This window comes from Hordeum vulgare, chromosome 7H (genome assembly GCF_904849725.1).
Source record: "Hordeum vulgare subsp. vulgare chromosome 7H, MorexV3_pseudomolecules_assembly, whole genome shotgun sequence".
Lineage (NCBI taxonomy): Eukaryota > Viridiplantae > Streptophyta > Magnoliopsida > Poales > Poaceae > Hordeum > Hordeum vulgare.
In genome coordinates, this window is record NC_058524.1 from 5727881 (window position 1) to 5799969 (window position 72089).

At 47.6% G+C, this 72089-nt stretch overlaps 1 protein-coding gene across 1 annotated transcript; it reads right to left on the bottom strand.

Annotated features, from left to right (window-relative positions):
* Positions 1 to 21061: 21061 nt before the first annotated feature.
* LOC123407952 lies at positions 21062 to 21895 on the bottom strand. The gene is made up of 2 exons (XM_045101198.1): positions 21174 to 21895; positions 21062 to 21077 (listed from the first exon to the last, which is right to left on the bottom strand). Exons 1-2 carry the CDS (start codon positions 21893 to 21895, stop codon positions 21062 to 21064), a joined length of 738 nt encoding a protein of 245 aa, XP_044957133.1.
* Positions 21896 to 72089: the final 50194 nt, after the last annotated feature.

A 72089-nucleotide genomic window follows, 5' to 3' on the forward strand; every position in this document is an offset into this window, starting at 1 on the left:
TTTGCGATGCTGAAAGTCGCAGAGTCTGAACTCCGTAAAGAGCATCAAGTGTTGATGGTGAATAAAACCACTAGTTTCAAGAGAAACGGCAAAGGCAAGAAGGGTGATTCAAAGAAGAGCGGCAAGCCTGTTGCTAATCCGACGAAGAAGCCCAAAGCTGGACCTAAGCCTGAAACAGAGTGCTTCTATTGCAAGGGTATGGGTCAATGGAAGCGCAACTGCCCCAAGTATCTGGCTGATAAGAAGGCGGCCAAAGAAAAATCAGGTATATTTGATATACATGTTATTGATGTGTACTTAACCGGTTCTCGTAGTAGTGCCTGGGTATTCGATACCGGTTCTATTGCTCATATCTGCAATTCGAAAGAGGAACTATGGAATAGACGAAGGCTGGCGAAAGATGAAGTGACGATGCGCGTTGGAAATGGTTCCAAGGTTGATCCAATCGCCGTCGGCACAGTTTCACTTCAGTTACTATCAGGATTAGTGATGAACTTAAATCATTGTTATTTAGTGCCTGCGTTGAGCATGAACATTATATCTGGATCTTGTTTATTGCGAGACGGTTACTCTTTTAAGTCAGAGAATAATGGTTGTTCTATTTCTATGAGTAATATCTTTTATGGTCATGCACCCAATGTGAGAGGATTGTTCATATTGAATCTTGATAGCGATACGCACATACATAACATTGAGACCAAAAGAATTAGAGTTAACAATGATAGCGTCATATTTTTGTGGCACTGCCGCTTAGGTCATATTGGTGTAAAGCGCATGAAGAAACTCCATGCTGATGGACTTTTGGAGTCACTTGACTTTGATTCACTTGACACGTGCGAACCATGCCTCATGGGCAAGATGACTAAGACTCCGTTCTCCGGAACAATGGAGCGTGCAAGTGACTTATTGGAAATCATACATACCGATGTGTGTGGTCCGATGAGCGTGGAGGCACGCGGCGGATATCGTTATTTTCTCACCTTCACTGACGATTTGAGTAGATATGGTTATGTCTACTTGATGAAGCACAAGTCTGAAACATTTGAAAAGTTCAAGCAATTTCAGAGTGAAGTGGAAAATCATCGTAACAAGAAGATCAAGTTCCTACGGTCTGATCGTGGGGGTGAATATCTGAGTTTCGAGTTTGGTGCTCACTTAAGACAATGTGGAATTGTTTCACAGTTAACACCGCTTGGAACACCACAGCGTAATGGTGTGTCCGAACGTCGTAATCGTACTTTATTAGAGATGGTGCGATCTATGATGTCTCTTACCGATTTGCCGTTATCTTTTTGGGGTTATGCATTAGAAACAGCTGCATTTACTTTAAATAGGACACCATCAAAATCCGTTGAGACGACACCATACGAACTGTGGTATGGCAAAAGACCAAAGTTGTCGTTTCTTAAAGTTTGGGGATGTGATGCTTATGTCAAAAAGCTTCAGCCTGAAAAGCTGGAACCCAAAGCGGAAAAGTGCGTCTTCATAGGTTACCCAAAAGAGACAGTTGGGTACTCCTTCTATCTCAAATCCGAGGGCAAAGTGTTTGTTGCTAAAAACGGAGCTTTTCTCGAGAAGGAGTTTCTCTCGAGAGAATTGAGTGGGAGGAAGATAGGACTTGACGAGGTTGTCGAACCTCTCATCCCTCTGGATGGTGGCGCAGGGCAAGGGGAAACCTCTGTCGTTGCGACGCCGGTTGAGGAGGAAGTTAATGATGATGATCATGAAACTCCAGTTCAAGTTTCTGTCGAACCACGCAGATCGACGAGACAACGTGCTGCTCCAGAGTGGTACAGAAATCCCGTCTTATCAATCATGTTGTTAGACAACAATGAACCTGCAAATTATGAGGAAGCGATGGTGGGCCCAGATTCCAACAAATGGCTAGAAGCCATGAAGTCCGAGATAGGATCCATGTATGAGAACAAAGTGTGGACTTTGGAGGTACTACCTGAGGGCCGCAAGGCTATTCAGAACAAATGGATCTTTAAGAGGAAGACGGACGCTGACGGCAATGTGACCGTTTATAAAGCTCGACTTGTGGCAAAGGGTTTTTCACAAGTTCAAGGAGTTGACTACGATGAGACATTCTCACCCGTAGCGATGCTTAAGTCCGTCAGAATCATGTTAGCAATAGCTGCATTTTTCGGTTATGAAATCTGGCAGATGGATGTCAAAACGGCGTTCCTTAACGGTTTCCTTAAGGAAGAGTTATATATGGTACAGCCCGAAGGTTTTGTCGATCCTAAGAATGCTAACAAAGTGTGCAAGCTCCAGCGATCCATTTATGGACTGGTGCAAGCATCTCGGAGTTGGAACAAACGGTTTGATGAGGTGATCAAAGCATTTGGGTTTATACAAGTGGTTGGAGAATCTTGTATTTACAAGAAAGTGGGTAGGAGCTCTGTGGCGTTTCTAATATTATATGTGGATGACATATTGCTGATTGGAAACAATGTGGAGTTTTTGGAGAGCATAAAGGATTACTTGAATAAAATTTCTCTATGAAGGACCTAGGAGAAGCTGCTTACATTCTAGGCATTAAGATCTATAGGGATAGATCAAAACGCCTGATAGGACTTTCACAAAGCACATACCTTGATAAAGTTTTGAAAAGGTTCAAAATGGAACAGTCCAAGAAAGGGTTCTTGCCAGTTTTACAAGGTAAAAGATTGAGTAAGACTCAGTGCCCAGCAACTGATGAAGATAGAGAGCATATGCGCTCCGTCCCCTATGCTTCAGCCATAGGTTCTATCATGTATGCTATGCTGTGCACTAGACCGGATGTTAGCTTGGCCATAAGTATGGCAGGTAGGTTCCAGAGTAATCCAGGAGTGGATCACTGGACGGCGGTCAAGAATATCCTGAAGTACCTGAAAAGGACTAAGGAGATGTTTCTCGTGTATGGAGGTGACGAAGAGCTCGCCGTAAAAGGTTACGTCGATGCAAGCTTTGACACAGATCCGGACGACTCTAAGTCGCAAACCGGATACGTATTTATTCTTAATGGGGGTGCGGTAAGCTGGTGCAGTTCCAAGCAAAGCGTCGTAGCAGATTCTACATGTGAAGCGGAGTACATGGCTGCCTCGGAGGCGGCTAAGGAGGGTGTCTGGATGAAGCAGTTCATGACGGATCTTGGAGTGGTGCCAAGCGCACTGAATCCAATAACGTTGTTCTGTGACAACACGGGTGCCATTGCCCTAGCAAAGGAACCACGGTTTCACAAGAAGTCCAGACACATCAAACGACGCTTCAACCTCATCCGCGACTACGTCGAGGGAGAGGACGTAAATATATGCAAGGTGCACACGGATCTGAATGTAGCAGACCCGCTGACTAAACCTCTTCCACGGCCAAAGCATGATCAACACCAGAACTGTATGGGTGTTAGATTTATTACAATGTAATTCACATGATGATGTGAGGGCTAGATTATTGACTCTCGTGCAAGTGGGAGACTGTTGGAATTATGCCCTAGAGGCAATGATAAATGTAGTTATTATTATAATTCCTGTATCAAGATAATCGTTTATTATCCATGCTATAATTGTATTGAATGAAGACTCATTTACATGTGTGGATACATAGACAAAACACCGTCCCTAGCAAGCCTCTAGTTGGCTAGCCAGTTGATCAAAGATAGCCAGTGTCTTCTGATTATGAACAAGGTGTTGTTGCTTGATAACTGGATCACGTCATTAGGAGAATCGCGTGATGGACTAGACCCAAACTAATAGACGTAGCATGTTGATCGTGTCATTTCATTGCTACTGTTTTCTGCGTGTCAAGTATTTATTCCTATGACCATGAGATCATATAACTCACTGACACCGGAGGAATACTTTGTGTGTATCAAGCGTCGCAACGTAACTGGGTGACTATAAAGATGCTCTACAGGTATCTCCGAAGGTGTTGGTTGAGTTAGTATGTATCAAGACTGGGATTTATCACTCCGTGTGACGGAGAGGTATCTCGGGGCCCACTCGGTAATACAACATCACACACAAGCCTTGCAAGCAAAGTGACTTAGTGTAAGTTGCGGGATCTTGTATTACGGAACGAGTAAAGAGACTTGCCGGTAAACGAGATTGAAATAGGTATGCGGATACCGACGATCAAATCTCGGGCAAGTAACATACCGAAGGACAAAGGGAATGACATACGGGATTATATGAATCCTTGGCACTGAGGTTCAAACGATAAGATCTTCGTAGAATATGTAGGATCCAATATGGGCATCCAGGTCCCGTTGTTGGATATTGACCGAGGATTCTCTCGGGTCATGTCTACATAGTTCTCGAACCCGCAGGGTCTGCACACTTAAGGTTCGGCGTTGTTTTATGCGTATTTGAGTTATATGGTTGGTTACCGAATGTTGTTCAGAGTCCCGGATGAGATCACGGACGTCACGAGGGTTTCCGGAATGGTCCGGAAACAAAGATTGATATATAGGATGACCTCATTTGATTACCGGAAGGTTTTCGGAATTACCGGGAATGTACCGGGAATGACGAATGGGTTCCGGGAGTTCACCGGGGGGCAACCCACCCCGGGGGGGGGGGGGGCATGGACCTTAGGGGTGGCGCACCAGCGCTTAGTGGGCTGGTGGGACAGCCCAAGAGGGCCTATGCGCCAAGAGAAGAAAAATAAAAGAGGAAAGAAAGAAAAAAAAAGGAAGGAGGTGGGAAGGGAAGGAAGGATTCCCACCAAACCAAGTCCAACTCGGTTTTGGGGGGGAGTCCTTCCCCCCTTTGCTCGGCCGACCCCCTTGGGGCTCCTTGAGCCCCAAGGCAAGGCCCCCTCCCTCCCACCTATATATACGGAGGTTTTAGGGCTGATTTTACATGACTTTCTCACGGCAGCCCGACCACATACCTCCACGGTTTTTCCTCTAGATCGCATTTCTGCGGAGCTCGGGCGGAGCCCTGCTGAGACAAGATCATCACCAACCTCCAGAGCGCCGTCACGCTGCCGGAGAACTCTTCTACCTCTCCGTCTCTCTTGCTGGATCAAGAAGGCCGAGATCATCGTCGAGCTGTACGTGTGCTGAACGCGGAGGTGCCGTCCGTTCGGTACTAGATCGTGGGACTGATCGAGGGATTGTTCGCGGGGCGGATCGAGGGACGTGAGGACGTTCCACTACATCAACCGCGTTCACTAACGCTTCTGCTGTACGGTCTACGAGGGTACGTAGATGACTCATCCCCTCTCGTAGATGGACATCACCATGATAGGTCTTCGTGCGCGTAGGAAAATTTTTGTTTCCCATGCGACGTTCCCCATCAGTGGTATCAGAGCTAGGTTCATGCGTAGATGTCTTCTCGAGTAGATCACAAAAGTTTTTGTGGGCGGAGATGTGCGTTTTGCTGCCCTCCTTAGTCTTTTCTTGATTCCGCGGTATTGTTGGATGAAGCGGCTTGGACCGACATTACTCGTACGCTTACGAGAGACTGGTTTCATCGCTACGAACAACCCTGTTGCTCAAAGATGACTGGCAAGTGTCGGTTTCTCCAACTCTAGTTGAATCGGATTTGACCGAGGAGGTCCTTGGATGAGGTTAAATAGCAACTCATAGATCTCCGTTGTGGTGTTTGCGTAAGTAAGATGCGATCCTACTAGATACCCATGGTCAGCACGTAAAACATGCAACAACAAAATTAGAGGACGTCTAACTTGTTTTTGCAGGGTATGCTTGTGATGTGATATGACAAATGATGTGATGTGATATATTGGATGTATGAGATGATCATGTTGTAATAGAAAATATCGACTTGCACGAAGATGGTACGGCAACCGGCAGGAGCCATAGGATTGTCTTTATACTAATGTTTGTGCTTGCAGATGCGTTTACTATTTTGCTAGGATGTAGTTTTAGTAGTAATAGCATGAGTAGCACGACAACCCCGATGGCGACACGTTGATGAAGATCATGGTGTGGCGCCGGTGATAAGAAGATCGTGTCGGTGCTTTGGTGATGGAGATCAAGAAGCACGTGATGATGGCCATATCATGTCACTTATGAATTGCATGTGATGTTAATCCTTTTATGCACCTTATTTTGCTTAGAACGACGGTAGCATTATGAGGTGATCTCTCACTAAAATTTCAAGACCAAATTGTGTTCTCCCCGACTGTGCACCGTTGCTACAGTTCGTCGTTTCGAGACACCACGTGATGATCGGGTGTGATAGACTCAACGTTCACATACAACGGGTGCAAAACAGTTGCGCACGCGGAACACTCGGGTTAAGCTTGACGAGCCTAGCATGTGCAGACATGGCCTCGGAACACATGAGACCGAAAGGTCGATCATGAATCATATAGATGATATGATAAGCATAGGGATGCTTACCACTGAAACTATACTCAACTCACGTGATGATCGGACTTGAGCTAGTGTAAGTGGATCATGAACCACTCAAATGACTAGAGAGATGTACTTTTTGAGTGGGAGTTTAGCAAATAATTTGATTGAGTTAAACTCTAATTATCTTGAACATAGACGAGCTAGGCAAAAATCTTTGCCATTGTCATGTCATATTTTTCTTTAAAAAAGAAGGCATCGTCCCGGCCTCTGCATCGAGTGATGCAGGCAGCCTTTTATTTGAATATGGTAAAACGAGATGATGTTTTTGATGAAGATCTTCGCCTGCGGTGATGACGATCTTCGACAACCTCCGTTCTCGATATCCACCTTGCATCCATTCTCGTCAAGCTTACCAATAGAGATGATGTTGTTGCGAAGCCGTGGGATGTAGTATACTCCGGTGAGTATGCGATGTTCGCCTGCGAGACCCTCGAAGAGGACAGATCCTTGCCCAGAAATCTCCACATTTGAACCATCACCAAACTTGACCGAGCCTTCAACATCGTATTCCAACTCGAGGAATTTCTCCTTGCAACCCGTCATGTGGTTACTGGCACCCGTGTCGAGATACCATGACACATTGTGATCCCCGGATAGCTTTGGTGTCACATTCTTCTCATGAAGTAGCACCTTCCGATTTGGTTTCACAACCACCGTTTCAGCGAGATCACAAACTTCGTCCATTAGAAGACCTGGACCATCGTCTTGTTTGGCAAATTTTCCTTGATCTCTCGCTTGTCAGGCTCCGGACAATCCTTTGCAAAGTGACCCATCTCGTTACAGTTATAGCACTTGACCTCGGACATATCGAAGTTCCGTTGCTTCCGCCCTTTAGATCGGCCAGCCTTACCACGACCTTGTGGTCACCTTGGTTGGGTGTCTTGCCAACCACCTGGACATCCTCCCCTGCATCATCATAAGTTGGAAATTCAACCGTGAATATGTTACCGTTTGGAGCATCGTCGGCTGCGGCGCTCCAATTCCACGCTTGGTTTTCTTCAAACACGACGTCGCGTAAAATCCGTAGACGCTTGGTTTGTGCATCGTAGAAGCGGTATGCCTTGGTGCCGGAACTCCTCTCGTATCCGATGAACACCATCTTGGTGCTACGATCGGCAAGCTTTGAGAGGTGCGGCTCCGCCGTCTTCACATGTGCCACGCACCCGAACGTCCGTAGATGAGACACATTCGGCTTATGTCCGTAAATTGCTTCATTCGGAGTGTTGCCGATCACCGCCTTCGTTGGAGCCCGATTAAGAAGATAGACCTCCGTCGAGACGGCTTCTCCCCAAAAAGTCCCCGACAGATTCTTGCTCTTGAGTAAACTCCTTGCCATGTCAACGACGGTTCGATTGCGCCTTTCAACGACCCCGTTCTGCTGCGACGTGTAAGGTGCCGCGAGGAACCTTTTTATGCCAATCTTCTCGCAATAGTCGTTGAATTCGTCCGACGTAAACTCTCCGCCGCGATCTGTCCGTAGAGCGCGAACCTTCAGCTTGTGTTCCATCTCCGTTGCGGCCTTCAGCTTCTTGAACGCTTCAAACGCCTCATCTTTAGATCGTAGGAGAACGACCCACATATATCTCGAGTAGTCATCTACCACAAGGAAGAAATACTTCTTTCCCGCATGAGTTGCCGGGGTGATAGGGCCACATAGATCACCATGGAGCACCTCGAGTGCATCACTTGCACGATAGGTAGACTGAGCAGGGAACGACATGCGTTGATGTTTTCCAACCAAGCACCCGTCACATACTCGATCAACATGGTCGATAACTGGCATCCCGGATACCATCTCCATCTTTGACATCTTCTTCAAGGCGTAGAAGTTAACGTGTCCAAATCTAGCATGCCATAACCACGAATCATCATCACTCTTGGCAAGGCAACACTCCGGTTGAGATTGATCAAGGTTGAGGATATAGAGCCTATTCCGTGTGCGAGTAACACGAGCTAGCACGTTTCGGAGGTTGTCGAAGATCGTCATCACTCCGTTCTCGATATCCACCTTGCATCCATTCTCGTCAAGCTTACCAATAGAGATGATGTTGTTGCGAAGCCGTGGGATGTAGTACACTCCGGTGAGTATGCGATGTTTGCCTGCGAGACCCTCGAAGAGGATAGATCCTTGCCCACAAATCTCCACATTTGAACCATCACCAAACTTGACCGAGCCTTCAACATCGTATTCCAACTCGAGGAATTTCTCCTTGCAACCCGTCATGTGGTTACTGGCACCCGTGCCGAGATACCATGACACGTTGTGATCCCCGAATAGCTTTGGTGTCACTTTCTTCTCATGAAGTAGCACCTTCCGATTTGGTTTCGCAACCACCGTTTCAGCGAGATCACAAACTTCGGCCATTAGAAGACCTGGACCTTCGTCTTCATCCTTTGCCAAATTTGCCTTGATCTCTCGCTTGTCAGGATCCGGACAATCCTTTGCAAAGTGACCCATCTCGTTACAGTTATAGCACTTGACCTTGGACATATCCAAGTTCCGTTGCTTCCGCCCTTTAGATCAGTCAGCCTTACCACGACCTTGTGGCTTGCCTTTTCCTTTGCCTTCTCCGGTTTTTCCGCCGCGCGTTGCGTTGCTTGAGCCTTCGTTGACATTACGCCTTCCTTTGCTACTTGGGGACTCCCAATCTACACGCGAGTACATGAGTTGGTCACTACCTCCTCCGTTGCCTTTCCGACAGCCATGAGCATTCTCTTCCCACGCCCGCAGGCATCTAATCGCCTCCGTTATGGTCATGTCGTTGATGTCGTAAAACTGCTCGAGCGTGTGGATGATGTACGTGAATTTTTCAGTCACCGAACTGAAAATTTTCTCCACAATTTCGGTCTCTTCGAGCTTTGCACCAAGCGCGCGGATCTCTCCCACCAAAGTAGTAAGACGCATAGCATAGTCGTTCACCGATTCAGTTTCCTCCATCCGCAACTTGTGAAATTGGCGCTTCAGCACTTGTGCCCGAGCCTTGGTGACGCGATCTTCTCCGATCCTCATCTCCTTGAGTGCGTTCCACGCCTCTCTTGTCGTCTCGAACTCCGCCAATGTCATCAGCATGGAATCCGGCACGATCTGGGCTATGACGGCCATGGCACCTTCGTCGGACTCGTCATCGATGTCATCGTCCGTGATTGCCTGCCACACTCGAAGGGTTCGGAGAATAATCTTCATCTTCACCGCCCACACGCCATAGTTGGCGTCGGTGAGCGTCGGGTACTGGATGAGGATGTTGCGATGCGCCTGGACGTTGGCGCCGCCCGTTCCCCCATCACTGGTCGCTGACTTGCCACCCTTCTTCACCTTGTCGCCGTTCTTGTTCGTCTTGGAACCGCCTTTGCCGGACTAGACCGACTCAGCTTCGATGTCCATCATCGTAGATCGTAGATCGTCGAGGCTCTAGATACCAATTGTTGGCTTTTAAACCGGAGATCAAATAATCACCGAAGATCTCAAGATGAGGTGTTTGAAGCGTTCAAGAAGCTGAAGGCTGCAACGGAGATGGAACACAAGCTGAAGGTTCGCGCTCTACGGACAGATCGCGGCGGAGAGTTTACGTCGAACGAATTCAACGACTATTGCAAGAAGATTGGCATAAAAAGGTTCCTCACGGCACCTTACACGCCGCAGCAGAACGGGGTCGTTGAAAGGCGCAATCGAACCGTCGTTGACATGGCAAGGAGTTTACTCAAGAGCAAGAATCTGTCGGGGACTTTTTGGGGAGAAGCTGTCTCGACGGCGGTCTATCTTCTCAATCGGGCTCCAACGAAGGCAGTGATCGGCAAGACTCCGTATGAAGCAATTTACAGACATAAGCCGAATGTGTCTCATCTACGGACGTTCGGGTGCGTGGCACATGTGAAGACGGCGGAGCCGCACCTCTCAAAGCTTGCCAATCGTAGCACCAAGATGGTGTTCATCGGATACGAGAGGAGTTCCGGCACCAAACCATACCGCTTCTACGATCCACAAACCAAGTGTCTACGAATTTCACGACGTCGAAAACCAAGCATGGAATTGGAGCGCCGCAACCGACGATGCTCCAAATGGTAACATATTCACGGTTGAATTTCCAACTGATGATGATGCAGGGGAGGATCTCCAGGTGGTTGGCAAGACATCCAACCAAGGTGACCACAATGGTAGTGATCATCATGGTGCCGACACCGACGACGGCGTGCATAGGTCGCAAGGAGATAGCGACAACGAAGTGCACGATACGGGTAGAGATCTCGACGACAACATCAACAACGAGGCGCATAGTGACGACGACAATCAAGATGATGGTCATGATCACGACGACTACGCCGACGACGCGGATGTCGATGACACGCCCGGGACTCAACCGTCTTCCTCAAGTGCATCAACATCAACACAATTTGTGTCACCTCCTTCGCAAGCTACAATGGACTTCTCAGGGCCTCGTCGCTACAAGACCCTCAAGAAAGTCTACAAGTACACAAAGCCAGTTACGCTCGAGTACTCCAGACTATGTCTGTTCGGAGTTGAGGAGCCGGCAAACTTCGTAGAGGCGAGCAAAAATCCTAGCTGGACGCAGGCCATGGATGAGGAGATGAAGGCGATTGAGAGCAATGGCACGTGGACTTTGGTAACCCGACCTCCAAACCAAAAGGCGATGGGTTTGAAGTGGGTTTACAAGTAAAAGAAGGATACAGAGGGTGCCATTGTGAAGTACAATGCAAGACTCGTTGCAAAGAGCTACGTACAACGTCAAGGAGTTGACTATGATGAGATGTTTGCATCGGTTGCTCGACTCGAGACGATGAGAGTGCTCCTAGCTTTGGCAGCACAAGAGGATCGAAAGGTTCATCATATGGATGTTAAATCCGCTTTCCTCAACAGCAATCTCACAGAAGGAGTGTATGTAGAACAACCCCTCAGCTACGACAAGAAAGACGAACAAGTGGAAGTCGACAAGCTCAAGAAGGCACTTTACGGGCTGATGCAAGCGCCAAGAGCTTGGAATTCAAAGTTTGACCAAAATATGGTCACGCTGAGGTTCAAAAGATGTGTCATCAATAATTCGAAGGACAGTCTACAAAGCACCGAAGAAGAGGTGAAGATTGAAGACACGACCAAAAAGGAGTGTTGTCATCGATCTACGGACGAGCCGACGATAGTAAAGAAGGTCCATGAAATGCTGCAAGGGACGGCAAAGGCCATGCCGATGATAACAGTTATGCGAAGCAGCAATCGTGTTTGGGACCCAGGTCAAAAGTAAGGACATCGTGATTAGGGGATCAATGTGAGTTAATCAGCCCTGTTCCTGTAGGATTAGGAAAGAAAGCCAAACCGAGTCCTAGTAGTATTAGGATATCTAGTTCTAGTCTATTTCCATAGTCCCTTGTGGACATGTATAAAAGGCACCCTAGGGGTGTTGCTTGTAACACCAGATCAGATAGCAAAGCAATACAAAGTTTGACAAGCTCGACACGAGCCTGCGGCCATACATCGATTCATGCCTTCGTGTTTGTTCTGTCGAAATCGTCTCGTGTCGATCGTAGCCGGTTGAAGAAACGATCCGGCTGCACGTGGCTGGATATCCATCCAGGTACCTGCTTGCTAGCTTTGCACGTACGTATGTGTGCTGCTGTTCTCGTCTTTTGATCTACGGATTAAAAACCAACAATATTGTCCCGAAGATAACCTACCAACACCTATTATTGCCTTGTCATATATATTGTACTGTTTAACTGTTCATAAAACTAGATCAACCTTCACATGTTGCATCGGGAAAATACAAGAATTGGTTGCAACGTATTATTTTGATAGGATTTGGTTGTTCTTAATTTGAATATCAGAATAATTAAAGATACATATAATTTTTTATATTTGATAATTTAATAGTTGTAAAATAGTTACATAATACAAGTAGTGCATGTCTAGACAAATGAAGGTACTAGGATGTGTGCATGTTCAGATAACTTGTATCTGTAGCATTTTGCATGCATGCATATCTAGAGAAATAAAGGTAGTCGAATTGATGAGGTGGTATATTTGATGGGGTTGCATATGTGCATATTAAGGAGATCTAAAGTGAGCATCAACATATTTATGGAGAGAGGTCATTAATACAAGGATATCCCAAATGATGGTATATGTATTCATGCAGAGCTAAGCACTAATTATTTGAATATCTATGGCCAAGTTGCATACGGCATTTCTGAACTGCATAGAATGGAAAAAAAATCATTTCGATATCCATGTCAAGATGTGTTGCATTTATGGCTATGTAGTAGACGAATTAATAACAAGATATCCGAGGTGTGTGTCAATAGGTCTGTGCAGAACCAAACTGGATACTCCTACATTCATGAATCCCCACTATATGAACTTTATAAATACATGCTTAGGCATCCATCAAAGCGCACATCCATTTCAGCCTTAGGCATTGCTTACACACTTATCCTCACCACTCATACATTCAATAAAATCCAAGGTTTCTAACCGGCCTTGCAACAATGGCAATAGCACAGACGACCACCATCTTCTTCTCCGCCATCATCATCGTGCTCTTTTCCTCATCAATTGTTGCTCATACTAGCGGTGACGTAGGTGGCATGCCAAAAGCAACCGATTTCATGACAGCAGCGTGCAAGAACGCTTCAGCCAACTGCGACGAAGAAATCCACATTACCGAAAAATTCTGTGTCTCGACCCTTCGGGCGGACAACCGGAGCCACAAGGCTAAGGACCTTCGTGACCTGGCACTCATCGGCATAGACATTCTCAAAGCACGTGTCGTCACAGCCAATGGTAAGGTCCAAGAAATGTTGCACGATGCCAAAAAAGGCACATCGATGGCGCGCCACCTCACTGTCTGCAAGCTAGTGTATGAAGCAACAATTACCATCACGAACGTCTGCACTACGTTGCTGAAGGACTACCGTGGCCCTAACGGCGGTGACAACGATGGACCGGCATCTGATGACCTCCCTGAATGTGTAGAGCATGTGAACACCCTCATCGATTACTGTGGGTATGATATTCTTCATGTGTCGGGGCTTCATGCGTTGTTCAACGAAAATCGTGAGATGAGTAGGCTGGCTTACCTCAACATTGCCTTGCTAGGACCATATAGACACAACAATTCATAATATGTATTTTAGCCTGAGTGGTGTATGTTGTGTCATTTGAATAATAGTAATGAGAGATTGCTACATCTTACCCCTATTGAGAAATAACTATTTCTCCACCAGTTTCTGAACCACTGAATCCATGTTTTTCAGCGATTTGTGCTGACTTTTTTGGGTTTTGTTTTTAGTTTTTTCCTCTGTGCAAGTTTCATGCCCCTTTATATCATTTTTACTTTATCTATTTTTTTATGCACGTAATTTCAGTTGCCCACGCGCAACTTCAGTTGCATAAATGCCTATCTACGCGCAGCCCCTCTATCGCCAGCGCACAATTACACATATATCAATTTTTCCCTTTTTATTGTTCTTTTAGATGCATGTTTTATATTTTTTTGTGCTATTATTTTCATTTCGTTCTAACACGTTAACTATAGTTTCACGTGTACATCTCACGTGCAACTAGTTGTGATGATGTTTGTCTGTGAACAACTACGCTTCTGTCACATGTGCAGTCACGTCCAGTGGCCTGCCACAATTGTACATCTATCTTCCGCTCGTAATTGGAGTTGCAAAAAATGCTATACCTATGAAGTTATTATGTACTTCCCCGTTCTTAAATATAAGTCTTTCTAGAAATTCTATTAGAAAATTACATACACGGATGTATATAGACATACTTTAGAGTGTAGATTCGTTCATTTTGTTTTGTATGTAGTCCATTTGTGAAATCTTTTAAAAGACTTATATTTAGGAATGGAGGGAGTAAATCTTTTACGAAAAGTTGTAACCTTCCCTAATCCCGATTAACCCCCTCCCTGATTTTTAGGGTGGGGCCTTGTGCTATGCAATTAAACAGCGCCACATCTGGATGTACATAACATTTTTAAAAAGATTTACGTAAGTGTAGCAAAGCTCTTGGAATTGTATGATCGTCTTTCTAGATGCAACTGGACGTATGTTTGTCGAGCGCCCGCTAGGACGGCCGAATAGAAGTCCGCGCACAACTATAGTGCCCACCACCTGCTTGCCGCTATAGTTAAGGCATGTACACTGCTTAATAAAATGGTTTTATCTTAAGTTTTATATGTAATTTAAAGATGACAAAGAAAAGTCTTATAGTATCTATATCTATACTTTTATATCTATATCTATCTATCTAGCTACATCTACATCTACATCTACATCTACATCAATATCTATACCTATTAATAACACAAGGTAATATTCATATTTTCGCCTCGCTTAGAATGATTTTATCATAATAATCTGGTTGAGGTGGCACTACACACGCACGATCATATGAGCATCCCGCATGGGCCGCTTTTGTCTTACGGGTCATGAGAGAACACGATTATTTATTTGTTATGCCTCGCCCAGTTTTTCAATGGATTGGGGGCAGCGAAAATTATTTGTATGGGCTAAGCTGGGCCTTCAGCGCACTTTTTTTCGTTGAGAAACATTGTTGCTTGTGTGTGGGGGTCCTAACGCACGCCCTCACCACGTGATGAGCCAGCTAATGCATATTATAGATTCTCAAAAGAAAATACTAACACATAGTTGCCTGAAAAACAGCAAGGTATTTAAAGAAGAGAGTGAATTGTGGGTCATTTATCTTAGAAAATGGAGGATTTAATTCTGCGAAATGTGTTGTGATTGCACGTGCCCCCATTGAAAAATACGATAAAAGATTCGTAATCATTAGAAATTGCAGATCGTCAATTGTGTGGGTCTTTGAGCATTGGACATGCAGCAATGAAAAAGATAAAGATCCGATAAAAGGGACCCGATTGGCTAGGCTTGAGCGGAGGCGGTGCAATCATTGGCATGCAGCAATGAAATACTCCCTCTGTATTTAAATACTTATAGTTAAGGAGAATTAGTCTATTTTTTTTCAACTATAATTATTTACATACAGAGGGCGTAGATAAAGAGATCAGATAAAGAAAGACCTGATTGGCTAGGCTTGGTAAGAGAGGGGAGGCTCTGCAGCAGTGATTAGTTACCAATCAGCTATTTTGATCTTTATCCACTGGGAAGCGAGTCCCAAACAGCCGAAGCTCTACTCCTGCAAATGTATGAGCTGTATGAGCACCAAACTTTGCCTGCAAATGTGCAGGCCCATTAGCTGACCTGCGAACCCAGGCAATTTTAAAGTCCCCTCTAGTCTTGAACTTGACCCACTGAAGATAATTTCCTTGGCTGATCATACAGCATTCCGGCGACCCCCTGTCAGTCTGATTCAAGGTGCAGCTTCTGTATGTCCCTTTGAATTGTGAACTGCACCGTTGCCCTGCATGCAAGGAGCTACACATTCTCCCCCTTTGAAACGTCCGGGAAGAAAATTGATGTTGCACCCTGAACGCCTTAGCTGCATCTTTTACAAATGACCACGCCCCCGCCACCTCCCCGTTCAGTTTTTGACATAGCACCATCTTCATTGGCCTTCACACACTCATGTTCTGGTGGTTTCCATTTCTCCTTTAGGTTGCATTCCACCGTTTGTGCCCAAACGTGATTCCTTCCATTCCTAAATAGGGGCCGCGACCGCACTCGCAATGACCCATGGTTCCTCGACTTTCTTTACATCTCTCGCATCATTTCTAGCCAGCCACATAGCATATGAACCTTGGATCATCATCGACTCCGCATCCTCTGCCGATTCCGTCAGCCATTTCAGCATCCACGCCGATAGTGAGCTCTGGGTGCAGAACAAGATGGGCGGGGTTGTCACCCTTGCCCAATAATTTGGATTTCGTTCAGCAAATTTTACCGGCCTTAAACGAAATGGACGAAATGCGGTTTTTTGAGGTTTTTAAGAAATTCTTAGTCTAAAAGGAAACTCCAAAATTTGAAATTTTGGACGAAAACTGGGCAAAATTTGGACGGAAATTGAACGAAAATGTACCAAAACCTGTATCAACAAAGGAAATGAACAAGAATCAGAGATCACTAGCAACGATACATTGATTAACATTTACAATCCATCCTCGCATCACAATGTGTTAGTAAATAAATCAGGCTGCCCAGCAACGAGCGTGCCCGCTCCCCTAAGAACCATAAATTGTAGGCTGCCGTCGTGGATGAGAGCGACACTCCTTGCTGCCGCCTTGAAATTGGAAAAGGTTTCAAAACAGCCAGATGAATTTTGACTTTGTCATCGGTGTACGGCGACATTCAGTTTCATGCGATCGTACATAGCGCCTCTCATCCAAAACTAGGCCAGTCCATCATAACCGCGTATATGTGGTAGTATCTAGCCTCAACTTGTGGAGTTGAGTGTTTTTTCTGTCCGTTTACTTCTATCGGTTCACCCTAGTGCTTTGCCATGTACAGCTACACAATGTATAGCAAAACAACCCAACAATGCATGGTTGCCAGTTAACATCTTCGCGTCGCCACGATCGTCGAAGCATGCCATCACAGCATCACTGGCGTCGCCGGACCGTTGTTGTGCTGTTGTAGAATCGTCGAAGCAGCTATGCCATCATTGCAACACTATCATGGCCGGGAAGCATACCATTATTGTATCGTCTAATAGTCGGGCCTCCGTCACATCATCACCATGGTCATCAAAGCACGACGTCGCAACATCGACTTGGTCGTTCGAAGCACACCGCTGTCGCCGTTTACAAAGCATCCACCACGACGATCAAAGGACGTCGTCACAACATCATCGAAGAAGCCAAGTTGTTGTCCCTGTCCCAACATCGGGGTCGTTCGAAGCACACTGCTCCACGGCTGCCGAAGCACCCACCAAGACCATTGAAGCACGCTGTCCCAACATCACCGAAGCAGCCAAACGATCGTCGAAGCACGTCGTCGCAACATCGACGTGGCCGTTCGAAGCACAACACCGCCCGGTTTGCCGAAGCACCCACCCCGTCCGTCGAAGCACGCCGTCCCGACATCATCGAAGTAGCCATATTGGCGTCATAGCATCACCATGTCTGTCGTCACATGTCGTCGAAGCACACGATGACTGTTTGAAGAATGCCATTACTACATCGCTACGCCCATTGAAACATCTCGTCGCAACATCGTTGAAGTAACCGTGTCGCTGACATATCTTTGCGTTTGTCGAAGCAGTCGAGCCACAGTCGCAACATGCCTCATAGCATAACCTTGGTCGCTGAAGCAGTCAGACCGCAGTCGTAAGACGTAGCATTGCCACGGTCGTCAATGTAGTAGGGCCACCAATGTATCACGCCTCGTAGCATCACATCCGCCGTCGAATTAGTCGGGCCAACGTTGCAGCATGCCTCGTGCCACCACGATGGTCATCTAAGCAGTAGGGACGTCGTCACAGAGACTAGTACACCGTTGTGGTGCTGCCCTTGGCCCCAAGCTGACGCCCGCAGCAGCCGGACCACTCTCAGAACATGGTTGTCTAAGCTTGCAGCTTGTCTGTCCGGCACACATCAGCCACTGTTGCTGTTTTCTGCAGCAGCTCGTTTCGCTGCGGCGGCGACTCTCGTTTGACTTTGAAAGTGTCAAATATGGACGCAAGAACTCGGCCAAACGGCTACTAAATCGACGGCTACTAGCTGAATGGGAGGCTTTTCTACGTCGCCTACGTAGCAGTTTTAGTAGTAGCTGATCGACTAGGTCCATGGAGACGAGTAGCGACGTGTATCTACGCTTCAGCACCCCGCGTGGACATCTGAGCGGTATGATTAATTTCCTAGATCGTAGGGCTAACAAGGCGGATGAATTTTCTTGGTTATCAACCGGATGACGCCTAGCAGGGGCCTTTGAAATTGTAGTCGTCAGCGATGAACTACAGGAAGAGACAGCCGCCGCTGAAAGCAAAGTGGTGGAGAAATTTCTGTTTCTGGGGTTTCTTGCTGGGTTCAGGTCTTTTAGAGCACCTGGAGGGGTATCCAGGCCGGGCTGAAAGCTGGATTGGACCGAAAATTCAAATAGGATAATGCAAACAATCATTTTATTAATTAGTCATAAAAAACCTGCAAAGTAATAGATCAGTAAGTCTCAAGTCATCATCTAGACAACACATATTGCTACTCTAATCCACTTGATGAAGGTGTGTTCAAAGTCCGAACCGAATATCAAACAGATATCGCACCATAGCCTAACGTCTAAATACGGATGCCGCAACCCAGCCACGTACAGTGACTGGGTCACACACCGGATCGTTGCACTCTCATAGGCTGCCGACGCCATGTTCCATCAGTCCATCTTCAGAGTGGAAACTGACGCATCAACCTTGTTTGGCCTGCCGTCGATGCTAGACAATGCCACCATCCTACACGTATCCCTCCACATGCGCCCGTCGCCGAAGCTCCTCACCGCCATGTTGGCGAGATCCGCCGTCTGCCTTGCGGTAGATGTAACATCGCTCCTGCTCTTGTCCCTTCGAGCCAATATTTGCTCCAAAACGATGGCCCCACGAGGGACAACGACATTAAGGCGTTATCATCGTCTGATCCGGTAGAACCAGGTCTATGGTTTTTGCCGGAGCATCACGAGTGGGGTGCTACGACCTGCAACAATGATGCCTCAAGAATGGAACGACGTCACATACGCCGCCATCATCCGTCATGACCGTAGCCGGCGCGGTTTTCACTGGAAGTCACGTCCCCCCGATCTCCCAGCTGGGTGGAGCCGAACGGAGGCCGGCAAGGAACCGGCTGCCCCTCACCGGTCCTCCTAGCGCGGCCCTCCTAGCGCCACCGGCCAGCCAAGGCCAAATCGTGATGGATCTGGGCAGGACGCCACATCTGCAGCCATCGATGCCACCCATCTGCATTCAGCCGCCATCGTCGCTAAATGTAGTACCGCCATCGTCATCACTGGCCATGGGGGCTTCCATCATCACATCGCAGCAGGGGCGCCGCCTTGACAGTTGCCCCCGGCATCCCCGCATGTAACGCCTCCCCCGCCTCACAGAGGATACCACGACAACCACCTGCCCTGGAGAAAATACAGTCGGGCCCAACATCGCCACCGCGGCCCTTGCCAGCGGCAGCGGAGGGCTGGGGATGGAACAAAGGGAGTATGCCGGCTAGGTTCGGGGGTCCCGTGGCGCCTCCCGAGGGGAGGCGACGCGAGCGGTCGAGCGGTCCAATGTGGTCCAATCCCACATGCCGGGCAAAAGACTCCTTCTATGTTCCCATCGCGAAGCCATTTTTCAGCAATCTCCATATATTAATGAGAGCCTTTCCCGGTGCGCTACCTCCCCCACAGCGCAAGCCAGCCCAATCTTTTAGATATGTGCTACATTGCAGTACTAGATATGTTCAGAGATTCAGTGGTTTGAACCTAGTCAGTACCTAAAAGTTCATAGCGTCAATCATACACTTCAAATGTTGTAACTGGGGAAAAAATGTTCGCGAGGATAGCACTCACGCACGCACACACCATAGATTCCAATATGGCGTCAAGCAAATGCATAAAAAATGCAAACATATTGAATAGTTTGTAAATAGCCAGTACCTAAAAGTTCAAAACTTGGAAATATAGCCATATTGAATAGTTTGTAAATAGCCAGTACCTAAAAATTCAAAACTTGGAAATATAGCAAGCGAATACATCTAATCCAGGCATTACTTTCTTTTCCTAGACCACAAGGCGCCTGGAGGAACAAAATCTTCTTAGACACGCCATCAGCATCTGCGGATAGATGAAACTCATGAAACAGCATGCACTTCCCATATGAACAATACACGAATTGGAATGTAGAGCTACCTAGTACATGTAACAAGTATCAAATATATCACATCTCATGCATGAACTTGACACTGGATCTTGCATCACATTGCCCAGTGGCATTTTATTACATGAAAAGAAGAACCTACCAAACAGGGAACAATACTCCAAATACGCTAATCCTACACCTACGTAATCTGGTTACGTAATCTTACTTAAACTTCATAAACTAAATCTCCACCGCCCCCTGATTTCCGTTGGGTGGGGCCTGGGCTGTTTTCTCATCCAATCTAATCATGACAAATCAGCTGTCACGTAACTTTACCTAGAATCTGTACATAAGTGTAGCAAGGCCCCTCCAAATATGTGCGTTGCAAACCGCCTGAATTTCCGACGTGCGCATCTGATTAAGCAACCTAGAGTTTCTATGGCAAGAATGCACTATATGCCGACGTCTCCATTCACGAAACCGATTTATTCAAGGACTGGTGCTCCATCCATGTAAATAAAGTTACTTACCCGGGTCAGCTGTAAGTAATAATAACAATAATATACTTATGAATAAGATTAGTTGCACGGTTGCACCATAAGTGACATCCTCCTTTATACTTAGCAGTTCAACGGCAGAAACGGACAGACAGCCCAAAATCAACCGCTCCACTAAACTGACTTAAGGCAATCGGCAGGCGTTCTATACTACAGATTTATGGAGTAAGGTGCTGTGGACTGTAATCACATAAAACAATCTGCCAAAACTACCTCATTTGCTTTAAAGACTGCTGTTTGGAGCAGAAACACGTGGCTGTTCTAATTTGATGATTTCTACTGATAAAGAAATTGAAAATATATTGAATAAGACTATAAATGGGAAACGATGCGAACAACTCGGCCAACTCATATAATAAATAACTGAATCTTATTTCATTGTTGCATAATACTGAAATAAAGTTAAAGAAAAGTAAGCAAAGAGTGATTAACACGCTCACCGCTTCATATAGTTGGCGCACACAGTGATGGTGGGAAACCAGCGTACAGTCGTCCAGTTTGGTTTGGGTAAGGAGCGTTCATTCGTCCAGGTATTTGTTTGCAAAGTGTAGTGAACAACTGGATCTGGAAAGACTTCAGGTCCACCGAAAAGTATCGATACTCCAGCTTCTGTTCTGCAAATTTGCAGTACACCGCGTACAGCAGATATCCCCCGGCTACACCAACCAGATGCAGATCCTTTACCAGTAACGGGATGACCTTCTCCAAGTGCCATTGGTTATTTGTCAGAATGCAATACGCGAGCCAATATCGGTGATCTTTCATGTCCTTATCATAGGCATTACCTATAGTGATCATCCCGAGCATTCCTTTTTCTGCCTCGACAAGGACAAAAGTTTTACTCCCTGGTGACTCAGATTCAAGGTTGACAGTAGAGAACTCCATCTCGCGCAAGTCAAGCACAAGTAACTGGTTCTGCAGTTCCAAATGCCAATAGAAGCATCCGTGGACGATTTGACGACTGGACAGCCCAGGCCCAGACCTCACAAATAAAGGAAGTGTAGCCGAAACACCCCATTGGTCATAAGTACGAACATGCCATTGTCCATTCAAAGAGGAGAATACCAGAAGCAACAAATTCATTCTGCATTGTGCCAAGCATATCACCCTAAATGACAAGGGATCCTCCTTGTCCTCACCGGGAGCAAGGAAATTCTCCTGATCGAGGAGTTCCAGCGCGTTCACATCAACGGGGATGGCGGGCAGCATGATATACCGACGGTGCACCGGGTCGCACACGACGAAATTCCTGACCAAACTTTTGCAGTGGGGTTCATAAATGCAATGTGCAGCTTGGTCATGGATATGCCTATGATCATTGTCTAATCTGTGCACAAATATGGGAGTTCTCATTTTTGATCTCCTTCATTGCTGATATCTATAATGCGCATCTAACTTCAACATGTTCATTAATGCAACACATCATGATCACCGATATCCAATTGATTAGTGCCCAATGAATGCACACAGATATGTTGATACTCAGTTTGGATCCGCATGCATATTAATATGTCTAATCAGCACTAATGTGTTCTAAACAATTGTTTTATTTGTTTTAGTAAAGGAGGCTAACGTCCAGCCTCTGCACCAAGCCCCTCATCAATTGATGCATACAATCATTTATTAAAACTTAAAGCAAATAGCTCTGAGTCAATTACAAGCTCACGAGGAGCTGCAGTATAAAGCATCAAATAAAGCTAAATAAAAGAGCCACAACCGGTAAAAATAGGCCTAGATGACTAAACACCCATTTTATTATTGGACAGCCATCCAAACGGTTGTAGATAACCCGAACCACCATCTCTCATCGGGCAAATCCAGTAACCAAAGGCTCCCTGGCTCCGGCAGGAGTTAGTAGCGACCACATACGTATGTTGTGTTCTAAACATACGTTGGTATAGCCGATTTCCAATTTTTTTGTTGCTTCATGAATGATCAAGTTTCCCCTCATCAAGTCCATGGTTGCACGAAACATTGCTACAACTTTTAGGTGTACAATATCTGCACAAAACTTATAAAGATTTCTTCAATGAAAATTTACTTATGTAACTTTGAGATAAATTATCCACACATACTAGGTTAGAAATACTTATTGCTAATTGATTTTTGTACAATAGATGCACACTATTACATCAATCCTATGCGTCCTTCTTAAGATCATAGTCGACTTTAGGCATTACATGATGCCGAGAAGACTGAGGGCATGTCCAACGCTATTCATCAAAGGAACACCATGTCAACAACTATCCTAGGTTACGTGTAACTAGGCGGAACGCCCCCGTGTCGTCCCCGCTAATGTGACTCGGGCGACGCCCAAACCCTAGCTGCCGGGGGGCTTGCACTCCATCTCCCTTCCCTCTGTCGTTGTTGCAGGACGCCCTCGGCTATGCCCGGGGGCCAACGGCGGTGGCGGACTACCTCTCTCCGCTATCAGGGGTGGTGCTAGGACCCTATAGGCGCGGAGGCGTGACAGATCTAGCGGGGCGGTGGCAGTGGCTATGGCGACGACGGAGGTGGCCAGCCCTACCTCAGATGACAATGGTTCCAGGTGCGTCGAGCAGCCCGGTTACGGGCGGCGGCATGTTGTGGCTGGCCCGGTTTGGCTGACAGCGGCTGGCTATGCCACCGTGGTGTGCAGTATGGCTTCGGATAGGCGGCTGCGTTTTAGGCCGGGTGGACTGCTCGGCGGCACTTCCGGTCAGATATGTTCTAGTCGGTGCAGCCAGCTATGGTGGTGATCTCCTTCATCGAAGGTGGTTGTCCCGAGGCTGGATGGTCGGATCTCGAGATCCATCATCTAGTCCAGTTTGCGAGTCAGGGACATATAGTTGCCAGTAAAAACCGAGCCGATGTCAGGCGATAGCAGTGTTCTGCGCCTCTACCTTGATGAAGGCATCGTCGTGTAACTATTGTCGACCCACTCGTTCTTGCCCTGGGAAAACCCGAGGATCTGGTTTCTAGATCACGCGATGGCGGAATTACGGTGTCGGTTCTCTCTTGGGAGCATCGTTTGTGGATCAACGTTCGAACACAGAGGCAGGAGGCAGATCGGTTTCGTCTTGAATGGAGCTTTGGTGGAGATGTCAAGTCATGCCTGGTCGATAGGTTCTACGCTGTGTCATGCATGTTCGAGAAGATGGTACACACGGAAGGTCTTTCAGAGTATCCACGTCAGGATGGACGAGGGCAGGGCGGAGGCACCGTTGGACGCCATCATGGCGTCGACGGGTGATCGGACTGACAAGGATGATGCGGATATCTCTCCTGAAGATGGGTGAGTGGCTCGATGATGATGACAATTTCTAAAACATGTGCATGTGGTGTAGCTTTAGGTTTGTTGCACCGTTTGTTGGTTTCGATACGTTATATGAATGGATTGGTGACGCCATCGCTTTAGATATGAATAGTCAGGGCACTCCACATAATCAATTTTGTAGGCGTGAGTGATGGCTTCGGGTGGCTTGATGTATATTCTTGTTAGATTTTTTTGAATAGTTAATAAATGTGACCGTATGCATCAATTGATGACGAAGCCAGCGGTCTTAACTTTCATCTAGAAAAAATCAAAGGAACACCATCAAACGTCCTTTATACAAGGAAGTTTCCTGTCCTTGGGGATGGTGAGAGTCGCCGGTGGTGCGGGCTCTTCACGTCGAGGTGGTGCTCCATCTGTGCACCCTTAATTTGGGTAGCACGATGGCCTTTCATAGTAGGAAGTTTCCCCTCGTGAGCTTCTCTTGAGGCGGTGGTCTGAGAACTGTGGTGGTGGCTATGGAGGAGCAGGCAAAGTTGGATGATGAGGTGGTGGAGAGCGCGCCCATGGTGCTGGGAGTTGTGACGGGGCACGACATCTTCTCGACCGCAGAGGGTAGCTAGATGCGATCTCTTTTAATCAATTGAGGAAGAGGCTCTGTTACCATGTGAAATTATGTGGAAGCATTGAACCCGTTGTTCGGGCCGCGTTGGTATTTATACAAGGATTGCCTTGGCTTACAAGTTGATGAGAAGATCGTTTAACCATCGGTTACAGACATAGAGAGAGATAGACACGACAGGGTAGAGATAGAAGTTTAAACTACTCTCCTATACAATATATTCTAACACCCCTGTCTCGCTCCTCATTGAGGCAACACAGTCACCGGTGAAAGGTGCGACAACAAGAATGACAACCTATCTATCTCTCCCTAATAATAAAGCAAATACGGTGTCTGATCGTCCTTCATTTAAATTACCCTCATAGTTGGCTAAAATTATCACCAATGCCACTCGTAAGTAAAAAAAAAAACGGTTCGTTTTTTGAATTTCAGAAGTCCGCGCCGTTCTTTGTTGTTATACTGTCCGATATATTAGGAGAACAACAACTGACGAGTAGTGTGATCTCACCCGTTTTCTCTCCCTCTCTGAAGCACGGGCTGACCCATGTGCAGGTCGGGCGCCCCTGTTTTGTATTTTTTTCTTTTTTTTCATATTTGTTTTTTTCTTCTCTAAATTAATTCCAGATTTCAAAAGAACAAAGTATCAAAAATTTATAAGTATAAAAAATGTAGGAAAAAGCAAAAACTGTTTGTGTGCTCGAAAAATATATTGAAAAAGTCATAAAATATTCATGAGTTCGAAAATTACTCACAAATTATAAACAAGTCACAATTTCAAATAAATTGTAATGAAATACTAAATGATCATAATTTTGTATAAAATTATCCAGTAGTCAAAACATATTCATAAATAATGAACAAAACGAACTATCGCTTACATAAAGGTCTTATTAGGAGATCTGTAAAGGTCATTTCATGATTTTATTTAGACCCTTGCATATCAAAAAGTTGCGAGTTTGAAAAAAATAGGAAAATGATAAACCATTTGTGAATTCAGAAAAATATTCAGAAAATCATAAAAGTTCATGAGTTCAGAAATTGCTCACACATTATAAAAAAAAATGCAATTTCAAATATTTTTTCATGAAGTAAGAAATATTCAAAAATTTTAAAAATGATCCGGTATTCAAAACATATTCAGGAATTTGAAAATCATCTCCATCTATTTTTAGAAAATGTTCACAAAAATTAAAACACATCCGTAAATAATGAACAAAACTAAATGTTGCGTACATAAACATTTTATTACGAGATCTCTGTAGGTCGTTTTAATGATTTTTTTAATTCCTCGCGTTAGGAAAAAAAGGTTTTCGTATTTTGTACAACGCTGAGCCAACCAAATTGACACAACTTTTTATGGGTTAGTTTTGTACATAATTATGTTTATTTTCGTACCAGAATGCTAGTTATGGTAAGCACCGCTACGCTAAGTTAAGTCGAGGCACATCATTCATCAGTACAGCTCAGGCAGGTCCGTAAATGTAGTTTGCTGAGCCGCAAAATATTATGTTGTGACGCCTTAAGGAATCAAGTCGCGATGAGCATCATATTTTTTGTTTATGAAATCATACTTTTTTATAAGTGAGCGGGCAAATGGACTCATTCTTCAAAGGTTGAAGCCTCGACTCCTGCGGGAAGTTGGACATGCCGCCCGACGCATGGGTCACCGAGCTGCCTTCGGTGCTGTGGGGCCTCCAAAGAACTCCGAATAGATCGACAGGACGATCCCCGTTTTTTCTCGTTTATGGAGCAGAGGCAATCCTTCCGAGTGACCTTTTACAACTCGTGTTGATCCTTCTTCGAAGCCTGCGCAGATTTCAAGCCAGGCAAGACAGGAGCCGACCTTTTAAAAGCGACCTGGATGGCATGATCCTTCAACAATTTACCAGCAAGATCTGCGGCTTTCATGCGCGGCAAGGACCGTTCCAAGCTAGCGTACTGGTGCTCCAGTGGATCAACAGAGCGTATCAAGTTGGCTCCCTCGACAGGGAAAGACGTTCATCATTTCTAAGTACTGAACAACAGAGCGTATCGACTTACAACCTCGACAGGGAGAAGGACCCACGAGCATGGATTGGAATCTACTGAAGCGCTCATACACATAAGTAAATGTAAAAACGTGTCATTTCTTGACAAAGCGGAAATTTCTTGACGATTCAAAATTCTTCCCCGTCCTCGTCTAAAAAACTAACTAACGAGAGTGTGCACCAAAAGTCACACTCAGAGACTTAGCTGCGACCCAGAGTCCGCCTAAGTAAACAACTTGCTCCGAGTGTGCACTAAAAGTCACACTCGGGGACTTAGCTGCGACCCAGAGTTGCCTAAGTAAACAACTTGCTTCGAGTGTGCACCAAAAGTCACACTCGGGGACTTAGCTGCGATCCAGAGTCGTCTAAGTAAACAACTCGCTCCGAGTGTGCACCAAAAGTCGCACTCGGAGACTTAGTTGCGACCAAGAGTCGCCTAAGTAAACAACTCCCTCCGAGTGTGCACCAAAAGTCACACTCGGGGACTTAGCTGCGACGCAGAGTCGCCTAAGTAAACAACTCGCTCCGAGTGTGCACCAAAAGTCACACTCGGGGACTTAGCTGCGACCCAGAGTCGCCTAACTAAACAACTCGCACCGAGTGTGCACCGAAAGTCACACTCGGGGACTTAGCTGCGTCCCAGAGTTGCCTAAGTAAACAACTTGCTCCGAGTGTGCACCAAAAGTCACACTCGGGGACTTGGCTGCGACCCAGAGTCGCCTAAGTAAACAACTTGCTCCGGGTGTGCACCAAAAGTCACACTCGGAGACTTAGATGCGACCCAGAGTCGCCTAAGTAAACAACTTGCTCCAAGCATGCACCAAAAGTCATACTCGGGGACTTAGCTGCGACCCATAGTCGCCTAAGTAAACAGCTCGCTCTGAGTGTGTACCAAAAGTCACACTCGGGGACTTAGCTGGGACCCAGAGTCACCTAAGTAAACAACTAGCTACGAGTGTGCACCAAAAGTCACACTCGGGGACTTAGCTGTGACCCAGAGTCGCGAAAGTAAACAACTCGCTCCGAGTGTGCACCAAAAGTCACACTCTGGGGACTTAGCTGCGACCCAGAGTCGCCTAAGTAAACAGCTCGCTCCGAGTGTGCACCAAAAGTCACACTCGGGGACTTAGCTGCGACCCAGAGTCACCTAAGTAAACAACTTGCTCCGAGTGTGCACCAAAAGTCACACTCGGGGACTTAGCTGCGACCCAGAGTCGCCTAAGTAAACAACTTGCTCCAAGTGTGCACCAAAAGTCACACTCGGGGACTTAGCTGCGACCCGTAGTCGCCTAAGTAAACAACTTGCTCCGAGTGTGCACCAAAAGTCACACTCGAGGACTTAGCTGCGACCCAACGTCACCTAAGAAAACAAGTTGCTCCGAGTGTGCATTTCTAGTCACACTCGAGGACTTAGCTGCGAACCAGATTCGCCTAAGTATAGAGGTTCCTCCGACTAGGCACGCAAGTCACACTCGGAGGCTTAGCTACGACCCAGAGTCGCCTAAGTAAACAATTTGCTCCGATTGTGCACCGAAAGTCACACTCGGGGACTTAGCTGCGACCCAGAGTCGCCTAAGTAAACAACTTGCTCCGAGGGTGCACCAAAAGTCACACTCGGGGAACTTAGCTGCGACCCATAGTCGCCTAAGTAAACAACTCGCTCCGAGTGTGCACCAAAAGTCACACTCGGGGGCTTAGCTGCGACCCATAGTCGCCTAAGTAAACAACTCGCTCCGAGTGTGCACAAAAAGTCACACTCGGGGACTTAGCTGCGACCCAGAGTCGCCTAAGTAAACAACTCGCTGCGAGTGTGCACCAAAAGTCACACTCGGGGACTTAGCTGCGACCCAGAGTCGCCTAAGTAAACAACTCGCTCCGAGTGTGCACCAAAAGTCACACTCGAGGACTTAGCTGCGACCCAGAGTCACCTAAGTAAACAACTCGCTCCGAGTGTGCACCAAAAGTCACACTCGGGGACTTACCTGTGACCCAGAGTCGCGTAAGTAAACAACTCGCTCCGAGTGTGCACCAAAAGTCACACTCTGGGACTTAGCTGCGACCCAGAGTTGCCTAAGTAAACAACTCGCTACAAGTGTGCACCAAAAGTCACACTCGGGGACTTAGCTGCGACCCAGAGTTGCCTAAGTAAACAACTTGCTCCGAGTGTGCACCAAAAGTCACACTCGGGGACTTAGCTGCGACCCAGAGTCGCCTAAGTAAACAACTTGCTCCGAGTGTGCACCAAAAGTCATACTATGGGACTTAGCTGCGACCCATAGTCGCCTAAGTAAACAACTTGCTCCGAGTGTGCACCAAAAGTCACACTCGGGGACTTGGCTGCGACCCAGAGTCGCCTAAGTAAACAACTTGCTCCGAGTGTGCACCAAAAGTCACACTCAGGGACTTAGCTGTGACCCATAGTCGCCTAAGTAAACAACTTGCTCCGAGTGTGCACCAAAAGTCACACTGGGGGACTTAGCTGCGACCCAGCATCGCCTAAGCAAACAAATTGCTCCGAGTGTGCATTTCAATTCACACTCGAGGACTTAGCTGCGAACCAGATTCGCCTAAGTAAAGAGGTTCCTCCGACTGGGCACACAAGTCACACTCGGAGGCTTAGCTGCGACCCAGAGTCGCCTAAGTAAAGAACTTGCTCCGAATGTGCACCAAAAGTTTCACTCGGGGACTTAGCTGCGACCCAGAGTCGCCTAAGTAAACAACTTGTTCCGAGTGTGCACCAAAAGTCACACTCTGGGACTTAGCTGCGACCCAGAGTCTCCTAAGTAAAAAACTTGCTGCGAGTGTGCACCAAAAGTAAACTCGGGGACTTAGCTGCGACTCAGAGTCGGCTAAGTAAACAACTTGCTCTGAGTGTGCACCAAAAGTCACACTCGGGGACTTAGCTGCGACCGAGAGTCGCCTAAGTAAACAGCGTGCGCCGAGTGTGCATTTAAAGTCACACTCGGGGACTTAGCTGCGACCCAGCGTCGCCTAAGCAAACAACTTGCTCCGAGTGTGCATTTCAAGTCACACTCGAGGACTTAGCTACGAACCAGAGTTGCCTAAGTAAAGAGCTTCCTCCGACTGTGCACACAAGTTACACTCGGAGGCTTAGCTGAGTCGCCTAAACAAAAACCACGAGCCAAAATCGTGTCAAAAAAACTCAGCGAAAGAAGAGCAAACGATCTGGTTCGAATTCAAATTGAGTTCAACGATCAGTCGGCTCGGTGTCAATCAAGTTTATCCACACTGAGCCACGAATGTACCGGCCAACAACAGTGGCCAAAGTTTAATACAAACTCCACTCGGCATACCGAGGTAAATGCGCGTTCAACATAAAGTCAATCAAGCATCGCCGGGGCTGGCAGGCTCCACGAAGGTGTCGAGGTCGATTCCATCTGCAATCCGAGTGGTCGTGTCGAGGAAGGTCTCCATGAAGTCCTCAAATCAAAGCTTCTTAGTGTTGGCGACCTGCAACGTCTTCAGCTTGTCTTCACGGGCTTCCTTACAATGCAGTCGGACCAGAGACAGCGCCACATCCGCGCCACACCGAGCGGCAGACTTCTTCCATGCATGCACTCTGCTTCGAACATCCTCCAATCGAGTCATCAACCCCTCTATCTCATTCCGGGAGTCATCTTCAGGCCACAGCTCTTTGTCAATTTGGCCGACAACTTCTCTTAGGCGACCAACGAAAGGACCCACCTTGTTAAGGCGGGAATTCAGTTGGAACATGTCCCGGTTAGCTTCATCACCGAGTGGAACATTCGGTTGCCCAAGCGCCAGTTCAATTTCGGCGGTCTCGGCTTCAACGTCCCGACAGAAATCTGCAAAGAAAAGACAGGGAGAAAATAAGCGCGGAGTGAACTCCAAAGTCAAAGAGCACTCGACAAGCAATTTACCACCAAGCAGTGCAACCATCTTCTTCACCCAGTCGCCGACGTATTTCTCCTGCGCTTTGCACCGAGCGTTCATTGACTTCAGCTGGCCCACCCATTCAGGTCTCTTCTTCTTCATATTTTCTAACTCGGCTAACAGTGCCTTGTTAGTCTCCCGAGATTCCTCCAAAGATATTTCTCGTTCAGCGAGAGCCTTCTTCATGCCAGCCATATCATTCGCAGCTACCTCCAAGTCGGGAGCAAGTTGAGTCTTCTCAACCATCAGAGCAGTATAGGCCGATCCCACTTCACAAGTCTTCTTTCAAAGAGACACAAAGGGAGGATCAGCCAGATTCAACAAGGAAAAAGTCTCCACAGATATGACAAAACAATCAACACTCAAGATTCTTCACACCCCTGCCGATGCAAGCAATCGACAGCGGTCTCGGGGACTACACCCAGTGGGTTCACTGAGAGTGACCCCACTGGTATGAAGCTCGAACAGGTTGGTCCCATTGAGCTCCGTAGCAAACCAACAACACTATGAGACTATTATTACTCGACCCGAGTAACACTACTCTCGGGGACTACACCCAGTGGGTGCACTCGGCGTGCCCCCACAGGTACCATTCGGGCAGATCAGCTCCGATCTGTAGAGATTATGAAAAATACATATAAAGACAACTGCCGGTGCAAACACTCGGCAGAAGTCTCGGGGACTACACCCACTGGGTTCACTCGGAGTGAACCCACTGGAAAATTAACCTACTGTATCCGAGTATCTTGCTAAAACCCCTAGTGGGCACCAAGAGGAATGTAAACACTTACTAGCGCACTTACTCGGATATCATCCCGAAGCTCCAAGCTCTTCTTGTACAGGGACGCAACAGTCATATGCTCCCTTGGCTTTGCCCACCATCAGCTCCACTTGTACCATGGCGTCCTTGGCGGCTCCTACTTGATCTTCAGGGAGGCGTCGGGCATCATAGTGAACAGTCGACGGACCCGGCGTGGCAGAAGGCGCCCTAGGCATCCCGAGCTCTGCTCCAGTCGGTTCCGCCGTGAAGGCCACCGTCTCAGTCAGCGGCACGCTCATGGCGGGGCTGGCAACAGGTTGGATAACCCCAGGGACAGGCGCCAAAGCTGGTTCGGACCCCCTTTGATCGTCGTCGTCCAGATAGATCACCTCCGAAGGAAGCCCGACTGAAGAAAATAAAAATACAGAAAAATATCAAGATCAAAGACAGCACTCGCGAAACGGTAATACATCTCTCGGAGTCGTGACAACGTACCTTGTTGGGACGTGGCGGCGTCATCAGTGTCCATGGGATCGTCACCCTGACGCAGCAGAGAGGTGGCGGAGGTAGCAGCTCTGTTGAGTGAAATCCATTCGACGAGTAAACATGAATTCCCAAAAATAAGAGTCCAATCGGATACTGAAGGAAGATGGAAGAGCAAAGATACTTACGCTGAGGCGACCGGAATAGCGATCCTCATCCGGGGCAAAGCTTTCTGAGGTTTAGACCCGCTGGGTTTAGCCACCTTGGACGGCTGATCCACGGGCTCGGCGGAAGAACCCGTGGTTCTCTTCACACTCAGAGCACTCTGGCCACGGGAGGAGCCGGCGGAACAGCGGGGTCATGACGGTGCTTGGTTCGGCGTTCTTGTGGTGAGGGTGACGAGCTCTACTCTTCACTCTCCTCCTCCTCCTCTTCTGTTTCCTCCTCCATCTCCCTACTGTCAGAGACGTACACGGCACTACCTGCACTACCCTCCATGCTGCCTTCTTCTTACTTGACCGGATCCCCATTTGAGACTGCAGAATGCCAGTTTGTCCACTACTGCACAAAACACAGTCGGCAACGTCAGTCGGCGAGACAAGAAAAGCAATAAAACTGAGAAGGTTAAAAGCGCTCGACAGCATGTACTCACCTCATTCGGAGGAGGATTTTGGGCGCGGAAGGCCTTCACCCGCCGAGCTCCCACGAGGTTATCACATGTACCCGTGATGCTGCGGACCCACGCACCCACGGTCTCCTTGCTCACGTCTTCAGGATGGGACCGAGTGGTATCCGAGGGCCCTATGTAATGCCACATTGCGTGGTCTCGGGCCTGGAGCGGCTGGATGCGTCGACCCAGAAAAGTCTCCAACAGGTCCATGCCGGTGATTCCGTTCCAGACGACGGTTATCAGAGTGTCGATCAAAGGCTAGATCTGGGCTTTTTCTCCCTTAAAGAGCGCTAGCTTCCTGGGAGGACCCGGACGGTCTAAACTAAAGTGTGGTAACCCACTCGGAGCATTCGGGTAGGCAATGTCCTAGCAATAGAACCAGGACGATTGCCAGTTCCTAACCGACTCGGATAGCTGAAGGGAGGGATAGCTACTTTTCATTTTCTTCTGAAATCCTAAACCCCCGCAGAGCTGGAGGATGTGTGTCTTATCATCAGACTGGCTAAGTTTCTTAACCGTTTGAGATCTAGCAGAGAAAACATATTTGAAGAGCCCCAGTGGGGAGGACATCCTATGAAACACTCGCAGAGGGTGATGAATGCGGAAAGATGAGCTATCGCATTCGGTGGAAAGTGATGGAGCTGCGCCCAGAAGTAGTTCATAATACCTCAGAAGAAAGGATGGGGAGGCAGGGAGAAACCTCTGGCCACGTGGCTGAGCAGCAGGACGCGCTCCCCCTCCCTCGACGCTGGCTCCATCTCGCCTTCCGGCAGCCTCCAAGACTTATAGACGACCATGCCGTGCTCCACCAGCTCCAGCACGCCAGTCTTCCTCACCGTGGAGGGGAGGAAGTCCCCCTGGATCCAGGCCGCCGGCAACGCCCGCTTCCGTTGCTGAGTGGAGGCCGCCCCCTTCTTCTTCTTCTTCGCCTTAAGCTTGCTGGTCTGCCCCTTCTTCATGGCGAGGGCGACGGATCCACAGAGGAGGAGGGGAAGGAGGTGGCTAGAGGTGTGCAGGGAGTTGCGGGGAGGCCAGATCAATGGGAGGAAGAGAGCAGCACAACAGGAAGGTCCGCCATGAAGGCTTTAAAAGGCCTCCGACTGAGTCACCTACAGGTGGGCCCAAGATCTTATCCCCCCAACCGGCTGCTGTAAGATTAGTGAAGAAGATCTCGGCGCAGTAATCGAGGAGGCGAAATCTACTCGATGACGATGACGTCATCCCCGCTGAGCGTGCGGCAACCGAAATTTGAGAATCCCGGAAAATCCGACGCTGTCAGTATGACCAGTCTCGTCGAAAGATTCCGCGGAAGCAATCGGTCCCTCACGGTTCGTTTCGCTAGCATATTCACTCGGATCACTAGCCGCAAAGATAAAATGGATCGAGGCAGACAACGCTAAGATCACCTCAATACCAGTTGGCTCCAAACTCCGGTCATCACTTCATCGTTCCAGCCCCGATCCATTCGGGGACTAATGATGTGGTTATAGTCCCAGGGTAGGGTCATAGGTCTGCCCTATAGGTCCTACCCAAGGACTACCCTTCATAGGGGACAAGGCCCCTAGACGGTTCTGACTGAACTAAGGACGCCCCCATCATCCACTCGGCGACGGTCCACTCGGAGCATATCTAACGTGCCGACTGGAATCCACTCTGTACATCGTAACCTCCCAGGAGGGCAACGGTCATATGTTTTCATACACCATAACTAGCATTTAAGGCTTACGTTACCAGTAACGCCAGCATTTACTCGCCACTACTCCACCCCTGTCCACCGGACCATTATGAAGGACAGCACACTCTATATAAGCCGCCCTTCACCACTGGTACAGGGGTTGGCACTTGCTGTAATCCCTTAATACACTCGACACAAAGCTCCCAAGAGCACTGAGACGTAGGGCTTTTACCTCCACTGTAGAGGGGCCTGAACTCATACATCCTCGTCGTAGCTAAGGCTATGCCCATATACTTTCGTACCCCGTACTTCTACTGTCAGACTTATACCCACGACACTATGTATGCACAAAAATATGTTGTTTCTCCCCATGAGGTTTTTCAAATGTGTGCATGTCTGGTTAACGATGTTTTCTTTCCTCTCAATTTGGTTTCAATTTAATGAATGTTTATTGCAATTCGTATCATCGCCTGAAAGAGAGAAAAAAAGGACCATGCACTACAGATTAAGTTTGCACCAAAAATAATATTTAAGAAGTATTCAACTGCTAAAAATAACATCCTATTCAAATTCCACATATTTTTTAATCAGATTGTATATATAACATGTTAAAATCGGAGTTACGGTTTAAAAGACATGGATAATTTTGTTTTAGGTAAAATGTGATTGATTAAGTGAAAAGTCAGTTTTTTTTTGTTAAAATGAAAAAAATGTATCGGCTGACTTAAATACGGATGGCGGGTTGATTACCTGAAACATTAGGGGGTTTTCTGAAAAATGCAAAAATCGGTTCGTCCATGACTTAAAGATGGACTGCGAGTTAATTATGAAAAAAAACGAGGACTTTTCTGCAAAATAGCCACGACGGACGACAAAAGCACTACGTGTTTTATTATTATTAGAAAGAGATGTATAATATAGTATGAAGCAAACAGTATGTGGTCAAATTTTTATTTAAAATCAAATACATAAACATGTTTTCATAGTCCAGTTGTAGGTATTAAAACCCGTGCCCGACTTAGGCGCTGTTTGGAACCACAATAGATTATGATAATCTGAATTATGAAGATAAATTATATAATTTGGTTTATAAAAATAATCTAGGTGAACATGTTTGGAAGCCAGATTATATAAACTGTAATCCAGGTTTTATATTGCATAATGACCTGTCTGTCCTCTATTTTAAAAAAAAAGAGGAGGGTGGCGATGGTAGGAATGTAATTATCTCTAACTTTACAAGGGTAACGGGTCATTAGCAATCCATAATCTGATATTAGCTGGTGTAGAGTAGATTATGAGTTTTTAATAATCTGTTCATCTAGTTTTTATAATCTACACCATAATATGTCCTGTTTGAAGACATAATAGATTATAAAAACTGGATTATATAATCTGGATGGTTCCATACCGGGCCTTACAAACCTAACAGGAGAGATTGTAATCTTAGAAAAACGCTCACAACCGGCTGACCAGTCTTGAGTCGTCACTTGGCGCGTTGTCACCATGTCTTGTGTCGTTTTTGTGTCATGTTGATATTTTCCCAAAATATTTATTGCCTGGATGTTGAATAATGTGATTAATGCAAAATATAAGATATATTAGGATTTTGTTCTTACTTATCTTGTACTCTAAATTAATTATTGTGCGACTTTATATATGTCGATGTGGCTTAAACAATACAATGACTTTCCACCAATCTCTCTTCCTTCTAACATGGTAGCAGCCGAACCTATCTAAACCCTAGCCGCGGCCCGTCGCTTCCACCCCATGCAATGCCCTGGGAGCGGTCGGTCTCCATGACAACCTTTGGGGGCCGTGCCGCCTGTACACAGGGTTCGTCTGTCGGTCATGTTGACCCGCTGTCCTAGAGAGTCTTTTTCCCGATCTCTTGATCCAGTTTTCTCTCTCTTTCATCGGTCCCTTTGATCGACGTTTTCTTTTTGGATTCCTGTTTTAAGATCGGTTTGCCCGCACCCCTGCACCAACCATCGCCGCCCTTCTCTGACCAGATCTGCTCCATCACCATCCGCCTCCGCCGCATGTGTATGGCCACCCAGCCTTCTACTCGCCGCTCCCGTCGCTGGCTATCAGGCACGCCGGCTTCGGCTGCCTCCAGCTCGCCGAATCCGGTCGCATCGGGCTCATCGGCTGTCGGACGTCGGTCCCGCCGGGATCGGCCACCTACCTCGTTGGCCGCGTCAGGACGACTGCTGGCTCCGACCACGACCGTCTTCGTCGCCTTCATCTCGGACGTCGCCATACCGCCTCCACCGAGCGACGTCCCCGACCTCGCGTGAGATCGGATTGAAAACCCACTCGTCCGCTATATTCCTCAGCTACGTCGTGCGACAAATCTGGCCCATCGGTTGCACGCGCGTGTGCAGGCCCCGTGACGACTGTCCCAAGTAACACGCGTTGGTCCATCGATAGAGCACCGGGCTGCCGTTGCGTCGTCCTATCGGGCCGCAACACGGCCGGCCCGTGTCTCTCCCACCGGCTGCACCAAATCTGGCATTGCCGCTGCGTCACCCCTTTGGGTCGTCGTGATGCAACATGTGGTCCCCAAGACACGCGAGTCGCCACTACACCGCCCGGGTTGTAGTGCCGCGACACATGGTCCCAGCCGCAGCCCGAGGCCGTCCCCATGGCTGCACCGACCAATGCACCGCCGCTGCTTCGCCCCGTCGTGTCGTCACATCGCAGCACGTGGTCTACACCGTCGCCCCGAGGTCTTCCTGTCGTCACCCTGCCTTTCGGGTTGCCGCTTCGTCACCCCTTCGGGCCGTAGCACTGTGACGCACGGTTCACTTCCCCGTCCGTGCGGGTCGACTTCTCCGTGTCATACGCCGCGCCGACTCCTTCGCCGCGGGAACACCATTGTCCGTAGTAGTCTTCTGTTGGAAATATGCCCCCGAGGCAATAATAAACAGTTCTTATTGTGTTTCCTTGTTCAAGATAATCGTTTACTATCCATTCTATAATTGTATTGAATAGAAATTCAGATACATGTGTGGATTCATAGACAACATACTGTCCCTAATAAGCCTCTAGTTGACTAGATCGTTGATCAAAGATGGTCAAGGTTTCCTGGCCATAGGCAAGTGTTGCCACTTGATAACGGGATCACATCATTAGAAAAATGATGTGATGGACAAGACCCAAACTATGAATGTAGCATTTTGATCGTGGTAGTTTATTGTTATTGTTTTCTGCATGTCAATGTATCTGTCCCTATGACCATGATATCTCGTGTGTATCAAACGTCGCAACCTAACTGTATGACTTTAAAGGTGCTCTACAGGTACCTTATGGAATTTCTGCTCTCTCTCTCTCTCTCTCTTAAGATTGACCTTGCAATAGTGTTCGATTGTATTGAATGGAACTTCATGATTTCTGCTCTCTCTTTTATGGGATTGCATGGCCATTTCATCAACTTAATATATCTTGCATCTCCTCACATGTTTTCATTATCATCATTAGTGGTCAAATCTCTCCGAATTTTAAAAGTCAACGAGGTATTAGGCGAGGCGACCCTCTTTCTCCATATCTTTTTGTGTTCTCTACAAACAAACTTTCTCTTACTCTAAATGATGATATGGATGCTAATGACGAAATCAATAATCTGACCTTCCGAGCGATCTTTGTAACAAACTAAGCTTGACATGGAATTATTTCACGACCTGACGCTTTTGGCAACGTCATAGCCCATGACGTTACTGCCCAACATAAAAATGTCGAGGTAGATATAGTCTATGTCCTTGTCCAATGCGAGGCCGAGCACGTATACGTGCCAGACCAGAAACGCCAAGCTAGATGCCATTTCGAGAAACACCATTGACCCTAGTGTTTCTATGTAGGGCAGCAGCATCAAAGGCCTTAGCCTTTCTATGTTGTTTGGAAACGCCAAGGCCATTGGCCATTGGCGTACGTGGAAAGGCATGTCTGCATAAAGCCCAAGCCATGCGTCGTGTTCTCAACCATTTTTGTGCTGCCTCAGGTCAGATCCCAAATTGGATTAAATCCGCTATGCTATCCAGTTCTCATGTTAGCCAGGCCATTATCTCCCAGCATTAAAACCGTATTTCCTGTTCCTAACATGGATGGAAATTTCACGAACCTTGGGCACCCTCTTATACTTGCTTCTAAGAACAGAATTGTTGTGCACAACTTTGTGTTGCATAAATTGATGGCTAAACTTTCGGGAGCAGTGTGGAGGAGGAGGAAGATTTCCTCGAGCAGCACATCTGGGATATTGATGATGGCCGGCAGTTTGGTTTGGTGGGACCTTGGCGCCAGTAACAGTGGCATCATGGTGTTCGGGTGGAAGATTCCCTCCAGTAGGCCAGCTTGGGTCCAACAGCTGCTCCGGCGGTGGTGCTGGCGGTGTTACTTGACATTTCCTTGCACAACATTGTTAGATTGTATTATACGTAGCTTTTGTATAGTCTTGTATATTGTATTGTACACATATTGTGTATTTCTTATATATGAGATAGCCCACCTCTTATTATGAGGTAAGGTGCACTTTCCCAAACCCTAACTCTTACATGGTATCAAACCCAGGTAGGTTCCAATGACTTCCGCTGCCCTACCTAGGCCGATCGTCGCCGCGCCGATCGACCCGAACGCCGTTGGCTCGTTTGTCCCGGCAACATCGACCCCTGCCTCGCTGTTCGTCTCCAGCCGGCCTTTGGTCTCGGTCTATACCATCCAGCCCCTACGATCGGTGTCTCCTCCGATCGCCCGCACCAGCCGGCCCCGCCTGCGCCTTCCTCGTACGGGACGGGTGCCCCGATCCATCCAGTCGGCCCTTGGATGGCCCCGTCGTCTCTTCAGCCGCCGCATTCGGCACCCCATGCAGCTTCGCCCGGGGCCATCCACCCTGCCCCGCAGTCGGTTCCTTACACGGCTGCACCTGCGTCCGCGACTGCGAATGGTGCTGCACACGCGGCACCCTATGGAGCTAATGTGCCGGCCGGCTACTACAAGCCTCAGCTGGTCCTGCCGCCCTATGGTGCCCCGCTGCCGGCTGGGGCTATCTCCTCCGATCTCGCCCCTACCGCATCCGGCGGTGCCCCGCCCCTGGGGTACTACCCGTCGATCCATGCTGCGGTGCCATCTCCACCCGACTACGCTTCACCGTTCTACTTCGCACACCTTATTACGGTGAAACTCACGACGGATAATTATCTGTCGTGGCGTGCGCAGGTGCTGCCGCTACTTCGCAGCCATTACCTGGAGGGTTACGTTGACGGTGCTCTCTCGTGCCCTCCACCGCATCACCCAACATACCATGCGTTGGTGGCCCAAGATCAGGCGATAATCTCTGCGATCCAGTCGTCACTCATGGAGGGTGTATCTTCTCTGGTTCTGTTCGCCGCCACCTCTCGGGAGGCATGGTCGGCCCTTCACACGAGCTTTTTATCTCAACGGCAAGCGTGTGCTCACCCTATTCGCACGGAGCTGGGGGAGACCAAGCTTCTGGATCTCAGCATCACCGACTACTTCAACAATATGATGCGTCTTGCCGACACTCTGGCCTCTCTTGGCCAACGCTTCATCCTGAGGACTTCGGCACCTTTGTCATGAACGGTTTGGATACGGACTATGATAACCTCCCTGAGAACATCAATGGCCGTGACACTCCGCTTCAACCTCGTGAGCTCTACTCACGCCTCCTTGCCACGGAACAACGTGTCAAGTCCCGCTGCTCCAACCCGAGTTTTGTTGCCACCAATGTTGCCACGCGCGGCAAAGGGAATCCCTACAAGCCGACGACTGGTAGCATGACGGGATCTCCAACTCCACAAACAGCTCGGTCTCCCGCTGCTACATCTTTGCGGGGCAGCCGCCCCTGTGCCTGTTGCCCCTCATGCGGTATTCAGCTCCCCTGTCAGTTGTGTGGTCTTTCTGGCCACATTCCCATTGTCATCGTCGCTTCAAGCAGGTCTTCCTCGGCATCGACAACAATGGCAAGGGCAATGACAATCAGGCTACCTTGGCTACCCATGAGCATGGACACACTCCATCGTATCCTATTGATCCGACATGGTACATGGATACACGCGCTGCTCATCACCTAACGGGCGAGATGGGTAAGCTTTCCACACAGGAGCCTTATCATGGTCATGATCAGGTTCACACCGCCAACGGAGCAGGTATGCATATATGACATGTTGGGCAGGCATCTCTCCTAACTCACAAACACAAATCTCTACATCTTCGCAATGTTCTTAGAGTCCCCTCTGCCACTCGTAATTTATTGTATGTACCTCAACTTACTCGTGAAAATAACGTCTTCACTGAGTTTCATCCTTTTTATTTTTTTTATCAATGATCGGGACACGAGGGACGTTCTTCTTAGAGGTCGCCTGCGCCACGGACTATACGCACTCGATGCGCCATCTCCTTGAGCGTTCAGTGGTGTCCGTGTTTCTCCTACTCATTGGCATGCACGGCTTGGTCATCCTGCTACTTCCATAGTGCGTATTATCCTTAGTCATCATGATCTTCCAGTTGTGTTCAATAAATATGCTGCCACATTTTGTGATGCCTGTCAGCAAGGCAAGAGTCATCAGCTTTCATTTTCAAAACTCCGCTTGAGCTTGTGTTTTCTGATGTCTGGGGCCATGTCCAAACCTCTGTTAGTGGTCATAACTATTATGTCGGTTTTATTGATTCCTATACTCGGTTTACTTGGCTTTACCTTATCAAGGGCAAATCAGATGTGTTCAATGTTTTTCTCCAGTTTGAAGCTTATGTTGAGCATCTTCTTAAGCATAAAATTATTCATGTTCAATCTGATTGGGGGTGAATATCACAACCTCAATAGGTTCTTTAATAAGCTTGGGATTTCTCACCGTGTGTCTTCTCCTCATACACATTAGCAGAACGGCACGGCCGAACGTAAGCATCGCCATATTGTTGAATTTGGCATTACCTGACTTGCTCATGCATCGGTACCTTTCCGCTTTTGGAGTTATGCGTTTTCGACGGCTTGTTTTTTGATAAATAAGCTTCCTACACGACTCCTTGGGATGAAACTCCACTTGAACTTTTGCTTAACGAGTCTCCAGATTATACCTTCCTCAAAGTTTTTGGATGTGCGTGTTGGCCTTATCTTCGCCCCTATAACAAGCGTAAGCTTGATATTAGGTCCAAACTTTGTGTTTTTCTTGGTTATAATTCTCTTCACAAAGGGTACAAGTGTCTACATATTCCGTCTAACCGCGTTTACATCTCGCGTGATGTTGTGTTTGATGAGAATGTGTTTCCGTTTTCATCTCTTTCTCTACCTTCCGCTCCTCCGACGTCACCTTCCACCTCTCCACTGCCTGCTCAATTTGTTGATGTTGCATACTCTCCTATGTTGTTGTCTAATCGTGCTGCAAGTCCAGGTCGTGGAGCTCGTCTTGAGCTGCTGGAGGAAACAGGCGCTGGTGCCATCTACTGCTGCTGACATGGGCAGCACCCCCGAGCATGCGCCATGCATGCTACCGCCGCCCTCGCCTGGGTCGGCTGCCACTCGCACAGCCTCGTGCATGCGCCATGCAACGGCCGCACCTGCACCTGAGTTGGCTCGGCCTACGACACCGTCGCCTCCGTCGTTCCCTGGGCTGGCATCTCCTGATGCATCCCCTGGGCCGGCTTCTTCTGCTGTGTCCCTGGCTTGGCCGGCACAGCCGACCTGTCACCAGTGGTGTCACCGGTTCCGCCTTCATCACCACCGGCTGCTCCACCTACTGCTTATCGCCCTCATACACGTAGTAGGTCTGGCATTGCTCATCCCAAGGAGTGCTCGCATGGGACAGTTCCTTGGCTTGCCGCCTGTGTGGCACAATTACGAGAAGATCCTTCTGCTGATCCATGACCTTTTTAGGCTGCTCTTGGGATTCCTCACTGGCGCCAAGCCATGGAATAGGAGTATCAGGCATTGTTGACTAATCCCTCCGGTCTCTGGTGTTAATGTCGTTGATTCTAAGTGGGTCTTCAAAGTTAAAAGGCATGCTAATGATTCTATTGAGCGCTACAAGACACGGTTAGTGGCAAAAGGGTTCAAGCAACGGTATGGTCACGACTATATGAGGATACCTTTATTCCAATTGTTAAGCCTACTACTATCTGACTTCTGCCTCTCTGGCAATTACTCGAGGTTGGTTTCTTCGCCAACTGGATGTTCAGAATGCCTTCCTACATGGTGTTCTGGATGAGGAGGTGTATATGCGCCAGCCCCTGGGATTCGTTGATCCTGCTCGTACTCATCACGTGTGCCGCCTGGTCAAGGCGTTCTATGGGCTGAAGCAGGCTCCTCGTGCATGGCATGCTAGGCTTGGCTCTGTTTCACTCTTTCTTCTGCGACGACCTGAGGTGGCTATGTATCTACCGGTCTATGTTTATGATATTATCCTCATTAGCTCCTCTGATGCTGCTGCTTATCGTCTGGTCTCTGCGTTGAGTGGTGATTTTGCGGAGAAGGATTTAGGCCCTTTGCATCACTTTCTTGGGTTGGAAGTTTCTCGCTCCTCTGCTGGCTTGACGCTCTCACAGCACAAGTATTCTTTGGACTTGTTGCGATGAGCAGGTATGCTGAAGTGCAAACATGCTACAACTCCGATGTCTGATACTGATCGTTTGTCTGCGTTTGATGGACATCCTCTTCCTTCTGATGATGCTACTGAGTATCGCAGTATTGTTGGTGGTCTGCAGTATCTCACTATCACTCGAGCTGACATCTCTTATGCTGTCAATCGGGCGTGTTAGTTTCTTCATGCTCCTCGAACTTCTCATTGGACGGTGGTCAAGCGCATTCTTCGCTATGTGTGTCTTACTGCCTCATATGGTTTGCTTCTTCAGTCCACACCGTTTGCTGTGCTCTTGGCCTTCTCGAATGCTGACTGGACTGGAAATCCAGATGATAGGCGATCAATGGGGGGCCATGTCGTCTCCTTTGGTCTGAATTTTGATCGCCTGGACTACTCGTAAACAAGCTACATTGTCTAGAAGTAGCACTGAAGCTGAATACAAAGTAGTTGCAAATGCTACAGCTGAGATCATATGGATACCCTCCTTATTGAGGGAGTTGGGAGTCCCTCAAGCTCAGCCGCCTGTTCTCTAGTGTGATAACATTGATGCTACTTATCTGTCATCTAATCCGATGTTTCATGCTCGAACAAAACACATTGAAGTTCACTATCACTTTATGCGGGAACGTGTTGCACAAAAGCTACTTCACATCAAGTTCATCTCCTCTAAAGATCAACTTGCTGACATCTTCACGAAGCCTCTACCACAGCCTCAGTTTGTAGGATGTAGGCTCAATCTTAACATACTTTGTACCTTAGGGCATAATTAAGATTGATGGACGGTGTTAGATTGTATTATACGTAGCTTTTGTATAGCCTTGTATATTGTATTGTACATATATTGTGTACCCCTTATATATATGAGATAGCCCACCTCTTATGAGGTAAGGTGCAGTTTCCAAACCCTAACTCTTACAAACATCACCTCAACTCCAAATATCCATATCCAAATATTCTTCAATTGACCCCATTAACAAATCCCTTGATGTGGTGCCTCCTCTACGACGCTCCCTCCCGAGATCGAATGCTCCGTTTACAACCTCTATGTGCTTCACTAGGAAATCTGGAAGGCTCGCAATAACGCCACCTTCAACGCGCTTTGTTGCCATGCCGACGACAACCTCTATAGAGCGGCGGACGACCTCTAGTGGTGGTTCCACCGCTACGATGCTCCCTCCCGAGATTGCATGCTCTCGGCCTGCCTTTTCATTCTTTGGTTCTGTAGCTCCCACCCCTGCTGATTTCGCTTCTTAGCTTTTTGTTTGTTTATCTTTTCGATGAGAAACATTGTATGACTGCCATAAGAACTTCGAATAATACTATAACAACTGCTGGGGTGCCAAGCCACCGTCATTCTTGAAAAAAATACCCCTTCATTCTGTCCACATCATAAAGAAACTCCAAATGTTCCCTGCCATGTTTTTTCTTCCGGTCGGAATTTTCCATAACAGACCGGTTAACACCTGGAGTTAACGTCACCCTACAAAACTGTGGCTACATTTCTAATAAATAACTAAATTCAAATTCAACTGCTCTGAAATTTCACGTAAGGTACAGATGATCGTGGCCTGGTTGCTAAACGTGTGATAGTCTGTGCGAGAGGTTGAGCTATTTAATTCTTTCTCCCCACCAATTTGTTTGCCATGTTACTTTGTATGCACGTCGGCTCTTCATGCTTGAAAATACTGCACGCATAGTGTTAACCGGAGAGATAAGTAATTTCAATACATCAGAATAAAACACTGACAATGGGATTTCAAGAGCCAATTTAAAAGACAGATCCCACACTTATTTTGTAAGACAGACAATAAAAGACAGTAATTTCAATGGGATTTCAACAATTTAAAAGACAGTGACAGACGGCTTTATTGTAAGCCTTCGAAGCAAAAACGCGGACGGGCCCAAAACAAATATATAGTTATCATAGCAAAATGAATGATTTGTGCAAAACCATGCATGCTAAAATATGAAAAGACAGAATCATACTCCCTGCATCTCAAAATAAGTGTTGCTGATTTAATACAACTACACTTATTTTGGGATGGAAGGAGTAGTACAATTGCTGCCGCAACAAGTTTATTATTATATTTATAATTATTACTATTAAGAGCACATTTTATTTCTCATCAAAATATTTTTTCCCAAATGAAAACAAACATTATATTACTCCAGAAACCTACGTGGTGCTACTAAGGCAGTGTTCAGTTTAACCAGCATGCCCAATTCATTGTTTTCGTTGACAAGAGCCCCCGCCACGGGCATACCGACAAGCTCGGAGCCGCACTCGTCAACACAATCATATGCCATATCCACACAACTGGCTAGCTCATTGGACCGTAGCCCGCCCTCGCCGCCTTGATAGTCCCTGATCATGGCATCACATATCTTAAGGATGCTCAACATGGATTCATAATCAACATCACAAAAACTGAGGACCCGCATTGGCATTGTGCCTTTCCTGGTGTTCTCCAACATTTTGTTGACCATGCCGCCGGTAGCAGCAACCCGTGCCCTAAGGATGTCGACGACGACTAGCAGCAGTTCACGGAGGTCCTTAGCCTCCATGCTTCGATTGTCTGACTGGAGGGTTCTTAAGCAGAATTCCTCTGTGACAGGGTCCACATGGGGGTTGTTGATCGATGCGTTCTTGCACGCTTCTTCCATGAGGTCGTTCGCCTTGGGCATTCCACCACCGGAGCCATCGGCTTGAGCCGTCATGGTCACGGAGAGTAGCATTAACGCAATGGTGGAAAAGACGATGGTGGCCATTTGTGTTGGTGTGATATATTGTTGCAAGGCTTGCTAGAAGCCTTGAATTGTACTACAGCCTAGAGAGGTGTGGATAAATGGATATAGAATGATGTGTAGGGAAAATTAGCCGGATATGATGTATGTGAGGTTCAGACTTATTTATAATGCATATAGTGGGGTTCATAAATGCAATGTGCAGCTTGGTCATGGATATGCCTATGATCATTGTCTAATCTGTGCACAAATATGGGAGTTCTCATTTTTGATCTCCTTCATTGCTGATATCTATAATGCGCATCTAACTTCAACATGTTCATTAATGCAACACATCATGATCACCGATATCCAATTGATTAGTGCCCAATGAATGCACACAGATATGTTGATACTCAGTTTGGATCCGCATGCATATTAATATGTCTAATCAGCACTAATGTGTTCTAAACAATTGTTTTATTTGTTTTAGTAAAGGAGGCTAACGTCCAGCCTCTGCACCAAGCCCCTCATCAATTGATGCATACAATCATTTATTAAAACTTAAAGCAAATAGCTCTGAAGTCAATTACAAGCTCACGAGGAGCTGCAGTATAAAGCATCAAATAAAGCTAAATAAAAGAGCCACAACCGGTAAAAATAGGCCTAGATGACTAAACACCCATTTTATTATTGGACAGCCATCCAAACCGGTTGTAGATAACCCGAACCACCATCTCTCATCGGGCAAATCCAGTAACCAAAGGCTCCCTGGCTCCGGCAGGAGTTAGTAGCGACCACATACGTATGTTGTGTTCTAAACATACGTTGGTATAGCCGATTTCCAATTTTTTTGTTGCTTCATGAATGATCAAGTTTCCCCTCATCAAGTCCATGGTTGCACGAAACATTGCTACAACTTTTAGGTGTACAATATCTGCACAAAACTTATAAAGATTTCTTCAATGAAAATTTACTTATGTAACTTTGAGATAAATTATCCACACATACTAGGTTAGAAATACTTATTGCTAAATTGATTTTTGTACAATAGATGCACACTATTACATCAATCCTATGCGTCCTTCTTAAGATCATAGTCGACTTTAGGCATTACATGATGCCGAGAAGACTGAGGGCATGTCCAACGCTATTCATCAAAGGAACACCATGTCAACAACTATCCTAGGTTACGTGTAACTAGGCGGAACGCCCCCGTGTCGTCCCCGCTAATGTGACTCGGGCGACGCCCAAACCCTAGCTGCCGGGGGGCTTGCACTCCATCTCCCTTCCCTCTGTCGTTGTTGCAGGACGCCCTCGGCTATGCCCGGGGGCCAACGGCGGTGGCGGACTACCTCTCTCCGCTATCAGGGGTGGTGCTAGGACCCTATAGGCGCGGAGGCGTGACAGATCTAGCGGGGCGGTGGCAGTGGCTATGGCGACGACGGAGGTGGCCAGCCCTACCTCAGATGACAATGGTTCCAGGTGCGTCGAGCAGCCCGGTTACGGGCGGCGGCATGTTGTGGCTGGCCCGGTTTGGCTGACAGCGGCTGGCTATGCCACCGTGGTGTGCAGTATGGCTTCGGATAGGCGGCTGCGTTTTAGGCCGGGTGGACTGCTCGGCGGCACTTCCGGTCAGATATGTTCTAGTCGGTGCAGCCAGCTATGGTGGTGATCTCCTTCATCGAAGGTGGTTGTCCCGAGGCTGGATGGTCGGATCTCGAGATCCATCATCTAGTCCAGTTTGCGAGTCAGGGACATATAGTTGCCAGTAAAAACCGAGCCGATGTCAGGCGATAGCAGTGTTCTGCGCCTCTACCTTGATGAAGGCATCGTCGTGTAACTATTGTCGACCCACTCGTTCTTGCCCTGGGAAAACCCGAGGATCTGGTTTCTAGATCACGCGATGGCGGAATTACGGTGTCGGTTCTCTCTTGGGAGCATCGTTTGTGGATCAACGTTCGAACACAGAGGCAGGAGGCAGATCGGTTTCGTCTTGAATGGAGCTTTGGTGGAGATGTCAAGTCATGCCTGGTCGATAGGTTCTACGCTGTGTCATGCATGTTCGAGAAGATGGTACACACGGAAGGTCTTTCAGAGTATCCACGTCAGGATGGACGAGGGCAGGGCGGAGGCACCGTTGGACGCCATCATGGCGTCGACGGGTGATCGGACTGACAAGGATGATGCGGATATCTCTCCTGAAGATGGGTGAGTGGCTCGATGATGATGACAATTTCTAAAACATGTGCATGTGGTGTAGCTTTAGGTTTGTTGCACCGTTTGTTGGTTTCGATACGTTATATGAATGGATTGGTGACGCCATCGGCTTTAGATATGAATAGTCAGGGCACTCCACATAATCAATTTTGTAGGCGTGAGTGATGGCTTCGGGTGGCTTGATGTATATTCTTGTTAGATTTTTTTGAATAGTTAATAAATGTGACCGTATGCATCAATTGATGACGAAGCCAGCGGTCTTAACTTTCATCTAGAAAAAATCAAAGGAACACCATCAAACGTCCTTTATACAAGGAAGTTTCCTGTCCTTGGGGATGGTGAGAGTCGCCGGTGGTGCCGGGCTCTTCACGTCGAGGTGGTGCTCCATCTGTGCACCCTTAATTTGGGGTAGCACGATGGCCTTTCATAGTAGGAAGTTTCCCCTCGTGAGCTTCTCTTGAGGCGGTGGTCTGAGAACTGTGGTGGTGGCTATGGAGGAGCAGGCAAAGTTGGATGATGAGGTGGTGGAGAGCGCGCCCATGGTGCTGGGAGTTGTGACGGGGCACGACATCTTCTCGACCGCAGAGGGTAGCTAGATGCGATCTCTTTTAATCAATTGAGGAAGAGGCTCTGTTACCATGTGAAATTATGTGGAAGCATTGAACCCGTTGTTCGGGCCGCGTTGGTATTTATACAAGGATTGCCTTGGCTTACAAGTTGATGAGAAGATCGTTTAACCATCGGTTACAGACATAGAGAGAGATAGACACGACAGGGTAGAGATAGAAGTTTAAACTACTCTCCTATACAATATATTCTAACACCCCTGTCTCGCTCCTCATTGAGGCAACACAGTCACCGGTGAAAGGTGCGACAACAAGAATGACAACCTATCTATCTCTCCCTAATAATAAAGCAAATACGGTGTCTGATCGTCCTTCATTTAAATTACCCTCATAGTTGGCTAAAATTATCACCAATGCCACTCGTAAGTAAAAAAAAAACGGTTCGTTTTTTGAATTTCAGAAGTCCGCGCCGTTCTTTGTTGTTATACTGTCCGATATATTAGGAGAACAACAACTGACGAGTAGTGTGATCTCACCCGTTTTCTCTCCCTCTCTGAAGCACGGGCTGACCCATGTGCAGGTCGGGCGCCCCTGTTTTGTATTTTTTTCTTTTTTTTCATATTTGTTTTTTTCTTCTCTAAATTAATTCCAGATTTCAAAAGAACAAAGTATCAAAAATTTATAAGTATAAAAAATGTAGGAAAAAGCAAAAACTGTTTGTGTGCTCGAAAAATATATTGAAAAAGTCATAAAATATTCATGAGTTCGAAAATTACTCACAAATTATAAAACAAGTCACAATTTCAAATAAATTGTAATGAAATACTAAATGATCATAATTTTGTATAAAATTATCCAGTAGTCAAAACATATTCATAAATAATGAACAAAACGAACTATCGCTTACATAAAGGTCTTATTAGGAGATCTGTAAAGGTCATTTCATGATTTTATTTAGACCCTTGCATATCAAAAAGTTGCGAGTTTGAAAAAAATAGGAAAATGATAAACCATTTGTGAATTCAGAAAAATATTCAGAAAATCATAAAAAGTTCATGAGTTCAGAAATTGCTCACACATTATAAAAAAAATGCAATTTCAAATATTTTTTCATGAAGTAAGAAATATTCAAAAATTTTAAAAATGATCCGGTATTCAAAACATATTCAGGAATTTGAAAATCATCTCCATCTATTTTTAGAAAATGTTCACAAAAATTAAAACACATCCGTAAATAATGAACAAAACTAAATGTTGCGTACATAAACATTTTATTACGAGATCTCTGTAGGTCGTTTTATGATTTTTTTAATTCCTCGCGTTAGGAAAAAAAGGTTTTCGTATTTTGTACAACGCTGAGCCAACCAAATTGACACAACTTTTTATGGGTTAGTTTTGTACATAATTATGTTTATTTTCGTACCAGAATGCTAGTTATGGTAAGCACCGCTACGCTAAGTTAAGTCGAGGCACATCATTCATCAGTACAGCTCAGGCAGGTCCGTAAATGTAGTTTGCTGAGCCGCAAAATATTATGTTGTGACGCCTTAAGGAATCAAGTCGCGATGAGCATCATATTTTTTGTTTATGAAATCATACTTTTTTATATCTACCACACTTGCATAATCTAATAATTTTGTCCCGTTGCAACGCCCCGACATATTTGCTAGTCTATCTATCTATACCTATACTAATTAGGGACTCTCTAGAAATTACCACTTTAATTATAATTTACTAGACGTTCATTTGATATGACCGATTTATAACCGTGTAGATCCTTCCTTATAATTCTTGCAATCCAAGAAAAAAAAACATAGCGTACATATTAAAAGCAATCTGGATACATGTAAAAAACCCAATCTAGGCTAGCTGTAAAAAAAAATCCAACCTATCGTACTTTCCATAAAAAAGCAATCTGGATGTCCCCTAATAATAAAGCGTGCAGCGCTTCTGTCGTACGTCGCCGGCTTGTTTGCAGAAAAGACCCTGCGTTTTATAGAAATCAACCCGCGGTCCTTCAGTAAGTGGGAAAAAAACGTTTCGTTCTTTTGTAAAAGAAAAACCTGGATAGAGTCGCTCCCCTCCCGTCACCAAGCTCTGCCGACACGCTGCGCACCGCGCTCGCCATGGGCGCCGACCGCGCCGTCCACGTCCTCCACGACCCCGACTAAAAGTCACACTCGGGGACTTAGCTGCGACCCAGAGTTGCCTAAGTAAACAACTTGCTTCGAGTGTGCACCAAAAGTCACACTCGGGGACTTAGCTGCGATCCAGAGTCGTCTAAGTAAACAACTCGCTCCGAGTGTGCACCAAAAGTCGCACTCGGAGACTTAGTTGCGACCAAGAGTCGCCTAAGTAAACAACTCCCTCCGAGTGTGCACCAAAAGTCACACTCGGGGACTTAGCTGCGACGCAGAGTCGCCTAAGTAAACAACTCGCTCCGAGTGTGCACCAAAAGTCACACTCGGGGACTTAGCTGCGACCCAGAGTCGCCTAACTAAACAACTCGCACCGAGTGTGCACCGAAAGTCACACTCGGGGACTTAGCTGCGTCCCAGAGTTGCCTAAGTAAACAACTTGCTCCGAGTGTGCACCAAAAGTCACACTCGGGGACTTGGCTGCGACCCAGAGTCGCCTAAGTAAACAACTTGCTCCGGGTGTGCACCAAAAGTCACACTCGGAGACTTAGATGCGACCCAGAGTCGCCTAAGTAAACAACTTGCTCCAAGCATGCACCAAAAGTCATACTCGGGGACTTAGCTGCGACCCATAGTCGCCTAAGTAAACAGCTCGCTCTGAGTGTGTACCAAAAGTCACACTCGGGGACTTAGCTGGGACCCAGAGTCACCTAAGTAAACAACTAGCTACGAGTGTGCACCAAAAGTCACACTCGGGGACTTAGCTGTGACCCAGAGTCGCGAAAGTAAACAACTCGCTCCGAGTGTGCACCAAAAGTCACACTCTGGGACTTAGCTGCGACCCAGAGTCGCCTAAGTAAACAGCTCGCTCCGAGTGTGCACCAAAAGTCACACTCGGGGACTTAGCTGCGACCCAGAGTCACCTAAGTAAACAACTTGCTCCGAGTGTGCACCAAAAGTCACACTCGGGGACTTAGCTGCGACCCAGAGTCGCCTAAGTAAACAACTTGCTCCGAGTGTGCACCAAAAGTCACACTCGGGGACTTAGCTGCGACCCGTAGTCGCCTAAGTAAACAACTTGCTCCGAGTGTGCACCAAAAGTCACACTCGAGGACTTAGCTGCGACCCAACGTCACCTAAGAAAACAAGTTGCTCCGAGTGTGCATTTCTAGTCACACTCGAGGACTTAGCTGCGAACCAGATTCGCCTAAGTATAGAGGTTCCTCCGACTAGGCACGCAAGTCACACTCGGAGGCTTAGCTACGACCCAGAGTCGCCTAAGTAAACAATTTGCTCCGATTGTGCACCGAAAGTCACACTCGGGGACTTAGCTGCGACCCAGAGTCGCCTAAGTAAACAACTTGCTCCGAGGGTGCACCAAAAGTCACACTCGGGAACTTAGCTGCGACCCATAGTCGCCTAAGTAAACAACTCGCTCCGAGTGTGCACCAAAAGTCACACTCGGGGGCTTAGCTGCGACCCATAGTCGCCTAAGTAAACAACTCGCTCCGAGTGTGCACAAAAAGTCACACTCGGGGACTTAGCTGCGACCCAGAGTCGCCTAAGTAAACAACTCGCTGCGAGTGTGCACCAAAAGTCACACTCGGGGACTTAGCTGCGACCCAGAGTCGCCTAAGTAAACAACTCGCTCCGAGTGTGCACCAAAAGTCACACTCGAGGACTTAGCTGCGACCCAGAGTCACCTAAGTAAACAACTCGCTCCGAGTGTGCACCAAAAGTCACACTCGGGGACTTACCTGTGACCCAGAGTCGCGTAAGTAAACAACTCGCTCCGAGTGTGCACCAAAAGTCACACTCTGGGACTTAGCTGCGACCCAGAGTTGCCTAAGTAAACAACTCGCTACAAGTGTGCACCAAAAGTCACACTCGGGGACTTAGCTGCGACCCAGAGTTGCCTAAGTAAACAACTTGCTCCGAGTGTGCACCAAAAGTCACACTCGGGGACTTAGCTGCGACCCAGAGTCGCCTAAGTAAACAACTTGCTCCGAGTGTGCACCAAAAGTCATACTATGGGACTTAGCTGCGACCCATAGTCGCCTAAGTAAACAACTTGCTCCGAGTGTGCACCAAAAGTCACACTCGGGGACTTGGCTGCGACCCAGAGTCGCCTAAGTAAACAACTTGCTCCGAGTGTGCACCAAAAGTCACACTCAGGGACTTAGCTGTGACCCATAGTCGCCTAAGTAAACAACTTGCTCCGAGTGTGCACCAAAAGTCACACTGGGGGACTTAGCTGCGACCCAGCATCGCCTAAGCAAACAAATTGCTCCGAGTGTGCATTTCAATTCACACTCGAGGACTTAGCTGCGAACCAGATTCGCCTAAGTAAAGAGGTTCCTCCGACTGGGCACACAAGTCACACTCGGAGGCTTAGCTGCGACCCAGAGTCGCCTAAGTAAAGAACTTGCTCCGAATGTGCACCAAAAGTTTCACTCGGGGACTTAGCTGCGACCCAGAGTCGCCTAAGTAAACAACTTGTTCCGAGTGTGCACCAAAAGTCACACTCTGGGACTTAGCTGCGACCCAGAGTCTCCTAAGTAAAAAACTTGCTGCGAGTGTGCACCAAAAGTAAACTCGGGGACTTAGCTGCGACTCAGAGTCGGCTAAGTAAACAACTTGCTCTGAGTGTGCACCAAAAGTCACACTCGGGGACTTAGCTGCGACCGAGAGTCGCCTAAGTAAACAGCGTGCGCCGAGTGTGCATTTAAAGTCACACTCGGGGACTTAGCTGCGACCCAGCGTCGCCTAAGCAAACAACTTGCTCCGAGTGTGCATTTCAAGTCACACTCGAGGACTTAGCTACGAACCAGAGTTGCCTAAGTAAAGAGCTTCCTCCGACTGTGCACACAAGTTACACTCGGAGGCTTAGCTGAGTCGCCTAAACAAAAACCACGAGCCAAAATCGTGTCAAAAAAACTCAGCGAAAGAAGAGCAAACGATCTGGTTCGAATTCAAATTGAGTTCAACGATCAGTCGGCTCGGTGTCAATCAAGTTTATCCACACTGAGCCACGAATGTACCGGCCAACAACAGTGGCCAAAGTTTAATACAAACTCCACTCGGCATACCGAGGTAAATGCGCGTTCAACATAAAGTCAATCAAGCATCGCCGGGGCTGGCAGGCTCCACGAAGGTGTCGAGGTCGATTCCATCTGCAATCCGAGTGGTCGTGTCGAGGAAGGTCTCCATGAAGTCCTCAAATCAAAGCTTCTTAGTGTTGGCGACCTGCAACGTCTTCAGCTTGTCTTCACGGGCTTCCTTACAATGCAGTCGGACCAGAGACAGCGCCACATCCGCGCCACACCGAGCGGCAGACTTCTTCCATGCATGCACTCTGCTTCGAACATCCTCCAATCGAGTCATCAACCCCTCTATCTCATTCCGGGAGTCATCTTCAGGCCACAGCTCTTTGTCAATTTGGCCGACAACTTCTCTTAGGCGACCAACGAAAGGACCCACCTTGTTAAGGCGGGAATTCAGTTGGAACATGTCCCGGTTAGCTTCATCACCGAGTGGAACATTCGGTTGCCCAAGCGCCAGTTCAATTTCGGCGGTCTCGGCTTCAACGTCCCGACAGAAATCTGCAAAGAAAAGACAGGGAGAAAATAAGCGCGGAGTGAACTCCAAAGTCAAAGAGCACTCGACAAGCAATTTACCACCAAGCAGTGCAACCATCTTCTTCACCCAGTCGCCGACGTATTTCTCCTGCGCTTTGCACCGAGCGTTCATTGACTTCAGCTGGCCCACCCATTCAGGTCTCTTCTTCTTCATATTTTCTAACTCGGCTAACAGTGCCTTGTTAGTCTCCCGAGATTCCTCCAAAGATATTTCTCGTTCAGCGAGAGCCTTCTTCATGCCAGCCATATCATTCGCAGCTACCTCCAAGTCGGGAGCAAGTTGAGTCTTCTCAACCATCAGAGCAGTATAGGCCGATCCCACTTCACAAGTCTTCTTTCAAAGAGACACAAAGGGAGGATCAGCCAGATTCAACAAGGAAAAAGTCTCCACAGATATGACAAAACAATCAACACTCAAGATTCTTCACACCCCTGCCGATGCAAGCAATCGACAGCGGTCTCGGGGACTACACCCAGTGGGTTCACTGAGAGTGACCCCACTGGTATGAAGCTCGAACAGGTTGGTCCCATTGAGCTCCGTAGCAAACCAACAACACTATGAGACTATTATTACTCGACCCGAGTAACACTACTCTCGGGGACTACACCCAGTGGGTGCACTCGGCGTGCCCCCACAGGTACCATTCGGGCAGATCAGCTCCGATCTGTAGAGATTATGAAAAATACATATAAAGACAACTGCCGGTGCAAACACTCGGCAGAAGTCTCGGGGACTACACCCACTGGGTTCACTCGGAGTGAACCCACTGGAAAATTAACCTACTGTATCCGAGTATCTTGCTAAAACCCCTAGTGGGCACCAAGAGGAATGTAAACACTTACTAGCGCACTTACTCGGATATCATCCCGAAGCTCCAAGCTCTTCTTGTACAGGGACGCAACAGTCATATGCTCCCTTGGCTTTGCCCACCATCAGCTCCACTTGTACCATGGCGTCCTTGGCGGCTCCTACTTGATCTTCAGGGAGGCGTCGGGCATCATAGTGAACAGTCGACGGACCCGGCGTGGCAGAAGGCGCCCTAGGCATCCCGAGCTCTGCTCCAGTCGGTTCCGCCGTGAAGGCCACCGTCTCAGTCAGCGGCACGCTCATGGCGGGGCTGGCAACAGGTTGGATAACCCCAGGGACAGGCGCCAAAGCTGGTTCGGACCCCCTTTGATCGTCGTCGTCCAGATAGATCACCTCCGAAGGAAGCCCGACTGAAGAAAATAAAAATACAGAAAAATATCAAGATCAAAGACAGCACTCGCGAAACGGTAATACATCTCTCGGAGTCGTGACAACGTACCTTGTTGGGACGTGGCGGCGTCATCAGTGTCCATGGGATCGTCACCCTGACGCAGCAGAGAGGTGGCGGAGGTAGCAGCTCTGTTGAGTGAAATCCATTCGACGAGTAAACATGAATTCCCAAAAATAAGAGTCCAATCGGATACTGAAGGAAGATGGAAGAGCAAAGATACTTACGCTGAGGCGACCGGAATAGCGATCCTCATCCGGGGCAAAGCTTTCTGAGGTTTAGACCCGCTGGGTTTAGCCACCTTGGACGGCTGATCCACGGGCTCGGCGGAAGAACCCGTGGTTCTCTTCACACTCAGAGCACTCTGGCCACGGGAGGAGCCGGCGGAACAGCGGGGTCATGACGGTGCTTGGTTCGGCGTTCTTGTGGTGAGGGTGACGAGCTCTACTCTTCACTCTCCTCCTCCTCCTCTTCTGTTTCCTCCTCCATCTCCCTACTGTCAGAGACGTACACGGCACTACCTGCACTACCCTCCATGCTGCCTTCTTCTTACTTGACCGGATCCCCATTTGAGACTGCAGAATGCCAGTTTGTCCACTACTGCACAAAACACAGTCGGCAACGTCAGTCGGCGAGACAAGAAAAGCAATAAAACTGAGAAGGTTAAAAGCGCTCGACAGCATGTACTCACCTCATTCGGAGGAGGATTTTGGGCGCGGAAGGCCTTCACCCGCCGAGCTCCCACGAGGTTATCACATGTACCCGTGATGCTGCGGACCCACGCACCCACGGTCTCCTTGCTCACGTCTTCAGGATGGGACCGAGTGGTATCCGAGGGCCCTATGTAATGCCACATTGCGTGGTCTCGGGCCTGGAGCGGCTGGATGCGTCGACCCAGAAAAGTCTCCAACAGGTCCATGCCGGTGATTCCGTTCCAGACGACGGTTATCAGAGTGTCGATCAAAGGCTAGATCTGGGCTTTTTCTCCCTTAAAGAGCGCTAGCTTCCTGGGAGGACCCGGACGGTCTAAACTAAAGTGTGGTAACCCACTCGGAGCATTCGGGTAGGCAATGTCCTAGCAATAGAACCAGGACGATTGCCAGTTCCTAACCGACTCGGATAGCTGAAGGGAGGGATAGCTACTTTTCATTTTCTTCTGAAATCCTAAACCCCCGCAGAGCTGGAGGATGTGTGTCTTATCATCAGACTGGCTAAGTTTCTTAACCGTTTGAGATCTAGCAGAGAAAACATATTTGAAGAGCCCCAGTGGGGAGGACATCCTATGAAACACTCGCAGAGGGTGATGAATGCGGAAAGATGAGCTATCGCATTCGGTGGAAAGTGATGGAGCTGCGCCCAGAAGTAGTTCATAATACCTCAGAAGAAAGGATGGGGAGGCAGGGAGAAACCTCTGGCCACGTGGCTGAGCAGCAGGACGCGCTCCCCCTCCCTCGACGCTGGCTCCATCTCGCCTTCCGGCAGCCTCCAAGACTTATAGACGACCATGCCGTGCTCCACCAGCTCCAGCACGCCAGTCTTCCTCACCGTGGAGGGGAGGAAGTCCCCCTGGATCCAGGCCGCCGGCAACGCCCGCTTCCGTTGCTGAGTGGAGGCCGCCCCCTTCTTCTTCTTCTTCGCCTTAAGCTTGCTGGTCTGCCCCTTCTTCATGGCGAGGGCGACGGATCCACAGAGGAGGAGGGGAAGGAGGTGGCTAGAGGTGTGCAGGGAGTTGCGGGGAGGCCAGATCAATGGGAGGAAGAGAGCAGCACAACAGGAAGGTCCGCCATGAAGGCTTTAAAAGGCCTCCGACTGAGTCACCTACAGGTGGGCCCAAGATCTTATCCCCCCAACCGGCTGCTGTAAGATTAGTGAAGAAGATCTCGGCGCAGTAATCGAGGAGGCGAAATCTACTCGATGACGATGACGTCATCCCCGCTGAGCGTGCGGCAACCGAAATTTGAGAATCCCGGAAAATCCGACGCTGTCAGTATGACCAGTCTCGTCGAAAGATTCCGCGGAAGCAATCGGTCCCTCACGGTTCGTTTCGCTAGCATATTCACTCGGATCACTAGCCGCAAAGATAAAATGGATCGAGGCAGACAACGCTAAGATCACCTCAATACCAGTTGGCTCCAAACTCCGGTCATCACTTCATCGTTCCAGCCCCGATCCATTCGGGGACTAATGATGTGGTTATAGTCCCAGGGTAGGGTCATAGGTCTGCCCTATAGGTCCTACCCAAGGACTACCCTTCATAGGGGACAAGGCCCCTAGACGGTTCTGACTGAACTAAGGACGCCCCCATCATCCACTCGGCGACGGTCCACTCGGAGCATATCTAACGTGCCGACTGGAATCCACTCTGTACATCGTAACCTCCCAGGAGGGCAACGGTCATATGTTTTCATACACCATAACTAGCATTTAAGGCTTACGTTACCAGTAACGCCAGCATTTACTCGCCACTACTCCACCCCTGTCCACCGGACCATTATGAAGGACAGCACACTCTATATAAGCCGCCCTTCACCACTGGTACAGGGGTTGGCACTTGCTGTAATCCCTTAATACACTCGACACAAAGCTCCCAAGAGCACTGAGACGTAGGGCTTTTACCTCCACTGTAGAGGGGCCTGAACTCATACATCCTCGTCGTAGCTAAGGCTATGCCCATATACTTTCGTACCCCGTACTTCTACTGTCAGACTTATACCCACGACACTATGTATGCACAAAAATATGTTGTTTCTCCCCATGAGGTTTTTCAAATGTGTGCATGTCTGGTTAACGATGTTTTCTTTCCTCTCAATTTGGTTTCAATTTAATGAATGTTTATTGCAATTCGTATCATCGCCTGAAAGAGAGAAAAAAAGGACCATGCACTACAGATTAAGTTTGCACCAAAAATAATATTTAAGAAGTATTCAACTGCTAAAAATAACATCCTATTCAAATTCCACATATTTTTTAATCAGATTGTATATATAACATGTTAAAATCGGAGTTACGGTTTAAAAGACATGGATAATTTTGTTTTAGGTAAAATGTGATTGATTAAGTGAAAAGTCAGTTTTTTTTTGTTAAAATGAAAAAAATGTATCGGCTGACTTAAATACGGATGGCGGGTTGATTACCTGAAACATTAGGGGGTTTTCTGAAAAATGCAAAAATCGGTTCGTCCATGACTTAAAGATGGACTGCGAGTTAATTATGAAAAAAAACGAGGACTTTTCTGCAAAATAGCCACGACGGACGACAAAAGCACTACGTGTTTTATTATTATTAGAAAGAGATGTATAATATAGTATGAAGCAAACAGTATGTGGTCAAATTTTTATTTAAAATCAAATACATAAACATGTTTTCATAGTCCAGTTGTAGGTATTAAAACCCGTGCCCGACTTAGGCGCTGTTTGGAACCACAATAGATTATGATAATCTGAATTATGAAGATAAATTATATAATTTGGTTTATAAAAATAATCTAGGTGAACATGTTTGGAAGCCAGATTATATAAACTGTAATCCAGGTTTTATATTGCATAATGACCTGTCTGTCCTCTATTTTAAAAAAAAAGAGGAGGGTGGCGATGGTAGGAATGTAATTATCTCTAACTTTACAAGGGTAACGGGTCATTAGCAATCCATAATCTGATATTAGCTGGTGTAGAGTAGATTATGAGTTTTTAATAATCTGTTCATCTAGTTTTTATAATCTACACCATAATATGTCCTGTTTGAAGACATAATAGATTATAAAAACTGGATTATATAATCTGGATGGTTCCATACCGGGCCTTACAAACCTAACAGGAGAGATTGTAATCTTAGAAAAACGCTCACAACCGGCTGACCAGTCTTGAGTCGTCACTTGGCGCGTTGTCACCATGTCTTGTGTCGTTTTTGTGTCATGTTGATATTTTCCCAAAATATTTATTGCCTGGATGTTGAATAATGTGATTAATGCAAAATATAAGATATATTAGGATTTTGTTCTTACTTATCTTGTACTCTAAATTAATTATTGTGCGACTTTATATATGTCGATGTGGCTTAAACAATACAATGACTTTCCACCAATCTCTCTTCCTTCTAACATGGTAGCAGCCGAACCTATCTAAACCCTAGCCGCGGCCCGTCGCTTCCACCCCATGCAATGCCCTGGGAGCGGTCGGTCTCCATGACAACCTTTGGGGGCCGTGCCGCCTGTACACAGGGTTCGTCTGTCGGTCATGTTGACCCGCTGTCCTAGAGAGTCTTTTTCCCGATCTCTTGATCCAGTTTTCTCTCTCTTTCATCGGTCCCTTTGATCGACGTTTTCTTTTTGGATTCCTGTTTTAAGATCGGTTTGCCCGCACCCCTGCACCAACCATCGCCGCCCTTCTCTGACCAGATCTGCTCCATCACCATCCGCCTCCGCCGCATGTGTATGGCCACCCAGCCTTCTACTCGCCGCTCCCGTCGCTGGCTATCAGGCACGCCGGCTTCGGCTGCCTCCAGCTCGCCGAATCCGGTCGCATCGGGCTCATCGGCTGTCGGACGTCGGTCCCGCCGGGATCGGCCACCTACCTCGTTGGCCGCGTCAGGACGACTGCTGGCTCCGACCACGACCGTCTTCGTCGCCTTCATCTCGGACGTCGCCATACCGCCTCCACCGAGCGACGTCCCCGACCTCGCGTGAGATCGGATTGAAAACCCACTCGTCCGCTATATTCCTCAGCTACGTCGTGCGACAAATCTGGCCCATCGGTTGCACGCGCGTGTGCAGGCCCCGTGACGACTGTCCCAAGTAACACGCGTTGGTCCATCGATAGAGCACCGGGCTGCCGTTGCGTCGTCCTATCGGGCCGCAACACGGCCGGCCCGTGTCTCTCCCACCGGCTGCACCAAATCTGGCATTGCCGCTGCGTCACCCCTTTGGGTCGTCGTGATGCAACATGTGGTCCCCAAGACACGCGAGTCGCCACTACACCGCCCGGGTTGTAGTGCCGCGACACATGGTCCCAGCCGCAGCCCGAGGCCGTCCCCATGGCTGCACCGACCAATGCACCGCCGCTGCTTCGCCCCGTCGTGTCGTCACATCGCAGCACGTGGTCTACACCGTCGCCCCGAGGTCTTCCTGTCGTCACCCTGCCTTTCGGGTTGCCGCTTCGTCACCCCTTCGGGCCGTAGCACTGTGACGCACGGTTCACTTCCCCGTCCGTGCGGGTCGACTTCTCCGTGTCATACGCCGCGCCGACTCCTTCGCCGCGGGAACACCATTGTCCGTAGTAGTCTTCTGTTGGAAATATGCCCCCGAGGCAATAATAAACAGTTCTTATTGTGTTTCCTTGTTCAAGATAATCGTTTACTATCCATTCTATAATTGTATTGAATAGAAATTCAGATACATGTGTGGATTCATAGACAACATACTGTCCCTAATAAGCCTCTAGTTGACTAGATCGTTGATCAAAGATGGTCAAGGTTTCCTGGCCATAGGCAAGTGTTGCCACTTGATAACGGGATCACATCATTAGAAAAATGATGTGATGGACAAGACCCAAACTATGAATGTAGCATTTTGATCGTGGTAGTTTATTGTTATTGTTTTCTGCATGTCAATGTATCTGTCCCTATGACCATGATATCTCGTGTGTATCAAACGTCGCAACCTAACTGTATGACTTTAAAGGTGCTCTACAGGTACCTTATGGAATTTCTGCTCTCTCTCTCTCTCTCTCTTAAGATTGACCTTGCAATAGTGTTCGATTGTATTGAATGGAACTTCATGATTTCTGCTCTCTCTTTTATGGGATTGCATGGCCATTTCATCAACTTAATATATCTTGCATCTCCTCACATGTTTTCATTATCATCATTAGTGGTCAAATCTCTCCGAATTTTAAAAGTCAACGAGGTATTAGGCGAGGCGACCCTCTTTCTCCATATCTTTTTGTGTTCTCTACAAACAAACTTTCTCTTACTCTAAATGATGATATGGATGCTAATGACGAAATCAATAATCTGACCTTCCGAGCGATCTTTGTAACAAACTAAGCTTGACATGGAATTATTTCACGACCTGACGCTTTTGGCAACGTCATAGCCCATGACGTTACTGCCCAACATAAAAATGTCGAGGTAGATATAGTCTATGTCCTTGTCCAATGCGAGGCCGAGCACGTATACGTGCCAGACCAGAAACGCCAAGCTAGATGCCATTTCGAGAAACACCATTGACCCTAGTGTTTCTATGTAGGGCAGCAGCATCAAAGGCCTTAGCCTTTCTATGTTGTTTGGAAACGCCAAGGCCATTGGCCATTGGCGTACGTGGAAAGGCATGTCTGCATAAAGCCCAAGCCATGCGTCGTGTTCTCAACCATTTTTGTGCTGCCTCAGGTCAGATCCCAAATTGGATTAAATCCGCTATGCTATCCAGTTCTCATGTTAGCCAGGCCATTATCTCCCAGCATTAAAACCGTATTTCCTGTTCCTAACATGGATGGAAATTTCACGAACCTTGGGCACCCTCTTATACTTGCTTCTAAGAACAGAATTGTTGTGCACAACTTTGTGTTGCATAAATTGATGGCTAAACTTTCGGGAGCAGTGTGGAGGAGGAGGAAGATTTCCTCGAGCAGCACATCTGGGATATTGATGATGGCCGGCAGTTTGGTTTGGTGGGACCTTGGCGCCAGTAACAGTGGCATCATGGTGTTCGGGTGGAAGATTCCCTCCAGTAGGCCAGCTTGGGTCCAACAGCTGCTCCGGCGGTGGTGCTGGCGGTGTTACTTGACATTTCCTTGCACAACATTGTTAGATTGTATTATACGTAGCTTTTGTATAGTCTTGTATATTGTATTGTACACATATTGTGTATTTCTTATATATGAGATAGCCCACCTCTTATTATGAGGTAAGGTGCACTTTCCCAAACCCTAACTCTTACATGGTATCAAACCCAGGTAGGTTCCAATGACTTCCGCTGCCCTACCTAGGCCGATCGTCGCCGCGCCGATCGACCCGAACGCCGTTGGCTCGTTTGTCCCGGCAACATCGACCCCTGCCTCGCTGTTCGTCTCCAGCCGGCCTTTGGTCTCGGTCTATACCATCCAGCCCCTACGATCGGTGTCTCCTCCGATCGCCCGCACCAGCCGGCCCCGCCTGCGCCTTCCTCGTACGGGACGGGTGCCCCGATCCATCCAGTCGGCCCTTGGATGGCCCCGTCGTCTCTTCAGCCGCCGCATTCGGCACCCCATGCAGCTTCGCCCGGGGCCATCCACCCTGCCCCGCAGTCGGTTCCTTACACGGCTGCACCTGCGTCCGCGACTGCGAATGGTGCTGCACACGCGGCACCCTATGGAGCTAATGTGCCGGCCGGCTACTACAAGCCTCAGCTGGTCCTGCCGCCCTATGGTGCCCCGCTGCCGGCTGGGGCTATCTCCTCCGATCTCGCCCCTACCGCATCCGGCGGTGCCCCGCCCCTGGGGTACTACCCGTCGATCCATGCTGCGGTGCCATCTCCACCCGACTACGCTTCACCGTTCTACTTCGCACACCTTATTACGGTGAAACTCACGACGGATAATTATCTGTCGTGGCGTGCGCAGGTGCTGCCGCTACTTCGCAGCCATTACCTGGAGGGTTACGTTGACGGTGCTCTCTCGTGCCCTCCACCGCATCACCCAACATACCATGCGTTGGTGGCCCAAGATCAGGCGATAATCTCTGCGATCCAGTCGTCACTCATGGAGGGTGTATCTTCTCTGGTTCTGTTCGCCGCCACCTCTCGGGAGGCATGGTCGGCCCTTCACACGAGCTTTTTATCTCAACGGCAAGCGTGTGCTCACCCTATTCGCACGGAGCTGGGGGAGACCAAGCTTCTGGATCTCAGCATCACCGACTACTTCAACAATATGATGCGTCTTGCCGACACTCTGGCCTCTCTTGGCCAACGCTTCATCCTGAGGACTTCGGCACCTTTGTCATGAACGGTTTGGATACGGACTATGATAACCTCCCTGAGAACATCAATGGCCGTGACACTCCGCTTCAACCTCGTGAGCTCTACTCACGCCTCCTTGCCACGGAACAACGTGTCAAGTCCCGCTGCTCCAACCCGAGTTTTGTTGCCACCAATGTTGCCACGCGCGGCAAAGGGAATCCCTACAAGCCGACGACTGGTAGCATGACGGGATCTCCAACTCCACAAACAGCTCGGTCTCCCGCTGCTACATCTTTGCGGGGCAGCCGCCCCTGTGCCTGTTGCCCCTCATGCGGTATTCAGCTCCCCTGTCAGTTGTGTGGTCTTTCTGGCCACATTCCCATTGTCATCGTCGCTTCAAGCAGGTCTTCCTCGGCATCGACAACAATGGCAAGGGCAATGACAATCAGGCTACCTTGGCTACCCATGAGCATGGACACACTCCATCGTATCCTATTGATCCGACATGGTACATGGATACACGCGCTGCTCATCACCTAACGGGCGAGATGGGTAAGCTTTCCACACAGGAGCCTTATCATGGTCATGATCAGGTTCACACCGCCAACGGAGCAGGTATGCATATATGACATGTTGGGCAGGCATCTCTCCTAACTCACAAACACAAATCTCTACATCTTCGCAATGTTCTTAGAGTCCCCTCTGCCACTCGTAATTTATTGTATGTACCTCAACTTACTCGTGAAAATAACGTCTTCACTGAGTTTCATCCTTTTTATTTTTTTTATCAATGATCGGGACACGAGGGACGTTCTTCTTAGAGGTCGCCTGCGCCACGGACTATACGCACTCGATGCGCCATCTCCTTGAGCGTTCAGTGGTGTCCGTGTTTCTCCTACTCATTGGCATGCACGGCTTGGTCATCCTGCTACTTCCATAGTGCGTATTATCCTTAGTCATCATGATCTTCCAGTTGTGTTCAATAAATATGCTGCCACATTTTGTGATGCCTGTCAGCAAGGCAAGAGTCATCAGCTTTCATTTTCAAAACTCCGCTTGAGCTTGTGTTTTCTGATGTCTGGGGCCATGTCCAAACCTCTGTTAGTGGTCATAACTATTATGTCGGTTTTATTGATTCCTATACTCGGTTTACTTGGCTTTACCTTATCAAGGGCAAATCAGATGTGTTCAATGTTTTTCTCCAGTTTGAAGCTTATGTTGAGCATCTTCTTAAGCATAAAATTATTCATGTTCAATCTGATTGGGGGTGAATATCACAACCTCAATAGGTTCTTTAATAAGCTTGGGATTTCTCACCGTGTGTCTTCTCCTCATACACATTAGCAGAACGGCACGGCCGAACGTAAGCATCGCCATATTGTTGAATTTGGCATTACCTGACTTGCTCATGCATCGGTACCTTTCCGCTTTTGGAGTTATGCGTTTTCGACGGCTTGTTTTTTGATAAATAAGCTTCCTACACGACTCCTTGGGATGAAACTCCACTTGAACTTTTGCTTAACGAGTCTCCAGATTATACCTTCCTCAAAGTTTTTGGATGTGCGTGTTGGCCTTATCTTCGCCCCTATAACAAGCGTAAGCTTGATATTAGGTCCAAACTTTGTGTTTTTCTTGGTTATAATTCTCTTCACAAAGGGTACAAGTGTCTACATATTCCGTCTAACCGCGTTTACATCTCGCGTGATGTTGTGTTTGATGAGAATGTGTTTCCGTTTTCATCTCTTTCTCTACCTTCCGCTCCTCCGACGTCACCTTCCACCTCTCCACTGCCTGCTCAATTTGTTGATGTTGCATACTCTCCTATGTTGTTGTCTAATCGTGCTGCAAGTCCAGGTCGTGGAGCTCGTCTTGAGCTGCTGGAGGAAACAGGCGCTGGTGCCATCTACTGCTGCTGACATGGGCAGCACCCCCGAGCATGCGCCATGCATGCTACCGCCGCCCTCGCCTGGGTCGGCTGCCACTCGCACAGCCTCGTGCATGCGCCATGCAACGGCCGCACCTGCACCTGAGTTGGCTCGGCCTACGACACCGTCGCCTCCGTCGTTCCCTGGGCTGGCATCTCCTGATGCATCCCCTGGGCCGGCTTCTTCTGCTGTGTCCCTGGCTTGGCCGGCACAGCCGACCTGTCACCAGTGGTGTCACCGGTTCCGCCTTCATCACCACCGGCTGCTCCACCTACTGCTTATCGCCCTCATACACGTAGTAGGTCTGGCATTGCTCATCCCAAGGAGTGCTCGCATGGGACAGTTCCTTGGCTTGCCGCCTGTGTGGCACAATTACGAGAAGATCCTTCTGCTGATCCATGACCTTTTTAGGCTGCTCTTGGGATTCCTCACTGGCGCCAAGCCATGGAATAGGAGTATCAGGCATTGTTGACTAATCCCTCCGGTCTCTGGTGTTAATGTCGTTGATTCTAAGTGGGTCTTCAAAGTTAAAAGGCATGCTAATGATTCTATTGAGCGCTACAAGACACGGTTAGTGGCAAAAGGGTTCAAGCAACGGTATGGTCACGACTATATGAGGATACCTTTATTCCAATTGTTAAGCCTACTACTATCTGACTTCTGCCTCTCTGGCAATTACTCGAGGTTGGTTTCTTCGCCAACTGGATGTTCAGAATGCCTTCCTACATGGTGTTCTGGATGAGGAGGTGTATATGCGCCAGCCCCTGGGATTCGTTGATCCTGCTCGTACTCATCACGTGTGCCGCCTGGTCAAGGCGTTCTATGGGCTGAAGCAGGCTCCTCGTGCATGGCATGCTAGGCTTGGCTCTGTTTCACTCTTTCTTCTGCGACGACCTGAGGTGGCTATGTATCTACCGGTCTATGTTTATGATATTATCCTCATTAGCTCCTCTGATGCTGCTGCTTATCGTCTGGTCTCTGCGTTGAGTGGTGATTTTGCGGAGAAGGATTTAGGCCCTTTGCATCACTTTCTTGGGTTGGAAGTTTCTCGCTCCTCTGCTGGCTTGACGCTCTCACAGCACAAGTATTCTTTGGACTTGTTGCGATGAGCAGGTATGCTGAAGTGCAAACATGCTACAACTCCGATGTCTGATACTGATCGTTTGTCTGCGTTTGATGGACATCCTCTTCCTTCTGATGATGCTACTGAGTATCGCAGTATTGTTGGTGGTCTGCAGTATCTCACTATCACTCGAGCTGACATCTCTTATGCTGTCAATCGGGCGTGTTAGTTTCTTCATGCTCCTCGAACTTCTCATTGGACGGTGGTCAAGCGCATTCTTCGCTATGTGTGTCTTACTGCCTCATATGGTTTGCTTCTTCAGTCCACACCGTTTGCTGTGCTCTTGGCCTTCTCGAATGCTGACTGGACTGGAAATCCAGATGATAGGCGATCAATGGGGGGCCATGTCGTCTCCTTTGGTCTGAATTTTGATCGCCTGGACTACTCGTAAACAAGCTACATTGTCTAGAAGTAGCACTGAAGCTGAATACAAAGTAGTTGCAAATGCTACAGCTGAGATCATATGGATACCCTCCTTATTGAGGGAGTTGGGAGTCCCTCAAGCTCAGCCGCCTGTTCTCTAGTGTGATAACATTGATGCTACTTATCTGTCATCTAATCCGATGTTTCATGCTCGAACAAAACACATTGAAGTTCACTATCACTTTATGCGGGAACGTGTTGCACAAAAGCTACTTCACATCAAGTTCATCTCCTCTAAAGATCAACTTGCTGACATCTTCACGAAGCCTCTACCACAGCCTCAGTTTGTAGGATGTAGGCTCAATCTTAACATACTTTGTACCTTAGGGCATAATTAAGATTGATGGACGGTGTTAGATTGTATTATACGTAGCTTTTGTATAGCCTTGTATATTGTATTGTACATATATTGTGTACCCCTTATATATATGAGATAGCCCACCTCTTATGAGGTAAGGTGCAGTTTCCAAACCCTAACTCTTACAAACATCACCTCAACTCCAAATATCCATATCCAAATATTCTTCAATTGACCCCATTAACAAATCCCTTGATGTGGTGCCTCCTCTACGACGCTCCCTCCCGAGATCGAATGCTCCGTTTACAACCTCTATGTGCTTCACTAGGAAATCTGGAAGGCTCGCAATAACGCCACCTTCAACGCGCTTTGTTGCCATGCCGACGACAACCTCTATAGAGCGGCGGACGACCTCTAGTGGTGGTTCCACCGCTACGATGCTCCCTCCCGAGATTGCATGCTCTCGGCCTGCCTTTTCATTCTTTGGTTCTGTAGCTCCCACCCCTGCTGATTTCGCTTCTTAGCTTTTTGTTTGTTTATCTTTTCGATGAGAAACATTGTATGACTGCCATAAGAACTTCGAATAATACTATAACAACTGCTGGGGTGCCAAGCCACCGTCATTCTTGAAAAAAATACCCCTTCATTCTGTCCACATCATAAAGAAACTCCAAATGTTCCCTGCCATGTTTTTTCTTCCGGTCGGAATTTTCCATAACAGACCGGTTAACACCTGGAGTTAACGTCACCCTACAAAACTGTGGCTACATTTCTAATAAATAACTAAATTCAAATTCAACTGCTCTGAAATTTCACGTAAGGTACAGATGATCGTGGCCTGGTTGCTAAACGTGTGATAGTCTGTGCGAGAGGTTGAGCTATTTAATTCTTTCTCCCCACCAATTTGTTTGCCATGTTACTTTGTATGCACGTCGGCTCTTCATGCTTGAAAATACTGCACGCATAGTGTTAACCGGAGAGATAAGTAATTTCAATACATCAGAATAAAACACTGACAATGGGATTTCAAGAGCCAATTTAAAAGACAGATCCCACACTTATTTTGTAAGACAGACAATAAAAGACAGTAATTTCAATGGGATTTCAACAATTTAAAAGACAGTGACAGACGGCTTTATTGTAAGCCTTCGAAGCAAAAACGCGGACGGGCCCAAAACAAATATATAGTTATCATAGCAAAATGAATGATTTGTGCAAAACCATGCATGCTAAAATATGAAAAGACAGAATCATACTCCCTGCATCTCAAAATAAGTGTTGCTGATTTAATACAACTACACTTATTTTGGGATGGAAGGAGTAGTACAATTGCTGCCGCAACAAGTTTATTATTATATTTATAATTATTACTATTAAGAGCACATTTTATTTCTCATCAAAATATTTTTTCCCAAATGAAAACAAACATTATATTACTCCAGAAACCTACGTGGTGCTACTAAGGCAGTGTTCAGTTTAACCAGCATGCCCAATTCATTGTTTTCGTTGACAAGAGCCCCCGCCACGGGCATACCGACAAGCTCGGAGCCGCACTCGTCAACACAATCATATGCCATATCCACACAACTGGCTAGCTCATTGGACCGTAGCCCGCCCTCGCCGCCTTGATAGTCCCTGATCATGGCATCACATATCTTAAGGATGCTCAACATGGATTCATAATCAACATCACAAAAACTGAGGACCCGCATTGGCATTGTGCCTTTCCTGGTGTTCTCCAACATTTTGTTGACCATGCCGCCGGTAGCAGCAACCCGTGCCCTAAGGATGTCGACGACGACTAGCAGCAGTTCACGGAGGTCCTTAGCCTCCATGCTTCGATTGTCTGACTGGAGGGTTCTTAAGCAGAATTCCTCTGTGACAGGGTCCACATGGGGGTTGTTGATCGATGCGTTCTTGCACGCTTCTTCCATGAGGTCGTTCGCCTTGGGCATTCCACCACCGGAGCCATCGGCTTGAGCCGTCATGGTCACGGAGAGTAGCATTAACGCAATGGTGGAAAAGACGATGGTGGCCATTTGTGTTGGTGTGATATATTGTTGCAAGGCTTGCTAGAAGCCTTGAATTGTACTACAGCCTAGAGAGGTGTGGATAAATGGATATAGAATGATGTGTAGGGAAAATTAGCCGGATATGATGTATGTGAGGTTCAGACTTATTTATAATGCATATAGTGGGGTTCATAAATGCAATGTGCAGCTTGGTCATGGATATGCCTATGATCATTGTCTAATCTGTGCACAAATATGGGAGTTCTCATTTTTGATCTCCTTCATTGCTGATATCTATAATGCGCATCTAACTTCAACATGTTCATTAATGCAACACATCATGATCACCGATATCCAATTGATTAGTGCCCAATGAATGCACACAGATATGTTGATACTCAGTTTGGATCCGCATGCATATTAATATGTCTAATCAGCACTAATGTGTTCTAAACAATTGTTTTATTTGTTTTAGTAAAGGAGGCTAACGTCCAGCCTCTGCACCAAGCCCCTCATCAATTGATGCATACAATCATTTATTAAAACTTAAAGCAAATAGCTCTGAAGTCAATTACAAGCTCACGAGGAGCTGCAGTATAAAGCATCAAATAAAGCTAAATAAAAGAGCCACAACCGGTAAAAATAGGCCTAGATGACTAAACATCCATTTTATTATTGGACAGCCATCCAAACCGGTTGTAGATAACCCGAACCACCATCTCTCATCGGGCAAATCCAGTAACCAAAGGCTCCCTGGCTCCGGCAGGAGTTAGTAGCGACCACATACGTATGTTGTGTTCTAAACATACGTTGGTATAGCCGATTTCCAATTTTTTTGTTGCTTCATGAATGATCAAGTTTCCCCTCATCAAGTCCATGGTTGCACGAAACATTGCTACAACTTTTAGGTGTACAATATCTGCACAAAACTTATAAAGATTTCTTCAATGAAAATTTACTTATGTAACTTTGAGATAAATTATCCACACATACTAGGTTAGAAATACTTATTGCTAAATTGATTTTTGTACAATAGATGCACACTATTACATCAATCCTATGCGTCCTTCTTAAGATCATAGTCGACTTTAGGCATTACATGATGCCGAGAAGACTGAGGGCATGTCCAACGCTATTCATCAAAGGAACACCATGTCAACAACTATCCTAGGTTACGTGTAACTAGGCGGAACGCCCCCGTGTCGTCCCCGCTAATGTGACTCGGGCGACGCCCAAACCCTAGCTGCCGGGGGGCTTGCACTCCATCTCCCTTCCCTCTGTCGTTGTTGCAGGACGCCCTCGGCTATGCCCGGGGGCCAACGGCGGTGGCGGACTACCTCTCTCCGCTATCAGGGGTGGTGCTAGGACCCTATAGGCGCGGAGGCGTGACAGATCTAGCGGGGCGGTGGCAGTGGCTATGGCGACGACGGAGGTGGCCAGCCCTACCTCAGATGACAATGGTTCCAGGTGCGTCGAGCAGCCCGGTTACGGGCGGCGGCATGTTGTGGCTGGCCCGGTTTGGCTGACAGCGGCTGGCTATGCCACCGTGGTGTGCAGTATGGCTTCGGATAGGCGGCTGCGTTTTAGGCCGGGTGGACTGCTAGGCGGCACTTCCGGTCAGATATGTTCTAGTCGGTGCAGCCAGCTATGGTGGTGATCTCCTTCATCGAAGGTGGTTGTCCCGAGGCTGGATGGTCGGATCTCGAGATCCATCATCTAGTCCAGTTTGCGAGTCAGGGACATATAGTTGCCAGTAAAAACCGAGCCGATGTCAGGCGATAGCAGTGTTCTGCGCCTCTACCTTGATGAAGGCATCGTCGTGTAACTATTGTCGACCCACTCGTTCTTGCCCTGGGAAAACCCGAGGATCTGGTTTCTAGATCACGCGATGGCGGAATTACGGTGTCGGTTCTCTCTTGGGAGCATCGTTTGTGGATCAACGTTCGAACACAGAGGCAGGAGGCAGATCGGTTTCGTCTTGAATGGAGCTTTGGTGGAGATGTCAAGTCATGCCTGGTCGATAGGTTCTACGCTGTGTCATGCATGTTCGAGAAGATGGTACACACGGAAGGTCTTTCAGAGTATCCACGTCAGGATGGACGAGGGCAGGGCGGAGGCACCGTTGGACGCCATCATGGCGTCGACGGGTGATCGGACTGACAAGGATGATGCGGATATCTCTCCTGAAGATGGGTGAGTGGCTCGATGATGATGACAATTTCTAAAACATATGCATGTGGTGTAGCTTTAGGTTTGTTGCACCGTTTGTTGGTTTCGATACGTTATATGAATGGATTGGTGACGCCATCGGCTTTAGATATGAATAGTCAGGGCACTCCACATAATCAATTTTGTAGGCGTGAGTGATGGCTTCGGGTGGCTTGATGTATATTCTTGTTAGATTTTTTTGAATAGTTAATAAATGTGACCGTATGCATCAATTGATGACGAAGCCAGCGGTCTTAACTTTCATCTAGAAAAAATCAAAGGAACACCATCAAACGTCCTTTATACAAGGAAGTTTCCTGTCCTTGGGGATGGTGAGAGTCGCCGGTGGTGCCGGGCTCTTCACGTCGAGGTGGTGCTCCATCTGTGCACCCTTAATTTGGGGTAGCACGATGGCCTTTCATAGTAGGAAGTTTCCCCTCGTGAGCTTCTCTTGAGGCGGTGGTCTGAGAACTGTGGTGGTGGCTATGGAGGAGCAGGCAAAGTTGGATGATGAGGTGGTGGAGAGCGCGCCCATGGTGCTGGGAGTTGTGACGGGGCACGACATCTTCTCGACCGCAGAGGGTAGCTAGATGCGATCTCTTTTAATCAATTGAGGAAGAGGCTCTGTTACCATGTGAAATTATGTGGAAGCATTGAACCCGTTGTTCGGGCCGCGTTGGTATTTATACAAGGATTGCCTTGGCTTACAAGTTGATGAGAAGATCGTTTAACCATCGGTTACAGACATAGAGAGAGATAGACACGACAGGGTAGAGATAGAAGTTTAAACTACTCTCCTATACAATATATTCTAACACCCCTGTCTCGCTCCTCATTGAGGCAACACAGTCACCGGTGAAAGGTGCGACAACAAGAATGACAACCTATCTATCTCTCCCTAATAATAAAGCAAATACGGTGTCTGATCGTCCTTCATTTAAATTACCCTCATAGTTGG

Bases quoted from the DNA above. Each gene is read 5' to 3' on its own strand.
- LOC123407952 (XM_045101198.1), bottom strand. From the start codon at position 21,895: ATGCTGCCCGCCATCCCCGTTGATGTGAACGCGCTGGAACTCCTCGAT.